At 42.5% G+C, this 72089-nt stretch overlaps 1 protein-coding gene across 2 annotated transcripts; it reads right to left on the reverse strand.

The window, feature by feature from the left end:
- Positions 1-18501: 18501 nt before the first annotated feature.
- Positions 18502-20941, reverse strand: LOC109426994 (uncharacterized). Of its 2 annotated transcripts, XM_062847442.1 has the most exons (3): positions 20187-20941; positions 19518-20128; positions 18502-19173 (listed from the first exon to the last, which is right to left on the reverse strand). In XM_062847442.1, exons 2-3 carry the CDS (start codon positions 19647-19649, stop codon positions 18895-18897), a joined length of 411 nt encoding a protein of 136 aa, XP_062703426.1. In that variant the 5' UTR covers positions 19650-20128; positions 20187-20941; the 3' UTR covers positions 18502-18894. The 2 variants fall into 2 exon arrangements, with proteins under 2 accessions (XP_062703426.1, XP_029717275.1); XM_029861415.2 differs by having other exon boundaries at positions 19518-20941.
- Between the last annotated feature and the right edge of the window lie 51148 nt (positions 20942-72089).

The raw sequence follows: 72089 nt of genomic DNA on the forward strand, positions 1-72089 counted from the left end.
CATTGTTTTCGTTACTAAAAAAGAAAGAACTTTAGTTTAAGTGATTTATTTATAGTTTTTTGAAAATTTGGCTCCGAAAATGTAATTTGAAAGTATGATTGGTGAACAAACAGAGATAATACCTCAGCAGAAATATTGAAAAAATAAGTTCTAGTGCATGAAAAGCAATAGGCCAACGTTGTATCCACTAATAGGTACCATATTTGTACCATAAACCAACGTTGCATACCATCACATCGAATCTTTTCAACTTAGTTAAGTAAATTCTTGAATATTTACGTAAGTTTACTTCCAATTGGTGAAACATGCATTGCCTAGAGTGCGTAATAGGGTCAACATATTATTTATAGTGCTATTAATTCATGAGTTGTGGTCAAAATTGTCAAGGCGGTTTGCAAATTAGGCCAAGGAATGATCCATATACCCTATATTCCCCATACCAAATATATCCATGATGCATAGTTTCAAAGCCTAAAACACTATGAAATAGCCGCCATCTTGAATTTGAAGCCGTCATCTTGAATTTTAGACTGCCATTGTCAACAACCGCTTACGATCCCCAAGAAACGTCAAAATTCGAATCGGTTATTTGTGCCCGCCACCGCCATTACCGCTCGCTGATAAGGCGCCGTCCACAAATTACGTAACGCTCTAGGGGGAGGGGGGGAGTCCAGTCGAGCGTTACGGTCCATACAAAAATTTTAGGGTTTTCATACAAAAAAGCGCTACGGAGGGGGGAGGGGGGGTCGAAAAATCCCGATTTCAGCGTTACGTAATAAATGGACGCTGCCTAAGTGGATATACCCCACGCTGACTGCGCTTGGTAGCCGATGCAGTTTGGCAGCTACCAATGGACGGAAAATGGACTATTCGCCGGTTCCGAGAAAGCCGAGAGCCTGAGACTCGTCCACTTGCTAGAGGATTACGATAGCTTCAATACCTCTCGAAGATTAAGATTATACTCGAAGTAATAGTTGTTTTAAAAGTGTTGGGAACGTTTAGATTCCCTAAAGTGAACTGTAGCCAGTGACTGGCAGCGAACGACAGTGCCAGTTCGAACGGCAAGACCACCGAACCCCACAGTGCTGGCCAATACTCACCGTTCGTAGACCGCGTGGACGTGTTGCGCCTATCCGGCCCAATCCGTGGTGCAGAAGAAGACGGAGTCGGGTCCAAAGCCGTGGGGCCACGGGATCTACGAACTGGTGACGAATTACACCCCGAGCAGCGAACTGTATCCTACTTTGAGAAGCCGTGCCGAGACTACGAGGACGTAGCGAATCGGTTCTGCGCATCGTCACCAATCCGGTGGACGAGTAGTGCCAAATTGAGACCATTCTTGGCGGCGAAGCGAGGCCGCTCCAAGACCAAGAGGGTAGAGTGATGGTGTTGCGGGTTCGTAGATGGATTTCGGCCCACGAGGCCAAGCGACGGTAAGGACGGCAGCACGGTTCCAGGGCAGTGGCATCAGGGCCCCAAACTGACACCACACACTATCGTAAGTACTGTTATAGGGCATAGATATGGCCGTAGGGACATAGGTTTCTTTCGAATAAAGCCGTCAAACATTCTAATCCTCTGTTTTTCCCTTCTCGCGAAGCCTCGGCGGAAAGAGCCCCCTGAATGTGCTGGGAGGCCTTGGGACTGAGTGGGCGTAACGAAGCCAAATTACAATCGAGAAAATAGTTAAAAAAACTCTATTTCGAATAGATCCTCGACTGACCGGGAATCGAATCCAGATACCATCAGCATAGCTTTGCTAACTAACTGCGCGTTTGATGATCCTCGTGTTGTCCAATATTTCAACAAGAAATTTATGAGGCTCCAGAAACAGCCATAAAACTCGCCACACAATTTCAACCTTTTTGGTCCCAATTCTTCAGTTTTCTTCCTCTCCCAAACGCCTTGCTCACTCAGACACCATAGACGAAAGACAGCACCCGCTGCGCTTGTGTTTAGGTGCTGATTGTAATGATAATACGCTGAGTAACGAGAGCAATTGTAAGCATCTGATGTCTATCGTGTGCATTCTAGTCCATCGCCGTCCGTCCAAGGAACCATCATTAGCCGGTAGAGTGCGTTGTGGAAGTGGAGAAGGTATGGATGTGCAAACAAGACTGTATCAGAACGGTTAGTAAAAGGACGACAGACAACTCCGGCGCAACATAAAGACTTTCCCCGTTTATGTGACGAGGTTTGTCCCTCTTTTCTTACGGGAAGGTCGGTGACAATGTCCTTCGGGTGCTAGCTAGCAGAGTCGTCGTCGTCGTCGTCTGTCTGACACACCGCTGTCATCATCACTGGTGACGACCGACGACAGTGATGATATAATGCTGATTGCGATAACGATGTTATGCATCATTATTTGATTTTAGACGAGCTTTTCTTGACGTTGCTTTTCATTTCGGTGTAAGGCGAGAGCTCCTTCCGACGACGCCTGTTGGAATGAACGAAGATCGTTGACTTCAACAACGACGGTGGCCATTCTTGCACACAGTGTATACTGCCACCCCGTCAATTTGTGTTTTCGTTATGTTTCAGCACAATGGACTTTCGATTTCAATTTATGAAGGAATTGGGGGTAAGTAAAATGGGTATATAAAGGTTTTAAGCGGTTATAAGTAATATGCAAGCTGTAAATGTGAAAGATGATGACCTTCTTTCTTTACTTTTATTCTTTTTCTAATGGAGTTAACTTCCAAAACTTCGAACCCGTTCGTAAAAAGCTACATCAGTTTCAAAATGATGAGCAATATGGGAACTGCGGGCATAACGCCTTCGCGCGATTTCATTATATTATGGAGGTTTTCGTTAGATGCAAACAAACTAGAACTAAAACTGAGCAGGTTAAGTTCAAGAACGGCTGCTATTGTCAAAAGAAAAGCTTGAAAAACAACGATTTTCTACATTTGGAAAGATTCTCTAATTTGCAACGCACAGAAAAAATTACGATATTGCGCGCTGATTATATGGAATCAACCCATTCAACGACAATGCGTTTCCTACTCCTTCATTTGCTGCTGGGAAGAGTTCGATGGAGCCCATTGGTATTTCACAACAAGTCAAAGCGGGAAATGCCAGCGGGCATTTTGTCTCACCCAAAAAGGCGTTTTGCCTCCTGCAGTTTTCCGGCACCTAAAAAATAACACTTTTTTGAATTGTTTATTTGAATGGGAATGGATTTGTGTGAGGAGAAGCGGCTCACAACAGCATCTAGTCCCCATGTTAGGGGCAGTTGATCAACGTCCGAGTCCCAGGGAAGGACTCTAAGCTCAACTGTGCACTATGGTCCTCTGGAAAGTAGTGGTTGGTATCAGGCCCTACGAGCCAGCCGTAAGAAAATCAGCAACAGAATAATACGAACCGAAATCAACGACAACGACTCCAGCGACCAAAACGGACTTGCGATTGGGAACTTCGTAAGGTACACCGGAGCAAGTTGAAACGGGTGGGGCAAGATGAAACACGAAGTTTTGAAATAGTTTACAATGCAATTTGGAAATTTTTCTTTCGCTAAAAGATTGTTTGAATCAAAAACTATGTGTTATGGCATTCAAGATGTTTTCCATCATTGAATAACATTTCAGACTCTAGTTTAATTTAAAAACACTTCACTAATACTTTACTTTTGCAAAAGAAAATAAAAAAAATAAAAAATGAATAACTCTTTTAAAGAAAAACTAGAAAGGACGAGCAAATTCCTTTTAATTCTACTACTGTGCTTATCTTCGGACAGATAGGCCTATTTCGTCTGTGACTTACAGACTTCTTCAGTGTCAAGTGCTGACACTGAAGAAGTCTGTAAGTCACAGACGAAATAGGCCTATCTGTCCGAAGATAAGCACAGTAGTAGAATTAAAAGGAATTTGCTCGTCCTTTCTAGTTTTTCTTTAAAAGAGTTATTCATTTTTTATTTTTTTTATTTTCTTTTGCAAAAGTAAAGTATTAGTGAAGTGTTTTTAAATTAAACTAGAGTCTGAAGTAACAAGTTCTACTAAAAGCTCTAAAGTAATAGTAAATTGAATAACATGTTAACCTGCTGTTTCATCTTGTCCCACCTGTTTCAACTTGCCCCGGTGTACCTTACTTGAATCTACCGATCTCTCAACTTCATTGGGAACACCCGCATACTCGCCGATCTACTGAAGGACCGCGGATTCGGCATCGTAGCGCTGTAGGAGGTGTGTTGGACAGGATCCATGGTGCGAACGTTGAGAGGTAACCATACCATCTACCAGAGCTACGGCAACACACGTGAGCTGGGAACAGCTTTCATTTTGCTGGGTGATATGCAGAGGCCAGTGTTGCATTTGAACGCGATCAATTTGCGTTCATGTTCAAATTTGGCACGCTGCGATCAAAACGATTTGAACATTGTTCAGTTCAAAATTTGGAACGCGAGCGAGCTCGAAATTGAACGCACCTTGAACAATGAGCAAGAACTCCACCAGTATAATGCCAACATGCTAACATGATACCCTGGTACCCGCTAAATTGAAATGGTCATATTTCTGCCATTTTTTCGCCAATTCTATCAATCTTGGGGCTCATTAGATTCAGAATCTGACCTTCTTTTGTGAGGGGGAACCGGTCCGGTCACCGTGTCATCCGTATTTCGGTGTAGAATCTTAATGCCCGATTCCACAATGTTCTAGGTCGTATGGCGCATTTTCCGTGCAACAACGAGTGTATACAAATGCGTCACAAAGTCCTAGGAGAGAAGGCATATAGGATATGATGACGCAACCAAGCTTTTGGACGTTGTTTCACATAAAAACGAGTCATAAGGACCGAGGCGTTGTCACCCCGGACGATTCGATCCGCTCCCTTCCCAACCCCACAATGCAATGTATATGTACGTATTACTAATATGGCATTATGTGGTACAGTAAAGGGCCATGTTCCATGAAGTCTTATTTCTACGGAACTCTGGACGACTGGACCAATTCATTAGCTTTACATATTGATAGAATAGTGCATTAGAACATTGAGCCGAATGGGGATCTGAACGGGCGTTCTTGAGCAGTGAAAAGCTCTGACACGCAAGTTCAATGTTTACTGCGTTCACGTTCAAAAAATTGAACGCGTTCAGTTCATTTTTGGCTCGCGTTCAGTTCAAATGCAACACTGGCAGAGGCGCGGGATCGGTTGGTGGTCGATCGACGAAAGAATGTGCAGGTTGAGGATCAAGGGCCGATTCTTCAACTTCAGCATAATAAACGTGCACAGCCCACACTCCGGAAGGACTGATGATGGCAAGGATGTAATGTGTCTTTCGGGTTGGGTTCAAACACTCGGTTAGGATGGTACTTACTATTTATTCGTGCTGATGTTGTTGGCTCGAGGAGTGAGCAATAAAAGAGAAAGTTACAATGATTGATTGGTCTTTTATACCATTAACAATAGCATGGTTAGGGGATCGTCAGCTTTGACCTTTGTCAAGCCTTCCTATATGAATTCGATATTATTTCGATGTTTACAAGGGTTTACACATCTAGGTATACTACAATTTCCCCTTTTTTGAATTCAAACTACAATTTAACAAAAATCAAAAATCTTCAAATCTAAATCTAACAGGAGGTTTGCTCTCTCTGGTTGATCTTCTGAGCATAATATCGTCACTCAAAGATTCACTTCTTCTTTTCAAATATTTAGGTGTAGGCACCTGAGTTTCGCCTTCTGACTCACTACGCCTACGCTTAATTCTAGGCTGGTTTACAATTCTTTCTGGCAATTTAGTCAAATTTGGTTTTACAAAAGAACTTGGACGCCGCAACTGATTTACATGGACTATTCTGATGTTTCCATTTTCGATAAACCTAATCTTACACAAAAATTTCCCTATCTTCTCTACAACTACAACTGGAATCCACCTAACAATTTCCTTCAAATGGTTCCTGTACATTACTCTTTCCCCTTTTTTAAATTGTTTCTCGGGAATATCTTTATCAGTTGCGTCCTTACTACAGCTTACATCGTACACAATTGTCTCGTTTTTAGAATCATCAAATCTTACCTGTCTGGTATTTCGGTTTGATTGTTCAACCGGGGAATTGGCTTTCGGGTTGATCACAGTTAACACTGTACGAGGTCTGTAACGCAAAATCAATTCACTGGGTGACAAGGATGTGACGGTTGTTGGAGTACTATTATACCAAGCGAGTATTTCATTTAACTTCCGCGACAAAGTTCTAGAATTCAATTGTTGATCCAACAGACGTTTTTTCAAGAAACTTTTTACAGTTTGTACCCCGCGCTCAGCTGTACCATTGGACTGAGGATGGTACACTGGCGATTTAGTCACTTTTACGTTTCGCGTCTCCCAGTGGTTCACAAATTCAAACGAATTAAACGGAGGTCCGTTGTCGGACACTATCTCCTTAGGCAGTCCAAAAAACTTGAAAAATTCTTCTAACTTTTCATTTACATGATCAGCATTAGTACTCGTCATCAACTTTGCTTCGATAAGCTTAGAAAAAGAATCTACTATAATCAAAAAAGTTTTTCCCTCGAACGCAAAGAAATCAATGTGGATCCTGTCCATCGGACAACTCGTTTTTGGCCCCTTTGAAGTAACCGTTTCAGTTGGAACATCCCGCCTCTGATCACAAATCTCACAATTCTTGAAGTAATTTTCAATGTCGCTCTGCATGTTTTTCCACCAGAACAAACTTCTACCTAGCATTTTACCGCGCACGATTCCATCATGATTCGAGTGTAACATCTTCAAGACGATTGACTGTATCAACTCCGGTATTACTACACGATCACCGTAAAACAAACATCCGTCTTGGGAATTCAGTGATTTCCGAAGATTATAATAATATTTAAGATGTTCCGGTATACTACGCGGCCATCCGCGCATCACGAATCCATAGACTTGAGAGAGGGTTTTATCTTTCGCGGTAAAATCTGCAACGTCACGCGTTTTCAACGGCAGATCTGGATAGTTTTCCAGTCTGTTAATCGACAATTCTTTAATTTCCGTATTTCCCGGAACCGGTAACCTCGATAACGCGTCCGCGTTTGCCAAACATCGATTTGGCCTGTACTCGAATTCGTATTCGTACATGGACAAAATAACCGCCCATCTCTGTAGACGCGATGTCGCTACAATCGCCGTACCCTTTCGTGGGTGGTAAATTTCTTTTAACGCCTCGCAATCGGAAATAAGCTTGAACTTATGACCGTAAATGTATTTGTGAAACCGTTTCACTGCGAAAATGATCGCCAAACCTTCCCGATGAAGTTGCGAATAGTTCTTTTCCGCCGCAGACAACGTACACGACGCAAATAAGACTGGCTTTTCTTCGCCATCAACGATATGCGATAAGACTGCTCCCACGCCGTATGGGCTAGCATCTGCCGCGACGACAATAGGTTTCCGCGGATCGTACAACTGTAACACGTTATTATTCAAAATTAATTGCTTGCTATTCGCGAAACTATCCTCACATTCCTGAGTCCAGATAAAACGTTCGTCTTTCCGTAACAACCGATACAAAACTCGCAATTCCGATGATATATTCGGTATGAACTTTGCGTAATAGTTCAACAATCCGAGATACGACTGCAACTCAGTCACATTTTTCGGCGCCGGCGCGTTCACAATCGCGTCGACTTTGTCTTTGTTCGGTCTTAACCCGTCTTCGGAAATCGTATGACCTAAATAATCCACGGAGGCCTCGAAAAATCTACTTTTATCAACATTAATCTTGACATTGTAGTGGTTCAAACGCGCTAAAACGACATCCAAAATTGCCCTACATTTCTCGTAGCTGTCGGCTCCAATGAGCGCATCATCCAAATAACATCCACAGCCCTCAATATCCTACAAGATCTGATCCATTATACTCTGAAAAATCGATGGCGCACTCGTCACTCCAAAAGGCAATCTCAAATATTGGAACAATCCTACGTGTGTGTTGATTGTTAAGTACTGCTGAGAGTTCTCTGAGACTCTGAGCTGTTGATATGCACCCCGAAGATCAATCACACAAAACACCTTACAGTTCGCTAATTTTGCAAAAATATCATCTATCCTCGGCAACGGATAGTGCTCTGAGCGTAAAAACGGATTGATCGTGACTTTACAATCAATACATAACCTCAATTTGCCATTTGCCTTTGGTACTACAACAATCGGAGAGGCCCATCTACTGTGTTGCACTCTCTTCAAAATTTTCTCTTCACAGAGACGATTCAGCTCAGCTTCGATCGCTGGACGCTGTTGAAACGGAGGAGAGTATGCCGCATGGAAAATAGGAGTCACATTGCTCTCAATAACGATCTCGGCTTCAAATTCGCGAATGGGAGAATTGATATTCGATACTGTATTGGGGTATTTAACGCGTATTGAATCCAAAATTGAACGATCAAAAGAGTTTATACTCACATTACCTTGTTTAATCGATGTTCTCCAGCTCGGCCATAGTACGTCCATCCAGGTCCGTCCAAGAAGAGGTCTGAAGGATTTTTCGCTCTCGATCACCACAAGCACTAATTTTTTGCTCGGACCACTTCTATCCTTAGCCACCTGTGCACTGATTCCACCGATAATATTTAACCCTTCACCGGTCACGGTTGAAAAATCATTCCTCACACCAAACAACGGTAAATGAGACAATTGCTTCCGATACAAGCTACTACTAATTACTGTCGCACAAGCACCACTATCAACTTCAAACTCTATAGCCTGGCCCTCAACAAACAAGGTTTCATTCATCACACCACTACGCTCTAGCAAAAACGACTTATCCTGGAGAGAATTCAGCTGCATCCGCAAGTTAGCCAGATCCAAGGCCAACTCATCTCCGGAACCTACCGTCCCCACGGTCTGGCTCTTCCGGGGCTCCTGACTCGAACTACGATTCGGCTTCGACACTTTAGAAAAACACATGCTCGCTGCATGGCCCTGTTTCCCACAGGAATAGCACTTCCAGTTCTTCGCAGGACACTTCCCAGGTTCGTGTTCACGACCGCACTTATCACACAGCTTTCTTCTTCCGGATTGATTCTTCTTGTCATCATGGAACCGCGATCGACTTTTGCTTCTCGCGCGCCACGGTTTGTTCGATCTCACCACGTGAGCACTAAAGTTACCTTCGCGCACTTTGTTGTCCTTTTCGGCTAACTCCCACGTCAATCCCTCTTCAACCGCCTTGTCGAAGGACACGTTCTTCTGTTTCAGTAGGTGTGTACGCAGCCTACCGTCGAAGATCCCGAACACAAATCTGTCCCGCAACGCTTCTTGCAAAAAGTCACCATATTCGCACTTTTCTACCAACGCTTTCAATTCCACTACATATTCAGTCACCGATTGTCCAGCTTTCTGATCGGCTTGATGAAAACGATACCGTTCGGACACTTTGTTCACTTCTGGCCTGAAATGCCTTTTCAAGGTCATCACAAGCTCATCGTACCGTTTTGCACTCGGGTTCACTGGTTGTAGTAATTTCTTCAGGATCGCATATGTATCCATCCCCAAATGGGTCAGCAAAAATGCCACTTTTCTCTCTTCTGGCACATCGTGAAGGAGAAAATGCTGGATCATTCGTTCTTCGTACACTTCGAAATCATCACCCGCGACGTAATTCTCGAATGTACCGAAATTGCACGTTTTCGACGCTCGCGCTTGCGTTCCGGCACCCGACTCCGGATACTCTTTCACTCCGCCTGTAGCCATCCTAACCTCAACCGAATCACGTGTTCACTCGCGTCGAACTAACGATCGTTCTTCTAACGCCGCTACTGTTTTCCGCACGATTCTCACCACGTGTTCTTCTATCGCACTTACGAATGCAAAAATCACTTCCACAACTTCGTCGCCAGAATTTAATGTGTCTTTCGGGTTGGGTTCAAACACTCGGTTAGGATGGTACTTACTATTTATTCGTGCTGATGTTGTTGGCTCGAGGAGTGAGCAATAAAAGAGAAAGTTACAATGATTGATTGGTCTTTTATACCATTAACAATAGCATGGTTAGGGGATCGTCAGCTTTGACCTTTGTCAAGCCTTCCTATATGAATTCGATATTATTTCGATGTTTACAAGGGTTTACACATCTAGGTATACTACAGGATGCATTTTTCGCGCAGCTCGAACGCGAGTACGATCGCTGCCCAAGCCACGATGTCAAGATCATCATAGGAGATTTAAACGCTCAGGTAGGTCAGGAGGAGGAATTCTGACCGACGATTCAAAGGTCAGCGCCCACCAGCAGACGAATGAAAACGGTCTACGATTCATTGATTTCGCCGCCTCCAAAAACATGGCCATACGTAGCATCTTTTTCCAACACAGCCTCCCTTATCGTTACGCCACATACAGAGATCACCACAGCAAACGCAATCTCAAATCGACGACGTTCTGATTTCCAGGTGGCACTTCTCCGAGATTATCGACGTCAAGGTCCTGACGCCACGATCGTGGTGCCAATATCGACTCCGACCCCTATCTGGTGATGGTCAAACTGCGCCCAAAACTCTCCGTCATCAAAAATGTGCAATGCCGGCGACCGCCACGGTACAACCTTGAGAGACTAAAACAACCGGATATCGCCTCAGCATACACGCAGAATCTCGAGGCCGCGTTGCCAGACGAGGGCGAGCTCGATGAGGCTGCTGGAGTACAGTGAAAGCAACTATCAACCACGCAGCCGAGAGCACCATCGGGTACGTGGAACGGTTCAACGAAAAGTGCGGAACGATTTTGGAGGAGAAGAACGCAACGAGGGCTGCAATGCTGCAGCAAGGGACCCGACAGAACGTGGAACGTTACAAACAGAAGCGGAAACAGCAGACCCGCCTCTTTCGGGAGAAAAGGCGCCGGCTGCAAGAAGCGGAGTGCGAAGAAATTGAACTACTGTGCCGTTCTCAAGAAACACGGAAGTTCTATCAGAAGCTCAACGCACCCCACAACGGCTTAGTTCCGTGAGCCGAAATATGCAAAGAGAAAGACGGAGGACTCTTGACAGATGGACGTGAGGTGATCGAAAGGTGAAAGCAGCACTTCGATCAGCACCTGAATGGCGTGGAGAACGTAGGCACGAGAGACCACAGCAACGGAGGAAACGACAACGCCAGTGCAGCGGAGGACGGAAATGAATCAACTCCCACGCTGAGGGAAGCTAGGGATGTCATCCATCAGCTCAAAACCAACAAAGCAGCTGGTAAGGATGGTGTCGCAGCTGAACTCAACAAGATGGGCTTTAAAATGTAGGCCACCTGTCTGCACCGGCTGATAGTCAGGAACTGGATGGGAAACCGAACAGCTACCAGAGCAATGGAAGGAACAGGTAATCTGTCCCCTTCACATGAAAGGTTACCATTTGGAATGTGACAACTTCAGAGCGATCACTATTTTGAATGCTGCCTACAAAGTGGTATCCCAGATCATCTTCGTCTGTCACCCAAAACGAATGAGATCGTGGGAAGTTATCAAGCCGGCTTCATCGACCGCCGGTCGACAACGGACCAGATCTTCACCGTACAGCAAATCCTCCAGAAATGCCGTGAATACCAGATCCCAAAGCTGACTAGACTAATTGAGCAACGATGGACGGTGTGCAAAGCTGCGTAAGGGTTTCGGGTGAACTATCCAGTTCAATCGAATCGTGCCGGGGCTGCGACAAGGTGATGGACTCTCATGTCTACTCTTCAACATCGCCCTGGAAGGTGTGATGCGACGAGCCGGGCTCAACAGCCGGGGAACGATTTTCACAAAATCCGGTAAATTTGTGTGCTTTGCGGACGACATGGACATTATCGCTAGAACATTTAGAACAGAGGCAGAGCTGTACACCCGCCTGAAACACGAAGCAGCAAAGGTCGGACTGATGGTGAATGCCTAAAAAAAAGTACATGCTGGTAGGCGGAACCGAACACGACCAGATCCGTCTGGGTAGTAATGTAAGGATAGACGGGGATACCTTCGAGGTGGTGGAGGAATCCGTCTACCTCGGATCCTTACTGACGGCTGACAACAACGTGAGTCGTGAAATTCGAAAGTGCATCATCAGCGGAAGTTGGGTCTAATACGCAGACTTTTGTCCATGCAAAATTTTCAAAATTAGTATGGAGCGTAGACTTCAGCCAGACACCCCCCTCCTCCCTAAAAGTCTACGTAGTTTATGGACAGGTCCTAAGATCGATGGTCCAACATTGGAATTTCACTGATCGATTTGGAGGTTTTGTTTGAGTTCGTACTAGTGCCGCAAAGATCGGAAGTCCAATTATACTGAAAGATTCTCTGTTCGATTTGGATTGGAGCCTAGCTACAGTTTTGTTGCAGTGTTGCATATAGTTTAAGTTGCAGTGTTGCATTTAGTTTAAGTTACAGTGTTGCGTTTAGTTTAAGTTGCAGTGTTGCATATGTATAGTTTAAGTTGCAGTGTTGCGTATAATTTATGTTGCAGTGTTGCATTTCTGTTATCGTAGGTCTAGCCGAACCAACTTTAAGGTCTTCCATGGAAGAGTTGCTTTGTTAAAGTTGGATGTAAGTTAGTTATATGTTAAAGGTATCTTTATAATTTTTGTGGATGGTTTCATCCACAAAAATTTCTTTTCCGTTGTTTGTGGTTGTATTACAAGTTTTATTTTTGTGTTAAATGTGCTATTTTAACTTGTAAATATTCCCCTTGAATTAATGCACATTTATAGGGCTCTGGCAGAATAGAGACCCGCAATCCTATTTCGATTGCCAACATTCAGGCCATTTCGGGCCGTGATTAAGTACCAGAGATGTAAACCTTTTTCTGGCACAGACTTCAAGTTATAGAACTCCAGTGATGAAACCCGAATCGGGATGCCCCCTAGGATTTGAAATTCCTAGACAGAAATCAAGCTATGAAAGCAACTAATGCTGCAAACAAAAGGAAACCTGCCAGAGAAAATACGATTACAGGATTGACTGATGGACCAACAACATTTATGAAACCTCGTCATCCTGTCATCGGAAACTGTTACCCATTAGGGTAACAGGGCAGCATTTATGTTCTCTGTTGTATTTGTCCAAGTGTGATGTCCTAATTTATAACGCATTTGTAAGGTTCCACTACACATGGTATATTTTAATATGCGTTTGTAGTGCTTCATTATTTTTTCGTAATAATGTATACAATGGGCTTAAGGGGCGTTCTAGAATATTTCAGGAGATCCCAGGGGCGTTTTCATGCAGTTTAAGGATCTTTCTAGAGTGTTCCAGCAAGTTACAAAGGATTCCAGGAGCGTTCCAGGAGGGGGTTTCAGAGCGTTTCAGAGAGTTGCAAGGGTGTTCCAGGAAAATTCAGCGGGAGTGTCAAGAGATTTCAGAGGCGTTCAGTAGCATTTCAGGGAGTTTCATGGGTGTTTCACGAGGCTAACGAGGGTCCCATGGGCGTTCCAGGGGTTTCAAGGATTTCCGAAATGTTCCCTGATACGTCTTGAAACCCCTCTGGAAACTCGTGAAACTTCCAATAATACCCACTAAATTCTTCATGAATGCTTCAGAACCCTTCTCAACCCCTACCCTTGAAGCTCTTCAAAAACATCCCTGAAACCCCGTTAGAAGCCCTAAGAAAACCCCAAGAACCCCGAAACCCTTTTGAAACTCAATTGAAACATTATAAATTTTCAACAGAACAACAGTTTGAATCATCGACAAACGGAGTGAACCGTTCAACAATTACCAAGAATCGGTCAACATTTGGATGATCGATTCTCTTATAAGACGGATAGGTCGAATTGGCGAATTACCCTATACTGTAAGATATGTCACGCATAGAAATTCACAATCTCTTCTGTGTACAGATCAGCTTAGTATTTTTTCTATCTTTTTACTGAGCTCTCAACAGCAGATTTTCCTCGGTACGCTCGGTGATCTCTTTTTCTAAGATTCTATAAATAAATTAGCGAGTTCAGCCAATTGATTGTAGAAAGTTACTGATGCACGTCAAAAAGTGATGTTAAAGAGTCCCGAGTTCATTCATTCATTTATTTAGTATTACATCAAATTCAAGATAAAACTGAATCAACAATATTTCTCCATAATACACGGTTCGTGGCTGCCGCTCTCCATCCTCGGTCGCGCCCGATGCTCGCCAAGTCACGCTCCACCTGGTCCGCCCATCGTGCTCTCTGCGCTCCACGCCTTCTTGTGCCAACCGGATCAGTTGCAAACACAAGCTTTGCAGGGTTGTTGTCCGGCATTCTTGCAACATGCCCTGCCCATCGTATCCTTCCGGCTTTGGCCACCTTCTGGATGCTGGGTTCGCCGTAAAGTGCAGCGAGCTCGTGGTTCATCCTTCTCCGCCACACGCCGTTCTCCTGCACACCGCCGAAGATCGTTCTTAGCACGCGTCGCTCGAAAACTCCGAGTGCTTGTATGTCCTCCTCGAGCATGGTCCATGTCTCGTGCCCGTAGAGGATCACCGGTCTTATTAGCGTTTTGTACATGGTGCATTTGGTGCGTGGGTGAATCTTTTTCGACCGCAGTTTCTTCTGGAGCCCGTAGTAGGCCCGACTTCCGCTGATGATGCGCCTCCGAATTTCACGGCTCACGTTGTTGTCAGCCGTCAGTAAGGATCCGAGGTAGACGAATTCCTCCACCACCTCGAAAGTATCCCCGTCTATCGTAACATTACTACCCAGACGGATCCGGTCGTTTTCGGTTCCGCCTACCAGCATGTACTTTGTTTTTGAGGCATTCACCACCAGTCCGACCTTTGCTGCTTCGCGTTTCAGGCGGGTGTACAGCTCTGCCACCGTTCCAAATGTTCTGGCAATAATGTCCATGTCGTCCGCAAAGCACACAAATTGTCCGGATTTTGTGAAAATCGTTCCCCGGCTGTTGAGCCCGGCTCGTCGCATCACACCTTCCAGAGCGATGTTAAAGAGTAGACATGAGAGTCCGTCACCTTGTCGCAGTCCCCGGCGAGATACGAATGAACTGGATAGTTCACCCGAAACCCTTACGCAGTTTTGTACACCGTCCATCGTTGCTTTAATCAGTCTAGTCAGCTTCCCAGGAAAGCCGTTTTCGTCCATGATTCTCCATAGCTCTGCGCGGTCGATACTGTCGTATGCCGCTTTGAAGTCGATGAACAGGTGATGCGTTGGGACCTGGTATTCACGGCATTTCTGGAGGATTTGCCGTACGGTAAAGATCTGGTCCGTTGTCGACCGGCCGTCCATGAAGCCAGCCTGATAACTTCCCACGAACTCATTCGTTTTAGGTGACAGACGACGGAAGATGATCTGGGATAGCACTTTGTAGGCAGCATTCAAAATAGTGATCGCCCTGAAGTTCTCACATTCCAAATGGTCGCCTTTCTTGTGAATGGGGCAGATTACCCCTTCCTTCCACTCCTCCGGTAGCTGTTCGGTTTCCCAGATCCTGACTATGAGCCGATGCAGACAGGTGGCCAACTTTTCTGGGCCCATCTTGATGAGTTCAGCTGCGATACCATCCTTACCAGCTGCTTTGTTGGTTTTGAGCTGGTGAATGGCATCCTTAACTTCCCTCAGCGTGGGAGTTGGCTCATTTCCGTCCTCCGCTGCACTGGCGTCGTCGTTTCTTCCGTTGCCGTGGGCTCCCGTGCCTACGTTCTCCACGCCGTTCAGGTGCTGATCGAAGTGCTGCTTCCACCTTTCGATCACCTCACGTCCGTCCGTCAAGAGGCCTCCGTCTTTATCCCTGCATATTTCGGCTCGCGGCACGAAGCCGTTGCGGGATGCGTTGAGCTTCTGACAGAACTTCCGTGTTTCTTGGGAACGGCACAGCAGTTCCATTTCTTCACACTCCGCTTCTTCCAGGCGGCGCTTTTTCTCCTGAAAGAGGCGGGTCTGCTGTTTCCGCTTCTGTTTGTATCGTTCCACGTTCTGTCGAGTCCCTTGCTGCAGCATTACCGCCCTCGCTGCGTTCTTCTCCTCCAAAACCGCTCTGCACTCTTCGTCGAACCATTCGTTCCGTCGATTCCGTTCCACGTACCCGATGGTGCTTTCGGCTGCGTCGTTGATGGCTGCTTTCACTGTACTCCAGCAGTCCTCTAGAAGGGCCTCGTTGAGCTCGCCCTCGTCTGGCAACGCGACTTCGAGATTCTGCGCGTATGCTGAGGCGACATCCGGTTGCTTCAGTCGCTCTAGGTTGTACCGTGGCGGTCGCCGGTACCGTACATTGTTGATGAGGGAGAGTTTTGGGCGCAGTTTGACCATCACCAGATAGTGGTCGGAGTCGATGTTGGCGCCACGATAGGTCCTGACATCGATAATGTCGGAGAAGTGCCGTCCGTCAATCAGAACGTGGTCGATTTGAGATTCCGTCTGCTGTGGTGATCTCCAGGTGTAACGATAAGGGAGGCTGTGTTGGAAAAAGGTGCTACGTATGGCCATATTTTTGGAGGCGGCGAAATCAATGAGTCGTAGGTCGTTTTCGTTCGTATGCTGGTGGGCGCTGAACTTACCAATCGTCGGTCTGAATTCCTCCTCCTGGCCTACCTGAGCGTTCAAATCTCCCATGATGATCTTGACGTCGTGGCTTGGGCAGCGATCGTACTCGCGTTCGAGCTGCGCGTAAAATGCGTCCTTGTCATCATCAGTACTTCCGGAGTGTGGGCTGTGCACGTTTATTATGCTGAAGTTGAAGAACCGGCCCTTGATCCTCAACCTGCACATTCTTTCGTCGATCGGCCACCAACCGATCACGCGCCTCTGCATATCGCCCATCACGATGAAAGCTGTTCCCAGCTCGCGTGTGTTGCCGCAGCTCTGGTAGATGGTATGATTACCTCTATACGTTCGCACCATGGATCCTGTCCAACACACCTCCTGCAGCGCTACGATGCCCAACCCGCGGTCCTTCAGTAGATCGGCGAGTATGCGGGTGCTCCCAATGAAGTTGAGAGATCGGCAGTTCCACGTACCGAGTTTCCAATCGCAAGTCCTTTTTGTTCGCTGGGGTCGTTGCCGTTGGTCTCGGTTCGTATTATTCTGTTGCTGATTTTCCGTTACAATGTTTTTTTTTACGGCTGGCTCGTAGGGCCTGACACCAACCCCCTACTTTCCGGAGGACCATAGTGCACAGTTGAGCTTAGAGTCCTTCCCTGGCACTCGGACGTAGATCAGCCGCCCCTAACATGGGGAGCAGACGCTGTTGTGAGCCGCTCCTCCTGGAGAACAGACGCTCAGGCTTCCAGAAGCAAACCCCCCCTTCCCTGTCAGCCTACGACCAAAGCTCCCACCGGGGTTGGTTACCCGATCTTCCCTAAGGTTGCTCATAGTTTCCGGCCGGTACCGCGTGGAGGTAGGGATAGGAGTTGCTGGGCAGAGGCTAGTGGATCACAATGGGATCTGAATTGCGCAGCATACCCAGCCTTTACCGTGCCAGAGTCCCGAGTTAACTCTGCTGTTAAGAACTCAGTAAAAGAACATGGAAACAATACTGAACTCAGTAAAAAGCATTTAGCGTAGGAATTTCAGCTTCTCAATAGATAGCTTGAGTAGGTATTCTGGTAAGTTAACCACATCTCATAAAAAATGATAATCCATGAATATTTTCCTTGACAGATGCGATTGAAAGTATGTAAGTTTAATTAAATGCGTCATCTTGTTGATTTATCCCCTGTTTCCCCTACAACACTGCTTTGAAATAAAGGTAAGTATGACGCTGTGTATTCTTGATACTTTTCCTTTTGTGCAAAAAAAAATGTTGACTAAGTGAACCACGATAAAATAAAATTTTATGCGATTATCTTCATAATTTACTTGATTCGTTGGCAAAGCGGTGGTGGCTGGTTGAAATGATTCAGCTATTTTGGTGACATTTCTATTTCGTGAAAGTAATCTGTCATATAACTTAAATGGCAAGGCTGACAGCAACGTTAATGTCACATTTCTCCAAGTGTCATGCTAATTAAGCGCATTAGAGTTGTGTACGAACCGATTGTGCCATACACCCAGCCAAAATGAGTCGTCAGTTAACAATGAACCTCAATTTATTTGCAATTTGTATCACTCCCATTCAGTAATCAAAATCCAACAGAAAAACTCGTTACGTCTTTGCCTTCGCAATTGGCCCGATTTCCTAGAAGCCCGTACCTCAAAGCGATGAGCAACGCTGTATTGTAGCTAAATGTCTTCCCAAGTAAGCATTCGAATTAAATCGATTGGGTGCCTTGTTCGATTTCGTCGCTGTTTTCCTCGTCGGCGGCAGCGATGCAAAGGCGACGAAACATGTGAAGGTAGGTGGGAACATTCCATCTCGAATAGCTAACTGGAACGAATTCAAATCCGTTCCCATAGCGATCATCATCTGTGTGAGAAAAGAGAGCAATTCGCTGGGAGTAATTTAAATAAGTGCCCGTAATGGAATTTCCTTTGTGCTAATTGTAACTCTGCAGGAAGCGGATACCGAAGTGTCATTTCAGTGGTGAAGAAAACGGTGATATTGTTAAGATCAATTGGGAGTGGAGAAAACTAAGCATAATGTTTTCCTGGATGCCTTGGGGCCCTACAGGTGGCACACACACTTAGATTTATTTGCTGAATCTCGGTTAATTTTTGCCGAGAATCGCACAGCCGAGCTCTCGGTTCAGATCTCGGCAGTTTGTTCAGTACTGACAATCTCGGTTTGTGGTAAAATGACAGATGGCATTTCTTACTGAAAATCTCGGTTAAAAAAAACTGAAATCTCGGCAAAAATTGTAAACAGTCAGGAAAAAAAATGCCGAATCTTTCGGTTATGGAAAACGGTTTTGAATATAATGATTAGAATAAATAACGATAATTGTGGCAGTCAATGTAGTTATTCTTTTTTGCAAATAAATATATCTTATATTACCAATAAGCGAATTCATTGCCAAAAGCGTATATTTAATCAATCGTTTTTAAGGATGCTTCAATACGTCCACCATCACTCACTCATTCAATGAGTTTATCAAGGAACTTGTTGCTTGTGGTACTGAGTGGCTCCAATTTGAAGCAGAATGCATGGAAAAAAGAATAAAAAAGCTTGTCGGATGCACAACATTTCACGTTGAAGACTGTGAAGGATTTGCACAGGAGTATGAAGGCAGCCAGGATGTCGTTTCCAACTGGAACCGTGACGTCGTTCCAGACCAGGTAGCAATCGCCGATTTCGAAAAACTTCTCCACGATGTAGATGATAGGGACTTCGGTTGTCGGTATTTCCAATTCCGGCTAAAACGAAACAGTATAAAGTTTAGCATTATCAATTTATTTGGCGTAAAAACTCTCCAATGTGTTTTTTTTTTCGTTTAGGAGACTCAATAAGGACCATAACAACAGTTATCTAACCAGTTATCATCGGGAATTAAATCGTTCAGGTCTAATACATATCTTGCAAAAACGTGCATTATTATAGGGTGCGGGACTTGGCAGGACTCCCTGCCAAAGTGGTCCCGCACCCTATCAAAAACTAGACCTCGATGAATTAATTTACTCTCTGACGATAACAAGTTAATAAACTGCCAAAGTCGTTACTTCTCCTATATAAAAATTGTACGTATTCTATCACTACTTACATCAATCCACTCGATGATACCGTGTAGCGGGTTCAATTTACGTGCCTCGCTTTCCTCACGGGGCCGTTTAGCACCGCGACTCGGGTTTTTCTCACGGATTACGGCGAGAACTTTTAGAACATCGTTCTTCATGTACCTGTGGACGTTTCGGAATTGATCCAGAATTTTGGATTCGATGGAATTCCAAGCATCTTCGAAACAGCTAGCAGTCGGTTTCAGCAACTCGAAATCAAGGGAAATCTGGAACAGGAATAAAAAAGTACTAAATAATTGGTCTACGGTAAAGCGTTTAATTGCTAAAGCTAGAATAAAGTTATAAAAAAACGAAAAGTTAATAAAAGAATACTTGTTTGATCAAAATTACAAAAGCAAAAAAAATGGAATGTGATACAGAAAAGAGTTAAATGGCGTAAACATTATTATATTGAATGGCATACAACCATACATACCAGCACTCCGCCAAAAGAAAAAGCAACAGCAAAATCCTTCATGTATTGCCAAAACGTTCCTTCATCTCTGGCGCTGTTCCGTTGTACCAATGTTTGCTTCCATAGCTCTAGAATTCGCGCCTTCTCCTGTTCCGATGGCACAATGAACCGCAGTTCGTTCACCTAAACACATTTGAATATGATTATGCACTAATAAACATAATTACTAAAATCATTGTACCAGTTCGTCGATGTTTGCCACACCCTGAGCTTGTTCCGTTGCATCCGAAGTCTGTGGTTCTTGATCGGATCTACGCTGCCGGAGGAATACTCGACTGTCGGACTGCTTAGCAAGACATTCCATTCTGTAATGAATTTTGCCAGCATGCCGACCATCACCGCGCCCGTTTTTATGGAACCAAAGCGCCTAAAAAATAAAAATCTGTTTAGGTGGTTTATGTGTTTACGTAAAATGAAGATGATGGCATTTTATACGCCACTGAAACGGTAGTCAATGCTGGCTACATGACCGACTAGCTCCGATTAAAGCATACATAACATAGCACAAGTCTTAGCGAGTTAACCCTAAAAGGGATACCTTCATGGCCTCAGTTTCGTCACCTCGCTGAGTGTGTTCCATCAAAGACGAGCTCTGAAAGGCGCCTGGGGTCCAATGGACCCCAGGTATCCCTTTTAGGGTTAATTATGTCCAGGTTTGTGTATCAATATATGTAATATATTTTCACCTTGCAAACCTATAAAACACGAATAGACATTTCCTAACTGTTGATTCAAGTACACCGCCAATGAGTCGGGATATAGCACATCTATCGATGAAGTTTTAAACAGCGTTCCAAAGGAAACGTTTGGCTAAACTCATCTCAGCTAAACAAATTAAAACTATAAATTTCATTGCACAGCTTTGCACCTCTATGTACCAGTTCGGATTAAAAAGTTATATACAAACACAATGCCTCAGGGGGTGTCAGTCAAGCTCATGCATTTAACTGCAATGAGAGTCCAATAGAGGTGTGGAAGAAGATACTTTGGGAACGTCCACAAATTACGTCACGCTTTGAGGGGGGAGGGGGGGTTCAGCAAAGTGTGACGACCCATACAAAAAATTTAGAGGTCTCATACAAAAAGTGTGACATAGGGGGGAGGGGGGGTTGAAAATGGGCAATTTTTGCGTGACGTAATTTATGGATGCTCCCTTTTAGTGCGTGAGAATTGTGCATGGTGCAAAACATACCATAACTACAAGCAAAGCGAGATACTGTGGCAAATAGTGACGTCACTTTTTGTGTTCACATGTTTCTCTTTACTAATACATAGCCATCATTCATCAACAGTCACTTCTCCTTCTTCCTACTCATATTGCACTCTCATTGATTCAAGTGTTGTTTACGCGTTGTTTACTTTGATGCTTCAGGCCACCTATGCACCCTTTCCTGCCATTCCGAAACATTGTAGAATCCCAAAATATTAATATACATGATCAAATTCAGTCCAGAATGCTATTTTTTTAACCAGTAAATAATCATTATTAATGTTTTTATTGAATTATAAGAAAAACAATCAGTTCTCAATACAATGCCGTATAAACAAATCGAGGATCTGAAATGGCACGAAAGGGTGTTCCGGGTGGTGGTGGGTGGTGTTGTGACTGTAGTTGCATCAGGAGACAATTTGTGTAATGAATTCGATTCATAGACTGGCGAATCAAAACAAAACGTTTACTTGGTTTTAACTTTATAATAATTGCTTACAATGAGGAAAATAAAAGCTTGTCCAGTGAAAACTTATGTGTACCTGTGGAGAATAAACATTAAATACGGAAATTTTCCGTGTAGTGGTACGTTTCACCATTAGTTCGTTTATACGTTCATAACATTTGCAGATGATGCGTTTCGCCAATCTATAGACGATATAGATATTATTGTGTATGATTCGCAACAGATGTGGGCGAAGTGAAACTGTTTTTGTTTTTAGTATGAATTGTGTTAATAATTAAAAGGTTTATCGGTGGTTTTTCTTGAAACTATAAGTAAGTGACATAACAAAAACTTACGTGCGGAATGTCAGATGCAGCCGACGACAGAATCGGGTATGTTTTAATCAAGGAGCGAGCAAGCATCTCTTTGTAGAATGTGGATGGTCTCCTGAAATTGTAGTAATGTGTTACTGAGAATATTGAACCAAGTAATTCTCGTATGATTGTGATAACGACGTAACAGCATTTAGAAACCAAGTGTGCGGTAAGTTTTTTTTAATATGAATGAATATACGTGAATATGTGCTAGGAAATTGTCCTTTAATTGTTACTGGGTTCAGTTTTGATGGTTGACTATACTGCCCCCACTCGCGTAACAGTCCTATTTGAATAGGAAACCCAGCAAAGATGGGACTGTTATGCGAGTGGGGGCAGTATAGTCATGTGCTCAGAACTTTTAAGAGTTTCATATCTGGTTACCAATTGCTTTTACGTCGTTATCATGATTCATGCGAGAACGTTTTTGGTAGATAGACTTTTAATTGAGTACTCCCTTAAACGAGTCAGGTTGTTTAAAAAACTATTATAGTCTCTGTGATACTCACACTCCGTAAGCAGATTTCAAATAATCACAAATAATATGTGTAATACTTGTGATCATTTTGTCGTTTGGTTTGGTACCGGTAGCCAAAGTTTCGTGAATTTCTCGTCCTTTCGGTGTCTGGGTGAGAATAAGCCCAACGTCGATTTCCTAGAAATGAAGCACAGTTAAATAAAACAATATATATAAACTTCCTGTTTATTTGATGTTGTAAAGTTAGCACAAAATCATTATGGGTTAATTGTATTTGAATCTTAATTCACAGACAAACAGACGTAACACCTACAGTAATTTTCGTGAAAATCCATCGCCCACTTCACATTACCATCACCATCATGGTCGATAGAAATTTTGCAAGTGTTACGTCTGTTTGTCTGTGCTTAATTGTTGTTCAAATGATAAGTAGATTGAGATTGAAAATTTTGTAAGAGTGACCCATAATTGAGAGCTGATTATTATTTTAAAAGTAATAGTAATACATACCTTCTCAAGAAAAAAAGAGTTTTGCTTGTTTTTGTTGATCGATATCGAGTCATCCGTATTGTTGTCTTCTTCGGTCGTTTGTTCGTCATCTTGCTCTTCTGGTTCTTCAACTACCGCATCTTTTTCCAAGAGTTTTTGGTACTTCTGAATGGTTTTCACCATTTTTGTCGTTAGCTCGAGTCTCTTAAAATCGGCATGGTCGAGCAACGAAAACGTTTCGACATCTGTTATCTCTTCTTTGACTGTTAAAATAAATTGTATTATTATATTTTGAAAATCAACGACGGAATATAATGTAACATACATTTAATAATCACGGCAATAATTTCGTCGGGAAACAAACTTGAGACTATTCCCATGAGAAGTCCAGAAAGCGAACGTCGTATGGGTATGTATTTGTTCCAAGTGAAATAGTTGTTCATCCGAATCTACTGAAACCTCGTATGCCTCCAAGAAAGTGTTGTATGTCTTCGTTTTGCACAGCTTTAGCAGAAAATGTATTTTGCTGTTTATTACAACTATTTCATTTATAATACCATATGAAGGATAGTATTCGTTCTCGTAGTTTCGGATGCATACTAGCAGATTTGAACGGAAATCTATTCCATTGATGGTGACTGATTTCGGTATGAACACTTGTACCAAAGTTTCATCCAAGAACCGTTGACTACGACTTTGTTCACGCAGAACCAGTTTCCCACCGTTATAACTAGTTTTGTCTCTGAATGGATTGTCGAGTATATCCACGATCATTTTGAAGCATTGTCGTTGAGCAAGGCTTTTACATATGTTTTTAAAATTTCGGCATGTGGATGACTGATTTTTAGCAGGTTTATTCTTTTGTTCAAAAACTAAACAATTAAATTGCTTCATATTTCCGCTCATTTTGATGCACAGTACGTAATGGTCGAGATGGTGATTCTTGTTGATCCGCCGTTTGAATTTACTGTAGAATAACTCTTCGTACAGTCTGATATGCTCCTCTAGAGATGCCAACATGTGTTCTGACACAATGGTGGACATTAATATTCGCGTGATGTTGATCAGATGACCAATCATGTCCATATATTCGCAGTTGGCGGAGACCTTATGCCCGAACAAAAACGGAAATGCTCTGAGCAGTAGCAAATTTTGTGCTGCTGTTTGCTTCAACTTGTGTGCTGCTGGCTTTGAAAGCATTTCGCTGGTGAAATTCGCTGACGGTCGATTATTTTTGTCGATGTAGCCATAGGCAAATGAATGAATACGTTGATTGATATATCCCGCTGTGATACCCAGTTCTTTTTTCTTATAATAGTGGCTTAACACGAGCTGAACAGTTAAAGGCACCAAGCCTTCTGCTATGTCGTGCATAGTGTCGAGTGCAAAATTTTCGGTGGTGTGAAAATTACGAAGTTCGTTCAATATGCATCCCCCTGGCTTTAGACCACATTCGGATGGAGTGATTGCTCCAGATTTTACCAGATCCATGTTCTGATCGTACCACTCCTTGGTTCGCAAAGGAAAGTTTTCAAACGGATTTTGATGGAAAGCAGGTCTTTGGATTGTACAAATCCTGCAGAAAAAATTGGCCATTGGTCCGAGTAGTCCGAAAATTTCGTGAACAGCCAACGTGTCGCCACAAAACATTGTAACAACTGCCCGGATCGTATAGCTTTCATTTCCGTAGAAAACGGTCACACCTTTCTCAAGCTTTTTCAGATCATTAATGAGAGGTTTTAGTAGCTTGTTATAACCGTGCTTCTTAGCATCAATAGTAGTGCAATACATAAGAGGGAAAACTGTTTTTGGGGAGCTATTCCACTTCGGTGGAAAGTTTTGAACTTTAAAATCGAAAACAGACACTTTATTTATTCCGGCTCGAGAACTTAAGGCATTTCCTAACTCCACGTCATCTTGGTAAATACTTAGTCGCACTGCATCTGGGTATTGTTTGAAATATTCGCTGTTCTGATAGGTTTCACCAGACCGAAAGCTTGCATATTCTTTGGTAACTGGTTCTTCGCATTCGCTGTCATTCAAAAGATGTCTCGCGTCAGGGTTTCTGAAGATAAGCTTCAATGTTTCTATAATCGGTATGTACGAAAATGTCTCGTTAACTATAACTTTTTTGGGGATGCCATCGACATGCCGAACATCCTCGCGTGTTTGGAGCATCTTTTCACATGGATTTGGAATGCTGACCGCCAAAGTTTTCAAAAAGTTGGTTTGTTTTGATAAGGTTGAGACGTTAGTGAATAGGCTAGGCAAGTGAAACTTGTTCAAAAAAGAGATCGTTTCTGGAGTTTCCGGGTCAATGTCGTGGTCTTCCAAAAATGTCTTAACGTTGTGCTGAAAATACTCTCCGAGCATTTGGGCCAACATTTCGCAAAGCCTGGTCATTTCTGCAATTTTTGACTGTGGCAACGAAACATCCGAACTCAGCCGACAAATCCCGAGGGCGATACTTCGTGTAATTTGATCCAAAGAAACGGTATCATTTATAACCGGTTCATCAGGATTATCAGCTTGTGCTGAAGATTCTGACTCGGCGCACGGATTATCATCAAGTATTCGTTTTTTTTCGTCAGATTCCGGAAGAGCAGCTTGACTACTTTCGGCATCATTTTCAGCTCGGAAATTGTTGGAAAATGGACATGGGTGCTGTTGCATGATATGTCTTTTCAGAGATTTGAAATGATCATATCTAGCTTTGCATCTTGGGACTAGACAATCGTAGAAAACGCCTTCCGGAACAAAGTGATTATTTCGGATGTGATTGTTTATGTGCCGCTGAAGCTCCTCTACGTAACCCACCACTGCTTCGCGGCAGAAGAAGCAAGTTAAACTTGACATTTTCACTAAAATTAAATAAATTGAATGGTAGAATACTTACTGAAGATGTTGAACAATCTTACGTCTTCCTGTTTGATGATTTCCAGTATTTGTTCCATCACGCAAAACCACTTTTATCACGAGTAAAACTTTGCAAACTACATAAAACCACAACTTGGAAAACAAATATGGCGGATGACAACCAAACAACCGAGATTCAGCAAAACGACTAGAAGAAACGAGATTTCGGCGTATAATGAACTGAGGTCGGCAAAATAGGTTTTTGCGTTGCCGTTCGGTTTTCAGTGTTGCCGATTTTCAGTAAAAGTAAGGATCGAACCGAAATTTCAGATTGAAATCGAACCCATATTCAGCAAAACAGTTTTTTCTGCTGAATTCTCAGTAAAATAGTAATTAACCGGGGCAGCTCGGCTATATATTCTGCCGAGCTCGTGAACAAATTTTAAGTGTGCAGAAGTTGGCACAAATATTTCAACTAGAGGTTCTTGTACCGGACTAAACAAGTCCCGGAATTGATATTATTTTCAAAAATTAATTCTTTGAGGTTTTAACATATAAAATCAAATTCGATTGGCTGCGACATTCTCACTCTCTGGCTCTCCGATCTCTATAACAACATCGCTGAAAATAAAATCCTATAAATATTTATATTTAAATGTTCTTTTAATTTTCAAAAACCAGCTGTACTGATTTTAATTAAAATCTCTTTTTTTTTTTTGATTATATAGAATTCTGGCTTGTATCACATTTCAAGAAAAAAAAAACCATCATATTCACTAAAACTTAAACTATTGCAGTAGTACATCTGAAAATTTAATAATGTTAAGCTATTGGATAAATTGAACAATGATATATGGTGTTGGCTTCGTGATCGTGCGGTTAGTGTCATCAAGCATTTAGTCACATTGTGCTGAGGAGCGCGGGTTCGACCCCCACGAATGAAATTTCGGCTGTGCCACAGGGCGTTACATTGAAGTCTGTTAGTGTCATGCTTCCTTCATTGAACGCATTTTACATAAAGTCTGGGATTTCATTTTTTTCTTGCTTATTCGCTAGAATATGATGAAAAAGGATGAAAACCACTTTGCTTGTGTCAAATTGATGGACGGACCCTTCGTTTGGCAAGGGGCTGACAAGGTGACAAAAATGACGATTTTCCATCAAATTGCACCTAATCATTCATATAAAATCCCAGCGTTGTCTGTCTGTCTGTCCGTAACGCTTTGAAAAGTTCCATTGAAATGTTTCACCAAAGCTATGTCAAACTTAGAAATTTAGAGAAATTTCTGGAAGTTATTGGACTTTTCAGATATAATAATACGAAGAACATTCTGGAATGTTGTGGAATATCAAAATGCTTTATACTTCCGAGAACTATCTGGAAGTTACTGAAAGTTTCAAAAAAATAACGTTCTGGAATGTTCTGGAAATCTGAAGTAGGTATCAAACTTCTTAAATTTTCGAGGTATGCACTTGGAAGTACACGGAACCGCCAAACTACCCAAAATTGAGTTCTTTCGACGCAATTCCATAGTTCGGCCCAATAAGCCAAAATTTGAGTAAATCGATTAAACTCAGGCTAGGTAGATTGCCTTTACCCCCAGGTAAAAAAATATACTGAAGAGTAGGTAAATTCAACCTAAGACCCCCCCTCATTCAACTCAATTTTGAGTGAACCGACATTTACCCAAAATTGGCTTGTTGAGGTCAAGGACCCCCTTTGGGTAAATGCATCTCTGTTTGTTTTTGACAACATCGGTGAACCAGAGAGGGAAAACAACCTAATTTTGGGTAGCTAGTTTATTCGATATATGTACTCAATTTTAAGTAAAATCGACCCAAATATTAGGTAGTTTGGATTTTCCGTGTATACTTTCAGGCGTTTTTTTTTATTTCTAGGACATTCTCCCATTCAATGGACAAAAACCCTAGAACAGTCGTCTACGGTTTAAAAGTAGTATGTACATGATATAATAAATCCTGGCGCTTCTGATAAGTCCAATGCTGAGTGAAATGTTTCACATATTTATTGATACACTGGCTTCTGAGGAGAAGCTTTCTCAATTGTTATTCTAGAAGTTTCAAGAATCTCCTTGATGTATAAAATTTTTCTTTATGTTAGAAGATCAAAAAACGAGTGCATAAAAATTGGGCTGCGGTAAATAAACCCCTGAGTTGTCTATCTGTCCTCCCGTCTCCCGTCACGCTTAGCAAAGTTTCACTGAAATATTTCACGTATAGTGGTATCACAGAGAACAGACATCCAAGTCCAGTTCCGAAATTATGTAAGGAATTTAACGACCATTTGAAATCGGCAACACAAGTGGCAATAGCGTGGCGCTGGAATTGGTTAGTTTCCCATTCTAATTCAATTCACCACTTGAAATGTTTCAATTCACCACTGACTGTGGCAATATGGTGTTTAGTGGCGTTAGTGTTGTCATCGTGTATTGGTTTGCAACCTTACTCAAGTAAAGATTCAAATCCTTACACAACTTTCCGAATGAAATTTATTCTAGCCTGGATGTCTGTTCTCTGTGGTGGTATGGTGTATATGGCATTGTATGAACTAGAGAAAAAGGAATAAGGAGAAGGAAAAGCAAAAAAATAGGAAGGAAGATGAGGTTTTAAAAACTGTTCCAGCACTTTCCACGAGTGCTCGAGATTTTTATTTATTTTTACAAATGTTCGAGAGGTTTTCAAGCATAATGGAATATTCGAAAGTTCTCAGATTGGATAACAAAAACTTCTGGAGCTTACCAAGAAGATGAAAAACAAGTTCAACAACATTCTAGAACAACATTCTAGTTCAACAACATTCTACAGCAATTTTTTTGTCAAAATAATTTTTCATTCAATTGTTTATAACTTTTTTATACGTCAATCAAAAACGCTGAAATTTTGACCAATCATGAATCATATATTAATGCTCCATTGGTGAAATTTTGAGAGAGATCGAAAAAGTTTTCTGAAACTTATAGAACTTTTAGTAAAACTTATAAGATTTTTGAACACATTTTTAAAACATTATATCTCAATTTGTACTCGATGAAACTTTTTAATTCTTTTTTGTGTTACAGCTGATACCTGAGGCTTTCATATGCAGCTTCGTTTGAGATTTTATATTCACTAGACATGCCAATGAACTTTTAAGAAGTAGTGCAAATAAAAATCTAGGTCAAACGCGTATCACTTATTACGGTCCAATGAAGTTTAATGCAGTTCCCACTGAACTAGAGCAATATCGTGAAACATTCTATTCAAAAGCAAGTTGAATCAACATATGCGGAGGAATTTGTGTATTTATATTCTTTAAACGTGTCAACCATTTGTTATGCAGGTTTTTTTGCCTTGAAGTTATTTTTCCTGCATTTAGGCTGACACAAATTTCGATATTCTCTTATGTCCCCGTCCCCTCGGAAAATTTTGGTCAAAATTCAACATTTTGAGGGGGGACAACAATAAATTATTAAAGAAATTTTAAAATTTCAAGGTGAAATTAGAGTTGCACAGAAAATTTCTTAACAAATCCGATGAGTTTATAGATTTTGCTAAATTGTTTGGGTATTTCTTCGTCAAATACATTTATTATTTATTGTCCTCCTGAAGCGCCCTGTACCGTCCAGGGGCTGCATTAAACACTACACGGAATGTGATATCTTTCATTTCATTACAGTCCGACGACATCTTTTTAATAAACTATATTGAAGTATAACAAACCATCACTTATCTTACATTACAACGATTCACTTTTTCTCCTTAGTATTGTTCTAGTCCTTCCTAACAACTTTTTAACAAATTACATTACACTTTTCACTTAATTCGTATCACCTAAGTCCTTGCTTTCGTACTAACTACAGCCTTTATGTGGACAGTATCTAGAGGTGTCCCACATGGGAGCTCAAGACTTATCCGATGTGCTGCCTGCGTTAACGTTGTCACCGAACTCCCCGACTACTGACCGTTCTCTACGAACTGTCTTCACTGACTCCCCGACTGAAGCCAAAGCCTCCGTATTTATAGCCTAAATTTCCTAGCAATACCCGAACCAGCTTGGGCGTGTCTAAAATTCCTACGATCATTCTCGTCTTGCCGAAGATGTCATGATAATTCCTAACAATGCCCGAACCAACTTGGGCGTATCCAAAACCCTACCAAATGAAAATACTAATAAGTCCAAAACCTAGACCTCTACCTATCCTACTTGTCCTCATCGTGATTAAAATCCTTCTCTTCTTGAAAACATCACGACTCTTCTATCTTGGGCGTATCCCAAGCCCTACCAAGAATATTAATACCAACGAAAAACTTAAATCTCCTAACCACGCCTGACTTGGGCGTGTTCGCACAAAACCTACTGAGAATCTTTACACCAAGGCCTACATCTTCTAGCCCCGCCTCACTTGAGCGTATACAAGGCTTGGGTGTGTGAAAGAATTGAACCAACCATCGACGTCATTATCATTCTCCCCATCATCATCATCGTCACCATCATCATCCTCATCGTCTTTGGAATTTGGCACCAAATTCTCCAAAACAAAGCACCCGCTTTGTTATTGAAGTGTACCTTACTTGGGCACAGTGAACCCTAGCCGGCCCCCGGCCGCGGATGTTGGTTGAAATTATACCCCCACATTCTTTTCTTTCAGTTTACTCGAAGTCAAAACAAATCGAGTGCAAAACAAGTCCGGCGCCGTATGCCGCCAATACGGTGTCTCAATTTCAGAACATTCCAGCTAAGGTTCACCTGAGTTCAGAACCTTACCCGGCCAATTCGGCGCCTTGATTTCGAAACAAAAATAAACAATCTTTGTTCCACCGCGATCAATATGATGTCGCGGTTCTATATCATTCTTTCGGGTTTATTACCCATCGTTGTCCCAAGCGTAATTGAAATTGCATCACACCGACCGGACCTAACGCGGTGCAACACGATCGCACCCGGCCACCACCGGACGATGATGGGTTATAAAAACTAGGTCAGTAACGAATGGTGCGATTTTCGTTGCTTCCAATATGCCGCGCGTGAGGTAGGTAGACCCTACGATGAAAATTGAATCTAAAATCCCCCGGGCAGCTGTTGGGAATGTGGGGTGAAAATGCATTTTTGTTTCAGTTGAATTGACTTTGAATATCGGAAGGCGTGGGAATATTTAGGTCTTTGCACTCCCACTTAGCGAGCCAACGAGTATTGTGACAAAAGAAGAAAATGAGATCTGTTCCGGCCTTATTATATTTTAATTATTAATTTAGTTTATTAATTATTTGCAGCCACTTTTGTTATCACTTAGTATATTTATTAGATTATTTTTTTAATTTTTGTTCGTGAATCCCTTTAAAGGAACAAATGTTCCACTGGCAATCCACATTTAATTTTCTTGTAGTTTTCAACTCCGCGTTTCCGTTTGTTTATTAATTATTAGTTGTGTCCACCACCAAGGGGCTCCACGCAAGCTGTCTGGTGTGGGGGTGAATGGAGGGTATAAAAAAATAAAAGAACATAAGGTTGTTTTTGATCTCACAATCGAAATGAAAAGCTCTAGCGTGCGCAGCTTTTTCTTTTTTCTCACTCACTCTCGTAAACAAACACGCGAAAGAAACAGATAATAGAGGGGGCACTTTGCTCCCTCTTTTATCTCGCTCTTTTTTGCGTTCAACAAAATGAACGAGCGAAAAAAAAGAAAAGGCTGCGCACGCAAGTGATGAAACGTCAAAAAATCCTACAAAGAAGACTACATAGAAGAATTTCGTCTTCAGTAAAGTTGATCAGGACATCAAAAACTACCCGACAAAATATTTTATTCTAGCCTTATCCTCCAGGAGACCTTTGTGATTCTTAGACTTTTGGGGCTTTTATGGGTTAGTTAACTTTTTCTAATTAATAAGAATGCTTCTAACCAGTAGGTTAGCTTTACTTTGAAAAATGTATAGTATTTTATGTTCTTTTCCATACGATCTTATGCAAAAAAAAACCCAGATTAATCCACCAAGTGGTGATAGCGCCTTTCTCGTCGAATATGTACTCTAAGATATTTCCGTCGGCATAAGCCGAAGTGTTCCTGAATTCTGAAAATACTCTAGAACGGAACAAATATCATTTTCTTCTTTTGTCACAGTGCTCGTTCGTCAATGAGGGGGTGGAGTTGATAAATAGTAAATGTACTTGATGAAAAAAATACTCTAACAATTAAGCAAAACCGATTAACTCATCGGGTTTGGTAAAAAAATTTCTGCAGGACTCTTCACCTTAAAATTTAAAAATTTATTTGTTTATTTATTTGTGCCCTTCCTCAAAATGTTGAATTCCGATCCAAAATTTCGAAGGGGGACCCCTCTTGACTTAAGAGAAAATCGAAATTTGTGTCAGCCTTGATCAGAAAAGCAAGAACCTTATTAAAGCCATAATCGAATTTGGAAACTTATTGATGGCTCATATTCCTATGTTATGTATTATGTTAAACGTATAAGCAGAGCTGAAATAGTAGTTTACGCAACAAAGTGCAGAATGAGGATTTTTACAGCACGAGTCGTACATTTATCCAACGAGGCTTGCCGAGTTGGATAATTACGATGAGTGCTGTAAAAATCGAGTTCTGCACCGAGTTATACAACGTTATTTGCAATTTCATAAATTACCACATAAGTGACCCGATTTTGTCAGTCTCTTTTTCACATTTTTTACTCTTTTCAAAGACTGAAACAGTTTTTCATACTTTTTATCCCTCTATGTTCTGCATCTCAGCAGTAGTTTGATGATAAAAATTAATAAATTGCATAAAATGTGACCATATGATAATGGGAGCAAAAAGTTTTTTTGCAAAATGGGGCTGACAAAATCAGGTCCTTACTGTACTTGAGGCAAGATTTGAGGATAATTTCAAACAAAACTTTTTCATCAAACTCCACTCTGATGTTCATAGCCATGTTTAAGAAAGTGTGATCATAGCAGGTTATGCTGTGTAGTTGTCAGAAATTTTTAAATCTGCGTCCAGAAGCATCAAGAAGTTGATCAAAACTTGAAACAGTGCTGTAATGGTTCATTACGCAACGCAAATCAGTGCTAATTTGGTGTGGGAAAGTAAGCCTTTTCCTGTCAGATTTGCGTGAGGGAAAACAGCCTATTACGATGAGAAATTGCAATAAATATTAAACCTCTCAGTTGACTGCTTGACCACCTTCGCTAGCACTGGATGCCGAACATTATCTAGACATTTCAAAAAAAAAAATTCTGCACAGTTTAGCCTTTACTTTGTTATCATTGGTTATACTGCCGTTCTATGCATGATTATCCCATGTTATATGGGATTCCCATATAACATGAGACAATTGGGCGTGCAACGGCAGTATAAGATTCATGTAAAATTTGACAAAAAAAAGTGCAAGCAAGTAAAATTTCCCATAATAAAACCCATTCCAATTTTAACCGTGTTACAGAGCGCGATGGCTCAACCAGTTGCATCAGAATTGTGTGCAGTAATTTAAGTGTTATAAAATTGAAATTTTCCCATACAACGTTGATTCATCCAACTGTATAATTACGCCTCAGGAAAATGGTGTGATTTGCAGGATCGCTTGAATTTTTATCAAAATTTTGTTCTTTTGCGCATATGTATCGCTTGTATCGATTTTGTTTTGTTGTAATTTCAGCGATGCATCTAATCCTGATTCTGCAACACTGCTGGTAATCTTAGGTGTGGTCAGAGCTTGGTCAAAGACTATTTTCCTGCTGCCCGTTTATCTGGTTATCGAACATTTTTGATGATTCGATATTTCGCATGCATGGGTTTGGTTCACTTTTTAAACTGGCAACTTCCGGCTAGACATCTGGAAACGGTTCCGGAACACAACCGGTTCAGATATGTTATTTAGAGGATTGATTGGTGATTGTCGGTGATATACAGCTTGTTTAGCGTTAAGCGTTTCGACCTACTGTTCTTCGGTCATCATCAAAAGCATTCAGCAGGATTCACCGCTTCAACTTCGTCAGTTTACTATATTAGCGATTCAGATATAGTCTGAAACTATTTTCCTGCTTACCGTTGATCTGATTATCTATAAAGCCGCTATTTGGTGTGTCGCATGTCTGGGTTCGGTTCACTTTTTTAATTGGCCACTTCCGGGACACCTGGAACCGGTTCCGGAACAGAACCGGTTCAGATATAGTCCTGCTTACCGTTCATCTGGTTATCAAAAAAGTCACTCTTTGATGCGTCGCATGCATGGGTTTGGTACACTTTTATAGTTGGCCACTTCCGGCGGGACACTGGTAACCAGTTCCGGAACACAACCGGTTCAGATATGGACTGAAACTATCTTACTGCTTACCGTTCATCTGGTTATCAAAAAAGTCACTCTTTGATGCGTCGCATGCATGGGTTTGGTACACTTTTATAGTTGGCCACTTCCGGCGGGACACTGGGAACCAGTTCCGGAACACAACCGGTTCAGATATGGACTGAAACTATCTTACTGCTTACCGTTCATCTGGTTATCGAAAAAGCCGCTCTTTGATGTGACGCATGCCTGGGTTTGGTTCACTTTTTTAGTTGGCCACTTCCGGCGGGACACCTGGAACCGATTCTGGAACACAACCGGTTCAGATATGGTCTGAAACTATTCTCCTGCTTACCGTTCATCAGGTTATCGAAAAAGCCGCTGTTTGATGTGTCGCATGCATGGGTATGGTTCACTTTTATATTTGGCCACTTCCGGCGGGACACCCGGAACCGGTTCCGAAACACTACCGGTTCAGATATAGTCTGAGACCATGTTCCTACTTCCCATTCATCAGATAATCGAAAATGCAGTGGTTTGATGGGTCGCATGCATGGGTTTGTTGCATTTTCATATCTGGCCCCTTCCTGGGGTACCGATCCGGAACACCTAAATGGCCATAACTCCGGAACGGCTGGACCGATCTGAACCATTTTCAATAGGAAACAATGGGGCAATATACCGCGTCGAATGAACCATCGGTCGTTGAAATCGGTTCATATTTACTATCTAAAAATGAGGTGACCTTTTTCTACACATACACACACACATACACACACACACACACACATACATACACACAGACATCATCTCAACTCGTCGAGCTGAGTCGATTGGTATATAACACTTGACCCCTCCGGGGGCTCTATCTAATTTTCGTTTTTGGAGTGAACATATAGCCTTTCGGTACACCTTGGTGTACGAGAAAGGCAAAAAACAAATAATAAATGGATATAGAAGAGAAATCGTTGTTATTTTCAAATATAAAAAACCTAGATGATTGTGAAGCATGGGCCAGTAATCAAACTTTTTTGGCACAAGTTACGCATGTCACGCTTGACGAGTAGGTAGGTACCTACGAACAAGCAAGCCCTCACAAAAAGCGTTCCGTGCCAGGGACATCACTCCGAAGCACACTTCATCATAATGGAACAGTAGCGAAATTAATGGCCAGATCGCCTCTCCACGCATATTATACAACTTCTCCCGTTTAATTTCCCTCCGCTCCGCTCGATAACCTCTGTTCCACTATCTTTGCAATTTAACCCTTCGTCGTCGTGTTCGTTATCTCCAGGAGCAAGTATGTCACACACGTGCACCGCATCCATTTTTAATGATAACCGCCAATCATAATTATTTTAAATACCACTCGAAAAAGAAAATTTTTCATCTTTTTTTTTTTTGTACGAAACAACAACCAGTTAACCATGCGAGTGTGTAGGGATGTGTATGTGCAGCGAAGAGAGTCGAGAGAAAATGTTTAAAAGCAAGCATGTATCCTGTTTTGTCGGTTGGCAGAGGGATTTCTTGTTAAATGCTTTATTAGAAAATATGTAGGTACTCTGCCAAATCCGATTCGGTCGAATTAAGATCAAAACAATACAGGGGCGCTCAAAATCCGGGTGCACTGAAAGTGATTGCTAACATTTACAGCAAATATCATCCTTAACAAAACAGATTTAGGTTTGCAGTAAAAGAACTTTTGGGCATTCTAACTACTTTGTAATCGTAAGAAATGATTATTTAGCTTATTCCCATGATATTAGCACTTGTTTCACTTTTTAGGAATTTGTTGGTGTCATTAGACATGTTACCTTCTTTTCATCAAGCAATAGTTTTGTAGAAAACTGTAATATGGTCACTTTAGTTCAATATTCGGTTTACGGTTAAACGGCTCTCTGCCAAATGATCCGAAACACTCCTCTTTTTCTATTCATAAATTAACTTTTCATGAATATTTTGTGTTTGCTTATCTGCTGCGTATTACTACTTCCAATTATTTCATATTAAGAATCAACTAAACTGCAAAGATTCTGAAATATTTGTATGTTTGTTTCATACTATTTCATACTTAACAGTTGTTTTCGATTCATGGTCTGCGACTGAAAATAAAATACTCAACTGTCTAAGTTGAAATCTTCCCTCAGTGGCGCATTTCGTTCCGATATCCCATACAAGCCAAGCATGGTTGCCACTCCACGCTTTTTACTAGTGTTTTTTTCGCCGAGTCCCCGTGCATAGTTCGACTGTGCGTTCGCGAATTTTACACTTTGTAATTTATCATTAATGTTAATTTTGCCGCAAGGGTGTGTGGGGCTTCTTTCGTATCACAGGATTTCTCGTGTAGCGATTCGGGTGTTTTTTTTTTGCTGTGTATGCTACCAGTAGTGTAATCGTTTTTTACGGTCCCGTTTTATTTTGGAATTTGCTTGCACTTATTTATCCTTGCCCGGCTGCATGCATCGAAAGGGTTTCGTTCGAAGAATTCTCAGTTTTCATTTTGACTTTGCTTTGAGTCGATAACCTTGTCCAAAACAGGGGAGAAATCTCTCTCGCCTCGCCAGTGCCGGGCTCCGGCTCGGACAGGTGTTTCGTTTTGCTGTCGAAGTAGTTCGGTAAATTATAATTTCAAGCTTGGTAAGGGAATGGAGAAGAGGAAAATATTGCTAATTTTGATGTAGGTAGGATGACCTCGATTTTGTATGCTTCGCTGTCCATGCAGTGTGTAGTAGAAGAGCCACCATTTAGGGTTGCTGCCCCCTTGAAGGCTCTAATAACATGTTGTGCTTATTAATATATGCGTTGCATCGAGATGGTGACTGACTGTTTCGTAGATTAGCCTGTGCACAAAGAACAAATTAATACAGTTTTGCATCAGACCATAGCATAAGCAATTACGCATGCTACAAACATAGAAATGTCCACAAAAAATAGCAGATGCGGTAATTACTGTCTGGTTCCATCAAACATATTGCAAGACGGTTTAAGAAATCACAAAAAAAAAAAAATAAACAAATACCATACCTATGTGAAGTAACGCCTTACTAACAATTATACTCCAGAACTGAACTTGATAATTATAATTTAAACATCTGTTCGATGTCATTTCAACTATAACGAAATGCAGATAAGTCTTCGTCTTGAAGTCTTCGACAAAGAGTAGGATCGTCCACTCTTAGGGCCTCAACCGCAAACAGCCAACTTGTTCGTAGGACTGTCACGAAGGCACCAGCCTCTCCCTGGTTTTCTAATGAATATTATTTTCGACTGCTGCTCTCGTGGTATCCCTGCGGCGTGACTAGCCCAACTCAGCCTGCCGCGTTTCATAAGCTTAACTAAATCATTAACACTTTGTAAAGCCCGTGATGCAACCCCGGTCGACTTGCTTCAACGTTCAAGTCTCATGACCTTTTAGAGCAACCGGACGGAATACTGTTTTATCCCTTTCGTGACGAACCAGTACAATTTACAGTCACTATACATATATACAGTCAGGTGGATAGAACTATCGGAGCAAATTGAACTTGACAGAGCTTGTGTACAAGGGGAGATTTACCACAACAAGATAAACAAAAAGTAAACAATAACATGAACAAGTTTTATCTGTCGCATATTTTTTTTATTTCTGATTCATGCAAGTAATCAAAGCTTGAAATCAAAAATAATAGAGAGTACCTCGTTCTTCCAAATGGCGAAGAAAAAGTACTGCTTTGTTAGAAAGTCTAAGAGTTTCAAGGAGCTCAAGTTAAGCCACCAAACCATGCTTGGACTTGGACTTAACACATATTGGATTATAGGGCATTCTCAACATTTCCTTTTTGCTACGGAAAGCCTACTGTCTTTCCTAGCTGTAGTGTATAAGCAATACTCGTTACAAATTACGTCACGTTTCGGGTATGGCTATTATAGAGAGAGGAAGTGTAATGAATCTTTGCGTGATGCCATGTTGTATGAATTGAGAGATATTTCCAGTTCCCAGTGACGTACATAGAAGTGGGTTATCTTACTCCCAAACATACTCACCCACCCTAAAAGAGAATTAAGTGAGCCGCCCCAAAGAACGAAGGCGCGGCGGAAAGTTTCTGATGATGACCGAAAAAATAAAAGTAGGTTGAAACGTAAACTAATATTACGAGTCTAATTAAGATATCACCGAGAAACACCAATCCAAAACGAACAAGATTAAGTAAGCGGTGATCCAAACCATATCAAGAAACACCGAGTACTTGCAGGTCCTCCTCGAGCAAGGTCTATGTCTCGTGTCCGTAGAGGACCACCGGTCTTTGGTCACCTTCTTTCGCCGTAAAGTGCAGCGAGCAGCGAGTTCATCCTTCTCCGCCACACACCGTTCTCCTGCACACCGCCGAAGATCGTCCTTAGCACACGTCGCTCGGAAACACCGAGTGCTTGCAGGTGCTCCTCGAGCAAGGTCCATGTCTCGTGTCCGTAGAGGACCACCGGTCTTTTTAGAGTTTTGTACATGGTGCATTGGTGCGTGGGAGAATCTTTTCGACTGCAGTTTCTTTCTGGATCCCGTAGTAGGCCCGACTTCCGCTGATGATGCGCCTTCGAATTTCACGACTCACGTTGTTGTCAGCCGTCAGTAAGAATTCGAGGTAAACGAATTCCTCCACCACCTCGATGGTATTCCCGTGTATCGTAACATTACTACCCAGACGGATCTGGTCATATTCGGTTCCGCCTACCAGCATGTACTTTGCTTTTGAGGCATTCACCACCTGTCCGACCATTGCTGCTTCGCGTCTCAGGCGGGTGTACAGTTCTGCCACCGTTCCGAATGTTCTGGCGATAATGTCCATGTCGTCCGCAAAGCACACAAATTAACCGGATTTTTTGAAAATCGTTCCCCGGCTGGTAAACCCGGCTCGTCGCATCACACCTTCCAGAGCGATGTTGAAGAGTAGGCATGAGAGTCTTGTCGCAGTTCCCGGCGAGATTCGAATGAATTATGTCACGCTTTTAGGGGGGAACGGGGGGGGGGGGGGGGGGGTTCCGTAAAGTGTGACAACCCATACAAAAATTTCAGAGGTCTCATACAAAAAGTGTGACATAGGGGGGAGAGGGGTTGAAAATGGGCAATTTTTGCGTGACGTAATTTATGGACGCTCCCTTACGCAGTTTTGTACACCGTCGATCGTTGCCGTTTTCGTCCATGATTTTCCATAGCTCTGACGGTCGATACTGTCGCGTCTGATCCCCATTTTAGGGGCGGCTGATCAACATCCAAGTGCCAATGAAGGACTTTAAGCTCAACTGTGCACTATGGTCCTCCGTGCCAGCCGCCGTAAAAAAAAACATTGTAACAGAAAATCAGCGACAGAATAATTCCGGAATGCTGGCTTTCTCAGTCTTGGGTAAATCAAAACGGCAGGTATACAAGAAGCCCTTCCTAAAAATCCGGCAATACTTTATGTAACGAAGAACGGTTGATAGCGTAGGAAAATTATTTGTTATATGTAGTGTGATTAGTCTTTTTTAAATTTGCTTTATCTTTGTAGTTACGCCTTGAAAAAGGCTTAATAAAAAGCCGAAACGTCGGGAAAAGCAAAACCTGCCGTTTTGATTTACACAAGACTGAGAAAGCCAGCATTACGGAATCAATATATTCCAGTCGTACTCATCCAGCACGACAGAATAATACGAACCGAATCAGCAATGGTCTGACTGGTGATAAATGCGTCAGAAATGAAGGTGGTGTTTACCTCAGTTCTTTGCTAATACTCCATTGCACGGTGACGTCATCAAGAAATCGCTCTCTTTCTTTCCTACGGAAAATTAGAAAACAACAGGACCAACACCTGTCAAATTTGACAGGTACTGGTCCTGTTGTTTTCAAATTCTCTGAAAGAGCGAAAGGGATAGAATTTCGCCGTGAGGTGGTCTATAACATAAGCCATGAAATACAAAGACTTGTCATCAGTGGAAGCCGTAGGGGGATTAGGGGCATAATGGACACCCTATGCAAATGAGTATGTTAGGCCTGTATAACAGACAAAAACTTAACATATTATCAGTTGGCTTACAACTTTAACTTGTTTCCTACGTATTTCAATCATTTACAGCTGGTAGAATGTCAATATTGTGAAGAAATAATGAATTGAAAATCGTGTGTTTTTTGGAGCTGGCAGGAAAGGTACGGGGCGAAATGGACACCCATCGGGGCATAATGGACACCCCTGCGCATTTTATGCTGTATCTTTGAGAATATCGACCAGTTAAGTAATTTTCCAACGGAGATCAATACCACAGATATAATACTCCATCTTAGACGAGTTTACATAACTTCAAAGTTAATTAAATAAATTTTAGGCTAAAATAATCGGATTGAATATTTTCAAACTCTCTAAAACGCCTAACAGTATGCAACGCGCGAACATCCATTCATAATTGCCAGTGTTCATTTTGCCCCGAATAGACTACAACATTGAAATTGCTATTTTTAGTGTGTTCTGATCAAAAATATAATACTTCATCCATTGCTAAATCTACGCATACATGTAGATAAGCTAACAATTCACTTGTTTTATGGTGGACACACGCAAACACGCGTAGTACCTTATTTGCTACTGCTTCGAAATTATAAGAAATCCACCATATGAAAAACATACTTTAATTTCAATGATATTTTGGTTATTTTGAAGGAATATAAATGGTATTTTTGAAAAATAGAACAATGACTTGTTCCCTTACACTTATGCATTAAAAGTTTTGCATAAAAGTCAACGGTTTCTGCAAAAACAGGGGTGTCCATTTCGCCCCGGGTGTCCATTATGCCCCTAATCCCCCTACCTACTACGAGCTCCAGAAGAAACTGCTGCCAAAAAAGATTCACCTCGAACAAAGGCTTGCATGGTTGAACCTCACACTTAGTGGGACATTCAAAGTTTCGCCCCAAACAACACCGCCCCCCCCCCTTCCATTCCATGGTTGACGATTTTTGAATTTTCCAATACAATAATTCACTAAAACAGGTTATGCTATACTTGTTGGCTCTTGTGGGTCGTCATTACGTACACAATCTCAATCCCTTCGTTTAATAAAAATGCGCAACTCGTTCAAGAACAAGATCAAGAATAGCTCTATTTCAAAAAGGTCCTTGACCTATCGGAAACATTTTCTGTTAAATTTGTTAATCACAAGCCGAAAAATGCAATGTACTTTGTGGCAGCACATGGCGAACTGTATTGGTAACTGTATGACCTTTAGCAACGTGGAGGTCAAGGTATGTCAATCCTTTCGTACAAATACAGCGTGCCAAGCATTGCCGCACTGCTAACCTACAAATCAGCCATCCTTTCCAAAATGTGTTAAGTCTCCGTTTCGCTATTGCATTTGATTTCGATTTCCCATAAATTGTCAATCTAATTTACAGACGTTTTGATTAATTGAACCTTCATCAAAGCAACAATCAACGTTCGATCATTCATGCTTTCCGTTTCACCGAACTTCAGATACCTACGGCTTGGGCACAATAACCATTTTTGTGCCTTGTGAAGATTGGTTTTCCATGACGGTAAATGACATTTCTGCTTATTTTGTCACGTTTTGCTATTTTATGTTTTGCCAATAGAGTACCACTGACCGAACAATTAACGCTTACTTCACCGTACCGAAACGTACTAAAAGGCCACCTGGACGTCACAAATGATCCAAACATCTGACAATGGCCTCACTGCGATTTCAACTGGAAAACTTTCCATTCCGTCCCGTTCCATTCAAATATGATTGAGTTGTACTGTTAGTAGATGGCCGTGGCGGCGCTCGTCGTTTATGATGCTGACCAGAAGTTTCACCTCACCGCCACTCGGCAGACAAACGGAAACCTGTTCTATCGGAAAGGTCCAATCTACATATGGATTGTCTCCGCGTCTTGGCATGGTGGTGGCCCACGAAATCGATTATCGATTCCCATCTAGAACAAATGAATGGGAATATTATGCACGCTTCTCGGCTATACACACCGTCATCATCATCGCTTTTCGGAAGCCGCACTCGCGGGAGACACAGGAAAAGAAGTAATAAACTTGTAATCTGGAAACCCATGCCACCGCACAGCTTCTCTTCGATTCCGAAACGCTGCAAGGTGGGTTGAATTTAATATAATTTGGTCGTATTGTATCATAGCATTGTGATTATTCTTTTATATTCCATGTATTGTCATGTCGGTTCATCACTCCAAGGAACGAAGCTTTAAATGTTGTTAGGCTAAATTTGCGCTTGGCACATCAGAATGCAGAATACCGTTACACTTGGAAAAGAAAAATGTATGATGTAATCATACATTGGCTCATGGACCATCCAACTATTTGTGATTCATTATATATTTACTGCACTGGGACGTTACCCCTTATTTAATAAGAATGTTAAAGTATCCTTATTCAATAAATACAATTTCAATCCGATTTTAACCCGAATATTTCCCAAAACAAACCCACCGTGCCCTCGAGTGGTCCAGGTCCAGACCCAAACAGCGTCGGTGGTTCGAAGCCAGAGAATGCATATTAGCAGCATTACTTCTCAAAATGTAGCGGATCTACTCCGGGTCCGGGCGTTGCTGTTTCTATTTTGTTGTTCTTTCCTCCCCATCGCAACCAATCGCTTGGGAATTCCAATTTAAAAATGTAAATCGGAAAAGTTGAACTTGTTTGGCTTTGGTGATGGATCGGAAATAAATAAGACACGGTCGCCGCCGTTTTGGTTCTCTCCTCCGCCCAAGACCAATCGATGTTTACCTTTTGAGGCTGGCTGGGATGGGAGAATCCGCGGCAGCTTTACAACCGCAATCTCGTCCGGCGTAGTCAGTCAGCTAGCTAGCTGCACAGGAAGCGGAATCGACAACCGGTGAACAATTTCGTAATTAAATAACACTAACGAAATGCGTTTTGAATCGATGGAGATGATTCGACGCAGAACGAAACGAGGGTGATTCTCGTGCTTTCGATTATCCTTCGCGGCGTTCTGCTTCGTCCGATGTCCCCTTCGTTCCCTTCCCAAGCATTCTGAGGTATAGATTCTAAAATTTTTTGCTAAGACGGTGTGACTTTTTGTGAAGCGATGTGATGCATAGCCAAAGGTGCGCCAACAATCCTTTGTCCCTATTTGTACAGATTGCGACATAATCCTGCGATTTTTATCAGTGTCAGTGACAAAACAAAAATTGAAAATATTTCATATTCTACTAGTCGTAAACAGTAATAATGACAATGCCGTAATTTGAATTTGTTGCGATAACCCTACATTGTTACACACTAAGGGGGATTCCCGTACAAGCTAGTCTTCGGAGGTGGACCTATTCTACTCCGACAGAGCTAAACCCCGACGATAGAGATTCTCCCGACACCGGTATAACATCTTTAACAGTCGGATGCCGAGGTCGGTCTGACGATTCCGGTTGGTGGTAAACCACCAGCGCCCCGATGACTAAGAATCGGTAATACGTTACGAACAACTCGGTCAAGTCTCCGGCGTTCGATCAAGCCCACTCCGCTAACTACCTCTTCTGTGTCACGGACAGCATCCGCGTTAATGCTCCTTTGGCAGCGTTCCATGTGTCTTCTTCGCGACACATCTTTTCTATAATGTTGTCGGCTGTCACGCCAGGTATATCCCTCCGCATCTCCGCGAACCTAGGATACACGAAGGCGACATGTTCAGGTGATTCCTCCGAGCTCACACACTCCGGACAAAAAGGGGAAGACGCGTGCTCAAACCGTTGAGGGCGGTTTCAGAATTGTTTTAGGGGATTTCAAGGGTGTTTTAATGAGTTTCCAAGACGTCACAGAGGCTTTACATAGGCATTTCAAGGGGTTTCGGAGGGATTCAGGTGCGTTACATGGGATCTTTTGCAGGTTTCAGAGACGTAACAGAGGCGTTACATAGCCGTTTCTGGGGTTTCGGAGGGTTTAAAGTGCGTTACATGAAGTCCTATGGGGTTTCAGGGGGATTTCAGTCGGAAGCATTTCAGGAAGTTTCAGATGAATTTCTGCGGATTTCTGAGACATAACAGAAGCGTTGCACATACGTTTTCGGGGGGTTTGGAGCGATTCAGGTGCGTTACATGGGGTCCGAGGGGGTTTTATGGGGATTTCGGAGGCATTTCAAAAAGCTTTTAAGTATTTTTGGCGGGCTTCAGAAAAGTTGCAATGGTGTTGGAAGGTTTTAAGTGTCTTACATGGGGTCCAAGGGGGTTTCAGAATAATTTCGGTGGCATTTCAGGAAGATTTAGTGGATTTCGACGGATTTCAGAGGCGTTGCATAGGCCAGTTCGTATCGAGGGTTTCGGAGGATCTCATGTACGTTATGGAAGGCCCGACAGGATTTAAGTGAGTTCTGGAGTTCATTGGGGTTTGCTTTGAAATGCCCCTAAAAGCCTCTTGAACGCCTCTGAAACCACCCTGAAACGTCCTGTATCTAAAAGACCACCTGATACATCTTAAAACCCTCCCTGAAACGTCCTGTAACCCCTGCATAGACCTAAATATTCCCACGCCTTCCGATATTCTAAGTCAATTCAACTGTGGAAGAAAAAGATCCATTTCCCCCCCACACTCCCGTTAGAGCAGCTGCCTGGGTGTGTTTTTATTTCAATTTTTCAACTACAGCTACGCTCTAGGTAGGTTCTACCTACTTCGCGCGCGGCACATTGGAAGCATGAAAATCGCACCCGGTAATGGCCAGGTGCGATCGTGTTCAAACACGTGAGTCGAGCCGGTAAATCCACAATATGCTTGGTGGGTCAATGGTCGCTGGGTTTGATTGGCGGTGACCGATTCCAAGGCTCAATTGTAAACCTGTAAAGGTTTTGTTTTTGATCTAAAATTTCGTACTGGACGTTGATCAAAACAACATCCGTACGGTGTCCTAGTTTCGCGGGGTAGCGACCGCGCAGCGATGCGTTTGTTTTGTTTTCATGATCGTACATGTTGGGTCCGGTTGGTTTGGTGCAGCTCTGATTACGCTCGGTGGGCCGTCGACAGGAATGTCATGGAACGGATATCCTATCGATCGCGCTAGAATGTTGCGAAATCAAGGCGCCGTATTGGCCGCATATGGCTTTAGGTAGCCTATATTGTTTTTTGTTTTGAAATCAAGGCGCGGTTTCAGGTAGCCTAGATTGTTTTGGTTTTGAAATCGAGGCACTGTATCTGCCGAGAATGGTTTCAGGTAGCCGTGATTGTTTTCACTTGGTTCGATTTTTGAACCCAGGTGAACCGTAAAAGGAATGTTGAAAATCAAAACCGTATTGGCGGCATAGGGGCGCCGGAATTGTTTTGTACTCGATTTTGTTTTGACTTCGGGTAAAAGAATGTGGGGTATAATTTCAACGAACATCTGCGGCCGGGGCCCGGCTAGGGGTCACTGTGCCCAAGTAAGGTACACTTCAATAACAAAGCGGGTGCTTTGTTTTGGAGAATTTGGTAAGGTACCCCGGGGCAAGTGGGACCTAAAAAAATGCTAGTTTGGTTTTTTCAAGCCAAAAAATTCTAAACATAAATAATTTTATAATTTCAATGGTTCTAAACGACATTGTTGGTATATTTCTTCTTATTAACGGGCATTGAAACTGTTTCAAAATTTTTAAATTATGTATATTATGCATATGATGAAAAGTGGAGCAGATCTTCATTTACACCGTTTCACGAGGCAAGTGGGACCTATTCGGAATTTTTGTACAAATGGCTTAATATAATTGCTGCATATATGTTAGGTAGCATAAATTATAGATATCTTATGTGAATAACTATGTTTGGCGATTTATGTTGGATAAGTTTTGTGGTATCGTCCATAAATTATGTAACACATAATAACGAATCACTGAGAAAAATAGATTTAACTCTAGCAGCTCGTGCAAAACAAATTTCTTTTATTTATACGAAAATGGCCCTAAGGTTAAATGCCGATTTACAAACTTGCTTTTCATATTTCGTAGTTGATAAATCTTGCTTAAAGTTTTTTTTATGATCTACAGATGTAATGTTTTCCTTCACATAATTTTACGATTATTAAATAAAGATTTTTAAATCGTGAACTTTGAATAAGTCGTTTCCCAATTTTTTCATACTTCATGGCCGGTTCCTTAATATTCAGAAAAAAACTCAGTATGCAGCGAAAAACGAAAAAAAAAATAGAATTTGCTTGAATGAAAATATGAAAAATAGATGATTTCGAAAAAAAAATGTTCTATCCAAGACTTTACCATTTTAAACAATAGCTGCATCATCAGAATAGAAGTAATTAAATGTAATTCAACGATTGTTCACTTAAGATGCCGATTATTACTTCACTTTTGTGTAAATTTCGACTCAGGCTAAAGAAAGCGAGACCAAACTATGAAATTGTGTTTGTTTACAGTCATAGGTCTCACTTGTCCCAAATGCTGAAATGCACTGGGGTAAGTGAGAGCAGTTACCTAAGGGTAATAAATGAAAATAAATTACAGCTTTTTCGCTTAAAATAATTTGCAAGCACTCTAAATATTATCCTGAAACTGAAAAAGTTTTACTTTATTTGTTATTATATTTTTAAACGACGAATGTAGTAGAGTGCGTTAATCTCACTTAGTGAATTGAAAATTACATATGATCAACAATAACATATATGGTCTCTTTATGGTGAGAACAATAAAAAAAATTGAATTCAAAGTATCCGTTGGTGTGATACCTATGTTTTCTGTGAAGAATGTTTGCCTTAAAACAAAAAAATTATAATAATATAGCTGTACTGCCGCAATTCTGCAAAGTGACGTAAGCGACATTGACAGTTTTTACCCATTTTTCAGTTAGTATGCATAAAACTCTTGCTCATCCTCTAAGTTTCTTTCCATAGATGATAGATTACGACTAGATCTTGCATTCTAATACAGCAGGATTACCACAGTGTTATTTTTACCCCAGATATTATATATAATATACCAAAAAATATCGCCATTTTGAATGGCGCTTACGTCACTTTGCAGAATTACGGCAGTGTAGGTCTCACTTGCCCCGGATTCTCACTTGCCCCGGGGTACCTTACCAAATTCATGAAGATGATGATGATGACGATGAGGATGATGGTGAAGATGACGATGTGACACGCCCAAGCATTGGAGACGCCCAAGTGAGGCGGGGCTAGAAGATGTAGGCCTTCGGGTAAAGATTCTCAGAAGGGTTTTTTTTTGCGAACACGCCCAAGTCAGGCGTGGTTAGGAAATTAGGTTTTTTCTATCAGAACTAGGATTCTTGGTAGGGCTTGGGATACGCCCAAGACACGGCTAGGCTTGGGATACGCCCAAGAGAGAAGAGATTTTTCAAGAAGAGAAAGATGTAAAACACGATGTGGACAAGTAGGATAGGTAGAAGATTTTGGGACTTTATAGTATTTACATTTTTTTAGGCTTTTGGACACGCCCAAGATGGGTTGGGCAACGTTAGGAATTTTCGTGATTTCTTCGGGAAAAAGATAGTGATGGTAGGAGTTTTAGACACGCCCGAGTTGGTTCGGGTATTGCTAGGAAATTTAGGCTATAAATACTGAGGCTTTGGCTTCAATCGGGGTTCAGTTCAAAGACAGTCTGTGAGACTGGGTGGCAGTTGTCGAGTTCAGTCTGTGGGTCAGTTGGTGTTGATGAAGAACAGTTCGTATCTGTAGTTAGAAGAGGAGTTACTGAGTTGGTGTTGATGAAGAACAGTTCCTATCTGTAGTTAGAAAAGGAGTTACTGAGTTGGTGTTGATGAAGAACATGTTTATTTAGAAGTTAAGAAAATGAAATAAACTGTAAAATCAGTTACAGTAGTGAAAACACGGACATTGTAAATAAATGAAAGATATCACATCCTTGTGTAGAATAGTTTAGAAGACTCCCAAAGGTAACGGGACGCTTCACCCCTTTGAACGTCCTAGAATGCATAGAAATGTCCCTAAAAGGTCATCAAAAACATCTCGAAACCCCCTGAAACACCCTGAATTGCACCTGAAACCACTCCGAAACGTCCTGCAACTCCTTCCAGGGGTTACAGGAAGATGTCAGGTTCGTCTCAGGGAGTTTATTGGGAGTTTCAGGGGGTTCCAGGATGTTGCAGATGGGCTATTAGACGTTTCAGAGCGTTTCATCTGTACTGTACCCTCTAGAAGCACATGAAACCTCCTTAAGCGCCTCCTGCCCATTCATGAAACGCCATGTAACCATTTGGAACCGTAAAACGCCTCAAAAATCTCTTTTGAAATATCCTGGAATCCTATAAAATCCTGCAGAAACTCCGAAAAGGTCTCTGAAACCTTCCTGAAACGTCCGCAATCACTTGAAACGCCCCTGAATCACCCCTACGACTCCACTAGAAAGAAATCTCTTACTACTTTGCTGCCAGAGGAAGAAAATGCTTCAAAAATGTTCAACAGTTCAATGTTTCTAGACATCCGACGGACTGCTGCTTATCTGACGGACATTCGATCCGCCATAAGTTGTGCCTCGGCTGCATCACTAGGCTTCGCGACTCCGATTCACAGAAACAACTGGTACGACGGCGAAAAAAAGAATGCAGCGTGAGCGAGAATGTTGCAACACCATACGAGGGCGAATGAGACAGACGCGGAACAGGCAGAACCCAGTCTTCCGGAGGAAGTAGCGCCAACAGGAATAGCAAAATCGCGAGGCGATGGAAGAGCTGTACCATACACGGAATTTCTAGCAGAAGCTGAACCGCTTGCACAGAGGTTTTGTCACACAAGCCGAAATGTGTCGAGACATTTACAGGAATCTTCTCACAAGCTAGTGTGAGGTGGTGGAGATGTGGCTGCAGCATTACGATGAACACCTCATTGGCAACGTTGCAAGCACCGAAGATGACGTGGTAACAAATTTAGGGTTACGTGCACAGGACGAATGATTTCCAGCTTCTGACCTACAAGAGATTGAGGAGGAGGTTGGCCGGTTGAAATACAACAAAACCGCTGGAGCAGATCAACTACCAAGCGAGCTTCTAAAATACGGTAGAGAAGCACAGGCGAGAGCACTACACTAGGCTTTACCATAATTTGGGAGGAGGAAGTATTACCGGAGGAACGGATGGAAGGTGTCGTGTGCCCCATCTACAAAAAGGGCTATAAGTTGGATTGCGGGAACTTTCGCGCGATCACATTACTGAGCGCTGCCTAAAAGATATACAAGATCAAATTTTATGCCGCCGTCTATCACCGATTGCAAGAGAGTTCGTGGGGCAATATCAGGCTGGATTAATGGGTGAACGCACTACAACGAACCAGATGTGCGCAAGGTGTTGCAGAAATGCCGCGAATACAACGTGCCCACACATCACTTGTTCATCGAATTTTAAATCAGCGTATGATACAATCGATCGAAACCAGCTATGGTAGATTATGCATGAATATGGATTCCCGGGTTATCTGATACGATTCATCAAGGCGACGATACATTGAGTGATATGCGTTGTTCGAATATCAGGAACAATCTCGAGTTCCTTCACGGCGGAGTGCAGATGGAAGATGGGACTTGGGGAAGGCGAATGAACCACGAGCTGCATCAGCTGCTGAGAGAACTAACCATCGTCCACATCGCTAAAATCGAGAGGCTACGGGGGGCGGGTCACTTAATCATGATGTCGGATAGCAACCAGATTAAAATGGTTCTTGCTAGCCGCCCGACCGGTACAATAAGACGTGGTGCGCAGCGAGCTACGGGGATCGATTTGCGGACCCTGCACAGTGTGCGGCACTGGAGACGCACTGCCATTGGCCGAGTAGAGTGAAGACGATTTCTACGTACAGCAGAGGACACTCAGGCCTTAGTCTGAGGTAAAGGTAAACAAGAAAACCTGGATGGTAGCGTGCCAAGTGGGCGGACCAGGTGCAGAACGGTGCATCGATGCATCGAAATGTGACTAGTTAGACTCGGTTGAGGATGCTGGAGTGCAGCCACGATCCGATCGTAGTGTCGAGGAATTGTTGGTTCAGTTGGTTCGGCAGCAGTAAAGCCACCCTTGCGCAGCTGACTTTGCATGACCAATGGCAGAAGACATTGCGAGTGGTGTGAACGAGTGAACATTCGATATGGCTTGGAACACCTGTTGACCTGTTATGGTGCAGCAATCAGTGGCAAACTCAAAGCATCAGCTGAATTATCCGGTGAGTTTGTTCCTTGTCGTTCGCTTCTTGTAGATTCTATCTTTTTTAATTTGTTATATCAGGTAAGTTTGTTCCTCGTCATTTTCTTCATGTTTGTGTGTATGTATCTTTTTATGATTCATTCATTTAACCCATATCCGCCCAGCGTCCTATTTATAGGACAGATGCCCCGAACGCCCAGCGTCCTATAAATAGGACAGTCCTTTTGATGTGAATATCTCCAGAATTATGCAAGATTTTAGAATAGTTTCTTCAGAGAAGATGTTCTCCACACTTAGACCTTGCTCATAGTGATCAATATAGTTTGTGACTGGTCCACTAGGTGGCGTAAACGATGCTGCAAAAATGCATATTGTCACAATCTGTGAGCATCATTTCCAATGCGAAAAAAAAATGTATTTCCCTGGAATCTTGACAATGGTTAACAATTTACAGTTCATTTCTTCGGCAGAGCTGTTAATCAATACATACAAAAGTCGATATATGTAAAATTGTATGTTTATATGCTTGCATGTTTATATGTCTGTATGTTTGTCTATTTGTATGTTCATATGTATGTACGTATGTATATATGTATGCCGGAACATAGGCATAACTCTGAAATGCGTCAAGTAATTTCAATCAAATTTGGTATACACATTCCTTAGGATGTGGAGATGGCAGCAGGGGTACTGAAATTCAAGATGGCGGCTTAGGGGCTGTTCATAAACCACGTAGCCCAAAATTTGGCCATCTTAGAGCCCCATCCCCCCTCGTAGACTTTTGTCCATACACAAATTTTGAAATTTGTATGGAGCGTAGACTTTGGTCAGACCCCCTCCTTCCCCGAAAAAGTCTACGTGGTTTATGAGCGGCCCCTTAGGTTCCAAGATGGCGGTGAAAACTCCAGAATATGTGCTTTTTAACGGCAATACTCCTTCGGATACTATGCAATATTGGTATCTATCGATCGGGCTTCACAAGTAGAACTCAAAAATGATTATCCGACGCCATTTTGAAATTCAAGATGGCGAACCATATCCAAGATGGCGGCCATGGAAGAGTAGTTTGATCTATAATACCATGCAATATGGGTATCTATCGATCGGGCATGATGAGTAGATGTCGATAATCGATATTTAACGCCATTTTTAAATCCAAGATGGCGGACCATATCCAAGATGGCGGCCATGGAAGAGTAGTTTGATCTATAATACCATGCAATATGGGTATCTATCGATCGGGCATGATGAGTAGAAGTCAAAAATCGATATTTAACGCCATTTTGAAATCCAAGATGGTGGACCTTATCCAATATGGCGGCCACGGAATGGTGTTTGAGCTATTCTACCATGCAATATGGGTATCTATCGATCGGGCTTCATGTGTAAAAGTCAAAAATCGATATTTGAATCTATTTCGAAATCCAAGATGGCGGACCATATCCAAGATGGCAGCCACAGAATGAGAGTTTGAGCTATGATACTATGCAATATGGGTATCTATCCATCGGGTTCCATGAGTAGAATTCAAAAATGAATATCCGACGCCATTTTGAAACCCAAGATGGCAGACCATATTCAAGATGGCGGCCGCGGAATGATAGTTTGAGCTATAATACCATGCAATATGGGTATCTACCGATAGGGCTTAATGAGAAAAGGGATGAGGATCATGGTAGATGGTAGGGTAGCGGGTAGGATAAAGTAGGGTAGGTAGTAGAGTAGGGTGAAGAATTGAATTGAGATAAGATGAACTGTGGTTCTTTTTTGAGATACCTTCAGAAATTCTTTCCAGCATTTCTCCAGGCATTCCTTTCGAGAATCTTCTCAGGTTTATTTCCGAGATTCCTTCAGATATTGCTTCCGAGATTGCTGTACGGATTGCTCCGGAATTCTCTTCAGGGATTTTTGCAGGGGTTGCTTAGAAAAATCCTGAAAGGATTCTCTTATTTATTCTTTTCTGCATTCCTTCAGGAATTTGTGCTGGAATTCCTTCAAAAACTCCTTCCAGGATTATTCCTTTTTCCTATTGTTCCTTAGAGGATTCCTCCCGAAAAAATATGAAAAAAAATAAATGTTTTCCCAAGTTTTTTTTTTCAGGCAATCCTAGATCATAGAGACATCTTCTATGGTTCTTAGCTGGAATGCCTGCTCAGCATCTGGCCGGCATTCTTGTCATTATCTCTCTAAGGATTCAATCAGGTATTCTTTACGGGATTGTTCAGGAATAACCTCAGGGATTGCTGCCAGAATTGCTTCAGAAAATCCTGAAGGGATTCTTTCAGATATGTTAACCAGCATTTTTTCACGGATATCTTCTGGAGTTACTTCACAGATTCATTTTAGTATACTTTCAAAGTGTTTTGTCGAAACATATTCTGAGAATCCTAATGGAATTCTTTCTACGAGCCGGGATTTATACAGTAATTCCTCCCGGGATTTCATATGTGATTATTTCAGGGATTCCTACCAAGCTTTCAGCTGAGATTCCCTCAGAACTCTATCAGATATGCCTCTCAGAATTCCTTCAGTAAATCTTCCCGGGATTTCTACCGGGAATGTTCGCTACCACCAACCCCCCCCCCCCCCCCCAGCGTTATGTTTTTCAGACTTTTGTACGTAATTCTAAATTTCAATTGATAGATCGAATAAAATTGAATTTTTGGGTAGTTTATCATTTTTCATGTAGCCGAAAGAAACATTATCTTTTCGATGTAACTTTGATAGTGCCCAGAATAATACCATAAAACCCACACATTGTTCACGACTATAAAATCATGGAGTGGTACAAACATAAATAGAGAAGCCGTGTAGAGTATATCTGGTTCTAATTTTAAATAAAAAAAAATGGAATGATCATGAACCTGGGCGTGTACGAGACACCGAAGACGACCTTATAGTTGAGGTCGAAATACGTATCTGTCAAAGGATACAAATTAAAAAGAACAGTACTTAACACGATTTTTTTTTTAAAACATGCAAAATCACTGAAAAGATTACGTATGGTGAATACGTAAAGATAGTTTGTGGGGTGCTGAAGGAAAAACTCAACTACTTTATTAGAAATGATTATCTGTGTAAAATCTAACTTCTACAGTATTTTAACGTTTGTTTATGCTACACATAGTGAGCTCTATTTTTTTGATTTGTTAAAAAAATGAGAAATGTTGAACACTGCAGTCGAAATTACATGAAATTAGAAGAACCATGCATTGCATACTTTTAGGCGTTTATCGGGTTATATTTCTGCGCCAATTTAAAAGTCCTTTTTCTATTATTTTTGTGTGGTTATCATCTCTCTCACTTGTTCAGAGCTGTATTGTATCTATACGGATCAGAATATAACAATAGCGTAGAATTTGGGCTGAAATAGAACTCGGGAAAATTATTAGATATTGAGGACCTACAATGAAGAATTTTTTTGGAACTACACCATAGACTTCCATTTTTTCGTCAAATCATGTTTATTTTATTGGAACTCGACCGCTGATAACAAATTTATTTGAAGATTTAAACTGTGAGACACCTTGGGCGTTAACGGGTTAATTTGTATTGTTCGTCACCGTGAGTGTCGACTTACTATTGTCTTTGTTGATGTTCGAGATAACAACTTGAAAATTATCTCCTCCGCTTTAATTTATTTAATTTAACTTTATTATTGTTCAGTCTGTCGTTGCTGGAGTGAGGCAAGGATGTATACTATCACCGCTACTGTTCCTCATCGTAATCGACGAGATCCTGGTAGGTGCGATTGACCGTGAACCAAATCGTGGATTGCTGTGGCAACCCATTACCATGGAGCACCTAAATGACTTCGAACTGGCTGATGACGTTGCTCTCCTAGCTCAACGGTGCTCTGATATGCAGAGCAAGCTCGATGATCTTGCCAATTGCTCCTCAGTGGCAGGTCTTACCATCAACGTAAACAAGACCAAATCGTTGGATGTAAACACGGTCAACCATTTAAGCTTTACGGTATCTGAGCAATCAGTGGTGAATGTTGAAATCTTCCAATATCTTGGTAGCCAAATGGCGGCCGATGGCGGCACCAAGATCGACATAGGTGCATGGATCAAGAAGGCGAGGGCTGCTTTTGCGAGTTTAAGAAAGGTATGGAAAAGCAATCAGATTAGTCGACGCACCAAAATCCGAATTTTTAACTCGAACGTGAAATCTGTGGCTATACGCCAGTGAAACCTGATGTGTATCAGTGGAGAACACACAACGGCTGCAGGTCTTCATCAATAGATGCCTGCGGTATATGATTCGTGCAAGGTGGCTTCACAATTGGATATCTAACGTGGAGCTCCATCGTCGATGTCATCAAAAGCCGATAGCGACAGAAATTTGGGGGTGAAAGTGGACGTGGGTCGGGCACACTCTACGCAGGAGCGGAAACGAAATCTGCAAGCAAGCGTTAGATTGGAACCCAGCAGGACATCGCAGCAGAGGCAGACCCAGAGGCTCATGGCGGCGCAGCCTCAACAACGAAATCAAGCAAGTCGACAGAAATTTGACCTGGCCACAGACCAAGGCGATGCCTGGCAATCACCCAGTATGGAAATATTTCAATTCGGCCCTCTGCACCACCGTGTGTGTCCAGGACTGAAACAACAACAACAACACATTTTCTAGATTTTCACGTTTTTACTTGGTTTTGGTAATTTTCGGAGAGCAAGTCGTGTAAAAAAAATTTCCCTCGGATTTTTTTTGCGCGATTTCTCGAAGTTACGCGAACTTTTTTTCACGAACTTTTTTTGCACGGACGCATCCATCGTATAAAAACAGAATTGAGTGTATATCGCTTCGCTTACCAAAGTTAATCCTGATTTATGTAACTATCAATCCCTCCCAACTAACAAAAATTCCTTCCCGCGACAACTGTAGAGGGTACAGTAGTACATATACTGTATACAATACAACCTCTAGTAGCTCTATTGTCGAACTAACATTCCTTCCTTTCCCCAGTTATTGATCCATTAAAGCTTGTGTTCTCGGAACGTGTACATTGAGGATGTTGTGCTGATGCCACGCCTTATCTATAGGTTCTCTGTGCAATTCCGCTAGCTCTGGTCAATCACGGAGTAGCAACTACGAAGTGTACGGTCACCAATGTTCATGCTCTCATGCTAATTTCTAATGAAATGCTAAATAAATGAATGAAAGTGATCTGAGGCTTATGGAAAAAAAATGTTCAGCTTGTAATTGTGTCTTAATATTGATCGCCTAGCCAACTGAAAGAACTGATATTGTTTAGCTCTATCTATTCGTTGAACATAACATTTATAGACCGTAAACTTTGGCCAAATGAAACCTACACATTTTTGCGCATTTTACAGCCAACAAAGAATGCCAAATATTTAAACAAATTTTGAAACTGCTTTCAAGAAGTTATCCAAGACCCTATACTTACTTAGAGCAATCAACCGAAACAGCCATCCTTGTTCAAAAGACGCCGAGGAGAGCTGATTTTAACGACCTAGTGTTTTACAATCCTGAAAGTAATAATAAAAACCAGCGCTCGGTCAGATCTACCATCGTCGATAGTGACGGCGGCCGGTATAACTAGTCGTCTGTCGGTTCGCGTGGTTGCCACGCGAATCCTCCATAAATAAAAAGCCAGTTTCGCCGACTGCGACGACGACGACCACCATCGTTCAACAGCAGGTCACTGAGCAAAACGGAATCCTCTCCGGTGGTGCTGGTGGTGGGAGCTATAATCCTTCACGGCAAATGCTTGCTTACTGATTGCAACCGTACCCACTGTTGAACATCTCGCTTACCGCCGATGCAACAGCAAAAACGTGTTGATACTGCAAGTCAATTTGATGCAATTTTCTTTGTTTTGCTTGCACTCTCCCCGGTCCGTTGAACGTCTCCTTTTTCACCCGGGCGGCGCGGCATCATCCTCGTCATCATCGCATCGTCGTCATCGTTTCAAAACGGAGTGAAAGGTAAACAACAACTGCACATTATCCCTGATGGACTCAGATGCAGAAAGCAGATCGTTAAATTGAACCTGAAATACAACACTTGGAAAGCTCTCGAGTGGCTTGGTTCCGAAAATCCCCGGATTGATGCACGTTGGATGAAACCTTTTTGGATTAATCCAGGAGAAGAGAAAAAACATGATCAATCCACTTTAAATAGATCTTATATACTCCAAGCTGTATCGATTGGAACATACACTCCTGGTCAAAGGTTGGGGTCAACCCCTTAAAACATGTCATTTTCTATGTCTCGACTGTACATACTTAGCAACAATACTTTTCTGCCAAACTTACAAAGATAATTGCACCAACCAATCGGTGTGAGGAAAGACATGACACGGTTTTATGATTTTTATCCTGACAATAATCTCAAATGAGAATACCCACCGACCGACCGAAGCTGAGAGCTCAGTCAACATGAAATGGAAACTGTTCCCGAACGTAGGAACAAACGAACGGGCGAACGAAACCACCACGGGATAGACACAGCGCGCACCTGATGCTTGTTATATGTAGGGTAAACAGGTATAATATGCCCCCCCTAAGCAGAAATGGCAATATATCTAAAACTTGCGCCTTATTCCATCTATTGTCCACTGCAAATCGTTGTTCCTAAATTCAGTGAAGTGTTGCATGAGAACTTTGCCTTTGGAGGGACGGCTATGGCAGCTTTGAAACGTTTTTCGAAAACGTTCCAAAATTTACCTTATCAAAACAAACGGGGCAATACGCCCCATCAAAAGAAAAACCTTCAGCCCCGTGATAAAACTGTCCCAGGGAATAATTCCACTACATGCTTATCCTAGGAGGGTCTTTTAACAAGTGTTTAACTGTATAAAAGTTGCAAAATAACACAAGCGAACAGAGCTAGCTTCGTTTACAATGATGTCAGTTTACAAGAGGTAAAATATTACGCCAAAAGCCTCGATTTCAGACTTCTTGATATTTTTGTTGCTTTTCTGTACCCATTAACTAACGGATCAGCTTGATGGCAATTATTCTTCAATATTCAAGATTTCTAATCGATCAAGCATGCGGAAAGCGCTTGAATCGCTAGAAAATGAAGGGGGGCGTTATGCCCCGGTGGGGCGCATTATACCCTTTTACCCTATGTGCTCCAGCTCTAAAAATCTCCTTTCCATTAATGGGACTGCAAGATCTGCTCAATGGCTGGCCAACACTTGCAGCGTCATCATCGTGGCCGCCGTGGTCGTCGTCGTTTCGGATCGGTTTGGTTTGGAAGAAGTTTGAAACATTGCGTGACCCTCCGTCGTCGTCGTCATCGCTCAGCAAGTAAGGCAAGGCAAACCGCCTGAAAACGGGATGACTCGGGATTTCGGCCGAGACTTTAAAAAGTGTGAGAATTTGCGGCAGGTGATATTCAGGTTGGGGATTTCTTCTTTTTAGAGCTACTTTTTATGATGTTGGCAGGTATTATTTGTGTGTCAAACTAAAAAATTCAGCTTCGAGTGAAATTAATGCTTCATAACTCTTGTCTGCCTGAAGTACAGTATTTGTTTTGTATTTATTTAGAGCAAACATTTTGCATTGATAAGATTGAATCAACAACTGTACGACACACATTTAGATTCCACTTCTCTTCATTGATTCACTAACTTCACACAGCCTTGCCATTCCAAATATTGATGCCTTTTGATATACAGGGGACCAACATGTTTGGGATAGGCAACTTTTTTTCTCTCACAGAAAAGTTCAACGTTCTGTAATTTTTCATAGTGCTTCAAAAATTATCATATTTTGACTGTTTGTCAACCTATTATACATACATCATTGGTACAAATTTGGGCTTGATTGGTTGATCTTTCGCGAAGCTAGAACCGTTCTCGTAAAACACTATTTTTTAGACAACTAATTTTTTAACTGTCATATCTCGGATACCAGTGAAACGAATTAAATGAAATTTTGAACTTTTATCAACAATATTTTAATGCTTGAAAATTCTTGACAACTAGGTACATTTCAAACGTTGAAAAAAGTTATCAAAAATTGATATTTTTTTGGATCTTTCTTGAAAAAAAATATTTTTTTCATATCTATGTCATTAAATTTAATTTTTGATATCCAAAGATTTTCTACTTTTGTTTTTAAGATATCTACAGTAATATATCTTAGAGCCCATTTAGATTAAAGGAAGAACACATTTAGTATTTTTTGTGTGGTACAGTAAATATGACTCATTTCCCTCTATATGGGTGAAAATGTCAAATCACCAAACTTTTATCAACGTTTAAAAAGAATGGGTGACAAAACGTCGAAAGACAAAACGTCGAATGCCAAAACGTCGAATGCCAAAATGTCGAAAGGACAAAACGTCGAAATGTGTGTAACTGTTCGCAGTTCAGTGTGGATTTTTTTTTTTTGATATTTTGTGTGGATCGATTTAATCCTGTTGATAGCCTGAGAGGGGTGGCGATACGGTAGATCCATCAAGATGGCAGGATGATGGCAGGATGACGATCTAATTAACGGGGACATACTCATTATGTCTCTTTATCTAGGGCCACTGCCCAAGCGCTGAAGGTCAGTGACTCATTTTTCACTCTATGATGCTTCGGACTCGAGTAGAGACCACCATCTGTGTGAAGATTATTGTGTAGATACTTGGCATTGTTGTGCTAGTACCATATTCTGGAATACCGGATGAATTGCGGAGAAGGACAGCCGTAACAAAATCAGACGCCCTTGAAGGAATAATGCGCCTGATGATCGCCATCGCCATCCTAAAGGTGTCAGAGATCTGGCCGACGATAGCTAGTGGCCGCCATCGTTGCCACCCTGAAGGACGTTATGACGTAATGCTGAAAATTTGTGGAATGTGCCTCTGACATTGTGCCACTCGCAGTGTTGCATTTGTACGCGGTCAATTTGCATTGAAGTTTAAAAACGGCACGCTACGATCAAACATATTTGAACATTGTTCAGTTCAAAATTTGGAACGCACGTGAGCTCGAAAGTGAACGCAACCTGAGCAAGAACTGCACCCACAGAATTCCAACATGCCAACATGGTACCCTGGTACCTGGTAAACTGAAATGGTCATGTTTCTACCATATTTTACCAATTATAGCAATCTTAGGCTGATTCGATCAGAATCTCACCCTCTATTCAGAGGAGGAACCGGTTCGGTCACCGTGGATTATCGGAAAATCCGGATTTCGGTGCAGAATCTTAATGTCCGATGTCAAAATGTCCCACTTCATTCTGGCGCATATTTTCGCGCAATAACGCATGTATGCAGATGTGTCGCAAAGTCCTAGGGCAGCACCTTGGTCAGAACGCACATAAGATTTGATGACTTAGTTCATTTTTGGCTCGCGCTTAGTTCAAATGCAACACTGTGTGCCAGTAGAAGGCGTTCCAAGAAGTAAGAGAAGAAAAGGCCGGGAAAGTCCGGCAATAAATAATGTTACACTTAACGTGACGTGATGTGAGTTTTTTTTATATACGACAGTGCGAATATTCCCTACCCGCAAAGAACCTGGTCAAGAAACATGCCCACCCTGAGGTGTTGTTTCAGGGAGCCTCTGGAAGGCTCCCCTCTGAACTAGTTGGCAGATACAAGTGAAAGAATGAGTATCCTTTAAAAGAATAAAGAACTCACTATTTGCTTAGATAACTCATTTTCGACGTTTTCGACGTTTTGTCCTTTCGACGTTTTGTCCCTTTCGACGTTTTGGCATTCGACCTTTTGGCATTCGACGTTTTGGCATTCGACGTTTTGTCTTTCGACGTTTTGTCCCTTAACCGTTTAAAAAGTACCTATGTTTTAAGGAATTTTCAAGCATTAACATATTGTTGATAATCGCTCAAAATTTCATTCAAGTCGGTTCACTGTTTTCCGAGATGTGACAATTCAAAAATAAGTTGTATAAAAAAATGTTTACGTGTACGGTTCTAGCTTTGTGAAAGATTAACCAATCGAGCTCAAATTTGTACCAATAATGCATATTAATAGGTTGACAATCAGTCAAAATTTGAGAATTTTTGATGCACTCTATGAAAAGTTACAGACTGTTGAACTTTTTTGTGAGAGAAAAAAAAGTGTCCTATCCCAAACATTTTGGCCACCCCCATGTACATGTCTGGTAAAATAATATCACTGTGTTATGTCTTCTATATTATAGATCTAGTGGTTCAGGCCTGGGACACACTGGTGGTGTTCATACCATGGTACAAGTTGTCAAGAAAATTAATCCAAGGCTATCTTAAGTGAAAGCATTTATCAGTATGAAACTCATTTTAACATAATTGTACCATGGTACGAATACCACCAGTCTGTACAAGGCCTTTATGCCACAAAAGTTCAGCTTACATACACATACATTTGTTCAACATCACATTTAAGACAAGACATAATCAACAATAGTACGCCACAATACTCGGTTTGTGGCTGCCGCTCTCCATCCTCGGTCGCGCCCAATGCTCGCCAAGTCACGCTCCACCTGGCCCGCCCATCGTGCTATCTTGTGCCAACCGGTATTGTGTCCGGCATTCTTGCAACATTCCCTGCACACCGTATCCTTCCGGCTTTGGCCACATTCTGGATGCTGGGTTCGCCATAAAGTGCAGCGAGCTCGTGGTTCATCCTTCTCCACCACACACCGTTCTCCTGCACACCGCCGAAGATCGTCCTTAGCACGCGTCGCTCGAAAACTCCGAGTGCTTGCAGGTCCTCCTCGAGCATGGTCCATGTCTCGTGCCCGTAGAGGACCACCGGTCTTATGACCGTTTTGGACATGGTGCATTTGGTGCGTGGGTGAATCTTTTTCGACCGCAGTTTCTTCTGGAGCCCGTAGTAGACCCGACTTCCGCTGATGATGAGCCTCCCAAACGGATCCGGTCGTGTTCGTTTCCGCCTACCAGCATGTACTTTGTTTTTGAGGCATTCACCACCAGTCCGACCTTTGCTGCTTCGCGTTTCAGGCGGCTGTACAGCTCTGCCACCGTTTCAAATGTTCTGGCAATAATGTCCATGTCATCCGCAAAGCACACAAATTGACCGGATTTTGTGAAAATCGTTCCCCGGCTGTTTAACCCGGCTCGTCGCATCACACCTTCCAGAGCGATGTTGAAGAGTAGGCATGAGAGTCCATCACCTTCTCTCAGTCCCCGGCGAGATTCGAATGAACTGGATAGTTCACCAGAAACTCTTACGCAGTTTTGCACACCGTCCATCGTTGCTTTAATCAGTCTAGTCAGCTTCTCAGGGAAGCCGTTTTCGTCCATGATTCTCCATAGCTCTGCGCGGTCGATACTGTCGCATGCCACTTTGAAGTCGATGAACAGTTGGTGCGTTGGGACCTGGTATTCACGACATTTCTGCAGGGTTTGCCGTACGGTAAAGATCTGGTCCGTTGGCGACCGGCCGTCCATGAAGCCGGCTTGATAACTTTCCACGAACTCATTCGTTTTAGGTGACAGATGACGGAAGATGATCTGGGATAGCACTTTGTAGGCGGCATTCAAAATAGTGATCGCCCTGAAGTTCTCACATTCCAAATGGTCGCCTTTCTTGTGAATGGGAAAGAAAACCCCTTCCTTCCACTCCTCCGATAGCTGTTGGGTTTCCCAGATCCTGACTATCAGCTGATGCAGACAAGTGGCCAACTTTTCTGGACCCATCTTGATGAGTTCAGCTGCGATACCATCCTTACCAGCTGCTCTGTTGGTTTTGAGCTGGTGCATGGCATCCTTAACTACCCTCAGCGTGGAAGTTGGTTCATTTCCGTCCTCCGCTGCACTGGTGTCAACGTTTCTTCCGTTGCCGTGGGCTCCGTCAAGAGGGCTCCGTCTTTATCCCTGCATATTTCGGCTCACGGTACGAAGCCGTTGCGGGATGCGTTGAGCTTCTGATAGAACTTCCGTGTTTCTTGGGATTGGCACAGCAGTTCCATTTCTTCATACTCCGCTTCTTCCAGGCGGCGCTTTTTCTCCCGAAAGAGGCGGGTCTGCTGTTTCCGCTTCTGTTTATAACGTTCCACGTTCTGTCGAGTCCCTTGCTGCAGCATTACCGTCCTCGCTGCGTTCTTCTCTTCCAAAACCGTTCTGCACTCTTCGTCGAACCATTCATTCCGTCGATTCCGTTCCATGTACCTGATGGTGCTCTCGGCTGCGTCGTTGCTGGCTGCTTTCACTGTACTCCAGCAGTCCTCTAGAGGGGCCTTATCGAGCTCGCCCTCGTCTGGCAACGCGGCCTCGAGATTCTGCGCGTACGCTGAGCTGCCATCCGGTTATTTCAGTCGCTCTAGGTTGTACCGTGGCGGTCGCCGGTACCGTACATTGTTGATGACGGAGAGTTTTGGGTGCAGTTTGACCATAACCAGACAGTGGTGGGAGTCGATGTTAGCGCCACGATAGGTCCTGACGTCGATAATGTCGGAGAAGTGCCGTCCGTCAATCAGAACGTGGTCGGTTTGAGATTCCGTCTGCTGTAGTGATCTCCAGGTGTAACGATAAGGGAGGCTGTGTTGGAAAAAGGTGCTACGTATGGCCATATTTTTGGAGGCGGCGAAATCAATGAGTCGTAGGCCATATTCGTTCGTTTGCTGGTGGGCGCTGAACTTACCAATCGTCGTCGGTCTGAATTTCTCCTCCTGGCCTACCTGAGCGTTTAAATCTGCTATGATGATCTTGACGTTGTGGCTTGGGCAGCGATCGTACTCGCGTTCGAGCTGCGCGTAAAATGCGTCCTTGTCATCATCAGTGCTTCCGGAGTGTGGGCTGTGCGCGTTTATTATGCTGAAGTTGAAGAATCGGCCATTGATCCTCAACCTGCACATTCTTCGTCGATCGCCCACCAAGCGATCCCTGCGTCTGCATGTCGCCCATCACTATAAAAGCTGTTCCCAGCTCACGTGTGTTGCCGCAACTCTGGTAGATGGTATGATTACCTCTAAACGTTCGCACCATGGATCCTGTCCAACACGCCTCCTGCAGCGCTACGATGCCGAACCCGCGGTTCGTCAGTAGATCGGCGAGTATGCGGGTGCTCCCAATGAAGTTGAGAGATCGGCAGTTCCGCGTACCGAGTTTCCAATCGCAAGACCTTTTTGTTCGCTGGGGTCGTTGTCGTTGGTCTCGGTTCGTATTATTTTGTTGCTGATTTTCCGTTACAACGATTTTTTACGGCTGGCTCGTAGGGCCTGACACCAATCCCCTACTTTCCAGAGAACCATAGTGCACAGTTGAGCTTAGAGCGATTCCACGGCACTCGGACGTAGATCAGCTGCCCCTAACATGGGGGATCAGGCGCTGTTGTGAGCCGCTCCTCCTGGAGAACAGACGCTCAGGTTTGCCGAAGCAAACACCCCTTCCCAATCAGCCTATGACCAAAGTTCCCACCGGGGCTGGTTACCCGATCTTCCCTAAGGTTGCTCATAGTTTACGGCCGGTACCGTGAGGAGGTAGGGATAGGAGTTGCTGGACAGAGGCTAGTGGATCACAATGGGATCTGAATTGCGCAGCATACCCAGCCTTTACCGTGTCAAAAGTTCAGCTTCTATGCTTCTATGGAAGAAAACAAAGCGAACGTTCAAGAGTTTGATGGATAATAACCAAAAACATTCCAAAATTGTCTATGTCGCCCACGTCACTTTGCAGGAGAACGGCAGTTCCAGACCAGGAATCTATGACAAAAGGTCGAAGGACAAAAGGTCGAATGGACAAAAGGTCAACCACGTTCTGATTGACGGACGGCACTTCGACATTATTGACGTCAGGACCTATCATGGTACTAACATTGAAGCTGGTGTCGGCAGACGCCAGAGCAACTGAAGCAACCAGATTTCACTTCAGCATACGTGCAGAAACTCCAGGCAGCGTTGCCATACAACGGCGAGCACGATGTGTCACCTCTGTTGGAGTGCAATGAAAGCAGCCATCAACGACGCAACTATGGAACGAAGTCGATGGATCGAATAATGGTATGACGAAGAGTGCCGAGTTATTTTGGAGAAGCAGAACGCAGTGCGGGCGGTAATGCAGCAGCAAGGAACCCGACAAAACGACAAATGACTCAAAAAAAAAAAAAGCATAAACAGCAGATCCGTTTCTTTCAAAAAAAAAAGTCACCTGGAAGAAGTGAAATACGAGGTAAGGAAATTTAAGTGCCGTACTCAATAAACATGGGAATTCTTATAGAAGCTTAACACATCCCGCAACGGTTTTTGTGCGGCAAGCCGAATTCTGCTAGTATAAGAGCTTGAGCGTCAAGACGGATGGACGTGAGATGATTGAAAGGTGGAAGCAGTATTCCGATCCGCCCTTGAATGGCATGGGAGATTTGGGCAACGGAGGAACCGACTACCTCAGTGCAGCTGAAGACAGAACTTATTCAACTTTCACGCTGAGAGAAGTTAAGGAAGCCATTCACCAGCTCGCTCAAAATCAACTTTGCGCCCGGCTTCGGTCGCGATTCCATCTATCTGGAAATATTTATCAGCAGTCAGTTTTCTCGTGCCATACCTATATCTGTTCCAATTGTTTAATTGACAACAATATCATTTCTGAAAAAATATTTTTACATTGCTTCTGACAAGCTACAGTCTATTTTGATGAAATTCGCTCAACCCTTGTCAACGGCCTTTCGTCGAGAGGAACAAACATTCAATTAGTGGACCAATCACAGTGTTATTATGGCAGCAGTGCAATTACATGGGACAGGTGCCAGGCTCAAAATATCATACCTGAACCATTCTGATCACGTATCAGAGCGACAAGTTTATTGAAACAATATTTGGCTTTCTCTAACCACATCGACAACCGCAAGACAAGAATTGAATGTCAATCACGAAAAAAAAAACCTTTCTCCAATAAACTCAACGAAACAACAGCCAGTCGTACAGAGGCAAGAACCATGACGAACGAACAACGCCTGCGAAGGTGGCGGAGGGAAGCCGCCGAGCATTTTTATGTCTCAATATCGTTTTTGACGGGACGCGATAATGTTCAGCGCAGTGATTCTTTTTCTCTCTCCGCGTGTAAATTGAATTCATCACATTTTTCCATCAGACGCTTCCGAGATTTACTCGGTGGAATCGTCGAAAGTTGGGAGCTAGCCAGCGAGCCGAGGGAAGGCATTCAATTCAAATGCATGCGGTCTTTGTTTATCTTAACTGTCAGACACATCAAACTGGAGAGTTGGAACCGTCGCTGCTTTCAATATAAATAAATTAATATCAATTTCCCTGCGGCCACACCAGACCAGACCAGAACTCTTTGCCTCATTGGATAAAGATTTCCAAACATCATCATCGTCGACCGCCGCCACCGCGGTTGCATCAATGATCCCTGCTCGGCCCGCATCAGCGGAGAGTGCGTTGTTTCTCCTAGAGATTCTCGACTTTTTGACGAGCTAGAAGTTTTATTTTACACCGCACAAACATATCAGTAGACAACATGATCTAGCTTCATAATTTATCGGAGTTTTTATTGCTGGGCCTCGGCTGAGGGCACGGTTACACGGAGAAAGATTTTAACGATTATGTTTCGTGATGAAATGCTTAAGGTGAATGCGAACAAATATTTCAACAGCTGCGGTTCATTGATGATAAAAATTGTTTTGAGTAACATGGTTGCACTCAAATTTCCTTCAGCGTACAGGTTATACAGCTCGCTGATTTATGACGATATAATCTATTGATTTTACAAAATACAGAACAGAAAGGTTAACCCTTATGTGGCCGACAGGGTACCCGGGAACCCAGCGCCCATTTAAAAAGCACGGTGTAGAAAAAAGCAAAAAGTTTGTCGGACACATAACTGTTAAACTACCTATTTGCAATGTGAAAATAGTATGAGTCGTTGGGTGTGAATGTCAATGATACTTAAATATGTTCACTACACAGTTGAATAGACTTTCTGAGTTCGGTAATGAAAATTACCAAAACGGATAGGTAATTCAAAAATTTACTGGATTTTCGGTAACCATGCCCTCAGTTACCGGAATGGAATGTGAAACGGGTCCAACTACGACTTCGGTAAAGCTTACCGAATTTTCAAGAAGCTGTTGCGGTCATCCAACTACATGGAACTGGGTGAGATCATTCCCATTTTTTCTTTACATCCCACAGTGGTCCAGATTTGAAAATACCTGGCAAAAATTGCCAAATCATAGTAGTCTGCTAGTTTTAGCCTATATGAATGTATTGGAATATGATTTAGCACTCAATTTCATTTTATAGGCATTTTCATTTTTTGTCGAATTCTTCGAACAAAATCCGAACAAAATTGATGTTTTTCATACAATTTTACTGTACACAAATCATCATGGCGCTATTGTTTTGGCAGCTCTTGGCAGTTGCATTTTTCTTTTACCGATTCTGCATACATAAACGAGCATTTGAACGGAATCTCGCCGCGGGGAATAGCGGGGAGCGATTTGTAAGACACTTTGAAGCCGAACTGTAAGAATTTCTCGTACTAATGACATGTGATGTCAATCTTGAAGCTAAAAGTGTTATTTTGGTCTCTTGCTTCATCGCAGATGTCTGATATACACAAGAACTTACAAATAAACTTTTGAAAGCAATTGTATTACTTATATAAATAGACTTTTGTAGTGGTTGAACTTATTTGTGTTCTTTATCAAAAATTCATCACTTTTTCCATCAGTAGCTATACAGTGCTGTAACAAGATACAAAATCAATATTTCCATTTATTTTTAAATGCCAGATAGTGCTCCTGGTATTATGGATGAATGCTCAATATACTGTATCCCATTTAAGACATGTTCAAAAATTGAGTTTCTGCCAGCTTTTCTCAAAATTGGACCTCTGTGCATCCTAGAGGGAGTTGTGGATATTTCGCCAATGCGTTTCATGAGGACTCATAGAGTCTGGTAATTTCTGCAAATTAATCTTGTAGCTCTGGTGCTGACCTAACACTGAAGCAATTAAAATGTTAGAAGTAAGTATTGCAGCTCATAATAATCATTGAGAAATTTCAAAATGATTGGCAAAATTACCTTGTAACGAGCGGATGGTTTCTTTAACTGCTGCAACTTCAGCGCCACTTCCAGAAGGGAAGGTTGCAGCCGCACGTTTCGAATCCGGCCAGAGACTCTTGACAAAGGGCGGGTGTTAGGCTAGGCTCAAACGCTTTGAAACACTCAGCGGATTTCCCAGGGTGAAAACCGAAAACAACAATGCAAACAAAGTAGAAATTTTGGCAGCAAAACCTTTTAAATAATGGAGTAAAAAGAGTAAAAGGTAATAATACGGCCCGAACCTCTTGGATTCGTACTGCTTTCACCTTCGAACGAAAAAACTTGCTATCGGTTTCATACAATCAATCCAAATGGTATATTCGAGGGTAATGACCTCCTACCTACTAAGTCCCGGGAGGAGGAACTTGGTTTTTCCCTATATTCAAAATACAGTGCGTTACTTATAACTAGCTAACCTGCTCGCACACTCGCAAGGTGCAGGGATGTAGATCTGCGGCGGACGGGTTTGACGAAGTGCAGGTAGCATTCGCTCGCTCGAGAAATTGCTGTAGACTCAGCTCTAAGTAGCCGACGGGGTTGAGAGTCGTCGGGTCGACGTCTAGACGTAACGGTGGTCACCGCAACACCACCACGAGGCCAGTCAATGTCGATATCACCAGACCACAACGAGAGAGCTCAGAGCAGCACGCTCTCGACGACGAGCAATCCTCTGACGGACTAGTCTGGATGCTCTGTTCCTTGGAGTGGCTCTCTACCTGAGGGGGTGGGTTTTCCTCAGATGGATCCTCGCACGGTTACTACCCAGCGCGCACCTGGGAAATGTAGAGTTCGTGCTGCGTCTCTGACGTCACTGATGAGCCCAAACAGAAACCCACGTCGACGCGGGTTTCACACCTGCTTGACGTGACGGATTAAATCTCGGGTTGTAATTAAGATTAATGTCTTTCGTTACCTGATTATTCGCAAGATCAAGTACGCGAATTGTTGGGCTCGTTTTCGGGAAACTATGCTAAGAAGGACAGCTCTAAAACATAACAATTTTTGATTAACTATGGCCGCCATCATTATTTCACTAGTGCCACGTGTAATCTACCTTTGGGGTCTATCTTCCACCACGCGGACTTTCCTTGGAAGACCCTTGGAAGAGAGCGCTAATTTCCGTCGTAGCACAATTTCGGTTAAATATGCTTTTAGTCCAGTCTTAGCTTATAAGTCTTTTTATCTTCATTGTGGCATAGGTTTAACTTTTTCTTCGGCTCACAAATTTAGCTACTAACCAACGTTCTGAAGGCTTTAGGGGTCCAAACTCAAGTGGCATATCGATCGCTTTTCTGATCGGAACAATTGCATAATCGCGTGATCTACTACGAAGCCCAGGTTTTATTGTCTTCATCTATTCATTTAACTTCCTCCCGCATTCCTCCGCGGAAAGCCTAAGCTATCTTAGCGGTACGGGGAGGAGATTTTTCAGTACTCATCTTGAAGAGAAAAGAGCGAGGATTTTTGGAGCGGAGCCACATTTACAAATGCGATCCGTGAGTGCTGCAGTTCCCTTTTTCACATGTAGGCAGCGCTTATCGCATGCCGGCAGTTTATTTGGGTTTAAAAGCGGACAGATTAAATGTAACACATGGGACTACTCGTAGCAGAACACATAATTCGGAAATAGCTATCTAAGCTTCTAAGTTTATTCTCTTCATTTATTTATTTATTTATTTATTTATTTACTCAAATACAGTTACACAATCTGAATCTTGCCGCATCACTCGCTTTTAGTGATTCCCAAATCACCCTATTCCAAATATCCAACTCCTTGACACAGTGTCGGTGAGTCGCTGACCTCTTGTAAAGTAGGTGTCATATCATCACATCATTTCCTATCCTCGTAACGAAGAAGATGGGCGTGGCCGGCAATGGAAGTTCTCATATCTTTTTGACGTAAACTACGTCTATGGGGAAGGTACGGTACTGTACCACGGCACCGGGTGTAAAATGAAAATCTAAATTTTGCGACCGTCACGAAATTATGAAAGATTTTGCACGCTATTAACTCAGCCATTTATTGACCGATTTTTAAAATTTTGCCATCAAACAATCGCAAAACTATGTCCCTTTCATGTCAAATGGAGAAAACTATTGATTTTCAACAGCAAACTATTGAAAATTGCGGAAAAGTGAACCTATGTTTTAATTTTATCCAGCCAATCACGAGCGAGCACATTTTTTGGGTTTTCTCGCTTGGTATATAAGTTATTGTCTTCTTCTCATCTTCCATCATTCTTCCGCGACACCTCGAGGGGAACGCATCGGAGGACTGCTAGCCAGTTTCTCCGCTTGCTTCTCCCTTCAGTATGCTTTGGCTAGCCGAGCGCGGTGGTCGTCGGCTGTTGCCACTTGCTTTACCAGTCGTCGTCGCGTCGCCGTGCGCGGTGGGGCCGCCAACCAGACCGGATCAGCTCTGCGAAAATTTTCTTCATTCTGGCTTCATCGGGCGTCCGGGCAGCACAAGCCAACATCGGAATCAACAAAATTATGGAACGCGCTTGCAGTAATACTGCAAGTAAATTGAATCAGCCCTTGAAAGGGCTACGAAAATGTCCCACGGGAGTGAACCAAATAATTTTCTCAGGAGGAAAGCCTCCTTCAGTATGTTCTGCCTAGGCGTGCGCGGTGGTCGTCGGCTGATACTAGTCGTCATGGCAACGCCGTGCGCGGTACCAGTGGGACCGCCAACCATTTCACACCGGATCGGATCTGTGAAAACTTTCTTAATTCTGGCTTCATCGGGCGTCCGGGCAGCACAAACCAACATCGAAATTAACATAATCATGAAACGCGCTTGCAGTAATACAGCGGCCGTTCGCTCGTTGCAACATGTTTACATTGCAACGAGCGAATGCCATTCGCTAATTGCAACGTCATTTTGACACTAAAGTGCATCTAAATGCACTGCCAGCATGACTGACAGCACGAATTTGACACTTGATGGCTTTTTAATTGCAAACACGTGTCAAATTTTGCAATTAGCGGACTTGCAACCAAAAAGCGTTGCAATGAGCGGGTTTGCAACGAGCGAACGGGCACTGTACTGCAAGTAAATTAAAACATCCACTGTAAAGGCTACGAAAATGTCCCACGGGAGTGAACCAAATAATTTTCTCAGAAGGAAAGCCCGGGGCACATAAGTGTCAATCACTATGAGCACTGTGTGAAAATTGTACTGCGCTTTGTCGCAACAATGATGATGATTTGAATTGAATAAATGTGTGAAAACTGTGCTATTAGATCGGCAATTGGAAAACATTTTCTTCAACTCAGATGATGAAGAAATTTTCGTTTTGATGAAATGTATTACTCAGTGTTGCCATATTTCAATATGTGTAAGTCTTCGCAAAATTCCTAAATCTTATTTACACTTTTGCCGAAAAATTTGCATGATTTATAGAAATTATTTGTTAAACTTTATAATTGTGCTGATCGAATTGCAAAAGTTCAATGAGATAATTATTATTCGAAAGCATTTGATGTGCATTGTGCAAAAATCTGTATGGCATCACTAATTTTCACCCCTCTTTCATCTAACCAATCACGTGCGAGAGGGGAATTTGAACCTCTTTGCCGTCCAGCCGTCTAGTATATAAGTTATTGTCTTCTTCTCATCTTCCATCATTCTTTCGTGACACCTCGAGGGGAACGCATCGGAGGACAGCTAGCTAGTTTCTCCGTTTGATTTTCCCTTCAGTATGCTTTAGCAAACCAAGCGCGATGGTTCTCGGCGGTTGCGCTCTCGTGTGTTTGCTTACGCATCGTCGTCGTGCGCGGTGCTACTGGAGCCATCACCAACCGGTTCAAACTGTCACGACACGGCAGCAGCGAGGGTTTGCTGCCCATCATCGTCATGCAAAGCAAACGCTGCCGTACTGGATTTGGTTGTAATAACTACCGGATTTCACCTCATGTACACAATAATTGAACAATTATTGTTCAGTATACAAATTCAAACAGCCCTTCTAAGGGCTTTGAAAATGTTTTCCACAAGAGAGAACCGAATAAGAAAGACGCCGGGTCACAAACTTCTTCTCATCTTTCATCATTCATTAATACCTCGAGGGGAACGCATCGTCAAACTGCTAGCCAGTTTCTTCATTTGCTTCTCCCTTCAGTATGCTTTGGCTAGCCGAGCCGGCTGCTGCTAGTCATTTTCACATCGCCGTAAGCGGTACCAGTGGGGCTGCTAACCAGTTCACACCGGATCAGATCTATGGTGCGGCAGGTGCGAAAACTTTCTTCATTCTGGCTTCATCGGGCGTACGGACAGCTTTGCAGAAGCCAACAAAATTACACCGCTGAATCGCGCTTGCAGTGAAACAGCCCTTGTAAGGGCTCCGAAAATGTCCCACAGGAGTGAAAGAATAATTTTCTCAGCACGAAAGCCCGGGACACAAGTGTCAATCACTATGAGCGCTGTGTGAAAATTGAATAGCGCTCCGTCGCAACCATGAGACATTCAGTTCAAATGTTTGAAAACTGTGCTAGTTGATTGGCAATTGGAAAACATTTTCTTCAACTCAGATGATGAAGAAATTTTCATTTTGATGAAATGTATTACTCAGTGTTGCCATATTTCAATGTGTGTAAGTCTTCGCAAAATTCGAAATCTTTACAATTTTGCCTAAAAATTTGCATCATTTATCGAAATTATACAAATATTCAATGAGATAATTATTTGAAAGCATGGTGTGCATTGTGAAAGTGTCGAAACCACCGAGAATTTCAAATCAACTGCATCAAAAGCGCGACGCGAAAATTTAACCATGTTTTGTCGCATAGGAGCTGAATTTTCTGTAAAATTGGTTCGAACAGTTCTTTAGAGGGCCAAC

The sequence above is a fragment of the Aedes albopictus genome, chromosome 1 (assembly GCF_035046485.1).
Source record: "Aedes albopictus strain Foshan chromosome 1, AalbF5, whole genome shotgun sequence".
NCBI lineage: Eukaryota > Metazoa > Arthropoda > Insecta > Diptera > Culicidae > Aedes > Aedes albopictus.

Coding starts and splice junctions, on each gene's coding strand:
- LOC109426994 (XM_062847442.1), bottom strand. CDS start 19,649: ATGAAGAACGATGTTCTAAAAGTTCTCGCCGTAATCCGTGAGAAAAAC. Junction 19,174..19,517: donor GTATCATCGAGTGGATTGAT/GTAAGTAGTGAT, acceptor GTTTCGTTTTAG/CCGGAATTGGAAATACCGAC.